Here is a 72089-nt window from a genome sequence, read left to right on the forward strand (position 1 = left end):
AGGTTATTTATTTACCATTATTGTGTGACTATTCCCCTAAGTTGATCCCTTGTCTCGGTATTTGTGGGCTCCTTTAAACCCAACTTCCCTTGGTGTCCATGTGACCTGATTCTCACAATCAGCCCTAAGGATGGCTGGCTGTGGCATCCGAGGGCCAGTGTGCTTGTCATAAGAGCACATTCCTGAGGCTGCTGTCTAAAGAAAAGAGAAACTTGGATGGGAAGAGCAACTAAGAAGTTCACTGCCGGTTTCCAAAGGACTGCAGCACTGTGTGAGCTACTACCTCTAGCTACAATAACTTACTTCAGCTACATTGTGTTAATAACACTCACCTACACTGGGCTCTATTACAAAGCATCCCTTTTCCTTCTCATGCTAACCTGGCTGTTTTACTTTTTGCTTTGTGTAGAAATGACACAGACCTTTGTAAATGACAAAAACAAGTGGCAGGTAATATATGTCTCATTTGAGACTGTGGTCATCCCATGGTCCTAACTTTATATTGTCCTTTGCCCAAGGGCCCTTTGATGGCCTTATAATCGCTGGCATTTAAAATGTACAACCCAAACTCACTGACCTAATCTCAAAGTATGTTTTTTTTTTCCTCTTTAAAAGTTTTGTCTTTATTTTTGCTTTGCTTTTTTTTTTTTAAAAAAAAAATCTCTTATTTATCTTTTAATTTTTACAAGCTGACCAGTTTCCCCTCCCTTCTCGACTCCTTCCCCCCACCCACTCCTTCTCCATCTCCATTTACATGGGGTAAGGCCTCCCGTGGCAATCAGCATGGCATAGCAAGTTGAGGCAGGGCCAAGCTCCACCGCCCTGCATCAAGGCTGAACCATAGGGGTTAGGTTAAGGAGCCAGCTCATCCTTCAGGAACTGGTCCTGCTCCCACTGCTAGGGGCCCCACAAAAGACCAAGCTACACAACTGTCACCCAGAGGCGGAGCTCCCTAGCTGTGGTGCAGAGGCCGTGAGCTCCCACGGGCTCAGGTCAGCTGTCTCTGCGGGATTCCCCACCGTCTTGACCTCCCTTGCTCACACAATTCCTCTACTCTCTTCAGCTGGACCCCTGATCTCTGAACCTGCTTCCATCTGGTACTAGATAAGGGCTCTATGATGACAACTAGGGCAATCATCAATCTGATTACAGGGGAAGGCCAGTTCAGGCACCCTCTCCACTATGTTTCCAAGGGAGAGCAATTTAGCCTTTTGAACCAGTGACATAGTTCTCAAGTTGAAGTTGTTAAGATTATTCACAAGTACCTTTTGTTTCAGCTACATTCCAATGTTTTAAGTAAATATTTGTTACTTTAAAGGGTATGGGACCTATTCACAAAGACTTTTCAGACAACCAGGGATAGCAAGTATAAACTTAAAAAAAGGAATCGCAAGCTCATTCCACTCATGTGAGACATAGCTCTTAAATGGAATGTGACTTCTGAGAGCTGCAGAGGACAGAGAGAATAGGGAAAGCAAAGGGGATCCAACATCTGAGGAGAGTTACTCTTGTCACGGAAAGCTCATTATTACTCAGGAGTAAATGTATTATAAAAGTAAAAAATGCAGCCTCTAAACATAAATAATAGTAGTTTACCTAAGAAGCAGACATTATCAGCCATTTAGAGCTTTAACTATAATCTGAAGCGTATGCTGTTTCCTTTAACTATAATCTGAGTTCCCTTTTAAGCAGGCACGCAGTACTTTAACATAGTGCGTTTGCAAAGATTACTGTGGTCAAATGGTACTGAGTAATTTAACAGCTTGTTCCTTTTGGGTTTTCACAAAGCCTACAACAATTTAACACGAATAAGCAGACTAATCTATTATTTTCTTTTCCATCTCCAAGGGTAAGTAAACACATTTTTAGTACTTGGTGGAAAAATGTCCCGAGTCAGATCATATCCATGTATTCTGTCAAAAAAAAAAAAAAAACCTTAATTTTAGTATACTGATAAAAAGCATTTCCTTGTGAGATCAAAGGTTAACAAGAGTCGGTGCATATAATGACTTCTGTTAGCAGGACTTTAAACAACTGCACTATGTATTTTAAGACACTGACACCATTTTAGATTATAAATGAAAACGTCACTCTATTTCTCCAGGAGGGTTCTCACAGATTTTAGAAAGCTTACACAGTCCAATGGCAACTGGGATTACAATGGGCATTAAGAATAATATGCAAACAGTGGAAACAGAAGACACACAAGTTCACACTATCGAGATGAATCAAGGCATTTCCACAACTGTACAGAGCTGAAACAGGCATAAACATTTCACAAGGCTGGCTCACAGACGCCAGAAAACTTCTGCAATAACAGTTAAGGTACTATATCATTTTTTTCTGGCTAATTCCACTTACCAAAGAAAACTCAACTGTTGAACTTGGCACAAAAGAGTTTAATTATCATAAAGTGCATCAGTTGGCTAAATACATTACAAACAAAATCAGCCATAATACAGCATAACAACATCTTCACATACACAGAAATACAAAGGGAACACCAGGAGCCAAGCTACTTGGGAAATTTGCAGTATATACGGTTATTTATTTTGTTTTCTATTCCTGTAACTCACTTGCCTCAAAACTGTAATATATTTTGAAAAGAATATGCCTTGATTAGCGAAGAGAGGTAGTGTTCTGAACGAGGCAATCCCCATTGAATCTATGGGTGGAGAATTGAGTTGAAGGTTATGCAGAAAATATCCAAGTGTAAGATATTAATAAATCAGGACACTTACAGTATCTTGACATTAATTAACCATCACTTAAATCAAGGCTATTTTATCGCTTTGCCTATCTAATTATATAGCTCTCCACAACACATTATCTTTGGCTGTACAAAGTCGTCTTCTTTTACACAGTACTAACCTTTCAAATAAGCAATTTTTACTTAGAGATGATAAGACATAGCAACGTTTCAAACTGGATTCATCTTTATCTTCCTTATGGTGTTCACAGATTTAAACCTATGTCATGTACGAGATACAAATGTTATCCAGATTCTAGCATGCAATTAGTTTCCACCTAATATAACTGGTGATTTAAGACAGGCACGCACACATGCACGCACGCGCGCGCACACACACACACATACACACACACACAGAGTAGTTTGGTGCAATATACAGGCAAGACACTGTAATAATTTATGTAAAGTATTTAAGAATATGGGCCCTGATAACAAGTCTAACTAGTTTTTTTTTTTGTTTTGTTTTGTTTTTTTTGTTTTTCCCAGTATAGTAAATACAATGCTGGATAAAAGACAGTTAAAAGCAGCAGTGAATATAGTTCTTATTCTAATAACTTAAGAAACACTTTATGTAAACTTTATACACGCGCATTTTGCTCTCTTCTGTTTCAGTCTTTTTGAGTGGTGTCTGCCACTCCGCTGCAAATCTGCCGAGATGCCGAAGTGGAAGGGACTGTCCCAGTGTGTTAGTCATCTTCAACATTATACGCCAACTGTGCAACTTCTACATCTGCTACCACACTTCTAGCTTCTCTCGAGTGGAAGTGTGGCTTAGTATTAGCTCTGTAAAGAAAGGGGATCACGTCAGTGAAGGAGACAGACACGTGCTCTCAGTTTCTTGTTATTTTCTCACAGAAAGGTTACTCATACGTTTATTAAGTGATTACATATTCAACCACAAATTATTTGCCTATGCACGCCCATGTATGTATATACATGTTTATGGTGATCACAGGTCAACTTTTGGTGTCATTCCTTAGATGCTATCCACTTAAAAGCTACATTAATTTATTTAGATCGTGTGTGTGTGTGTGTGTGTGTGCGCGTGCGTGCGTGTGAAGGCAGAGGAAAACTTAAGGGAGTAGGTTCTCCTTCTGTTGAGGTGGGACTCAGGATCTGGATGCCAGTTGTCCGGCTTGACAGCAAACACCTTTACTCAATGAGCCACCACACTGGCCTGGAGTGTGAGTCACGATATAGTAATTAATACAAAGTTCATAAAGAATACTGTTCGGACTTAAATGAGTAGGCTGTAGTAAGGTAAACATTATTGGGCTGCATAGTTCTATGTCGACTCGACACAGACTGAAGTCATCAGGGAGGAGGCGGCGCCTCAATGAAGAAGAGGCCTCCATAAGATCAGGCTTAGGCAAACCCATAGGACACTTTCTTAATTAGTGATCGAAGGGAAGTGCCCAGCCCAGTGTGGGTGGTGTCTCCTCTGGGCTGGTGGTCCTGGGTTCTGTAAGGAAGCAGGCTGAGCAAGCCCGAGGAAGTACGCCTTTAGTAAGCAGCACCCTCCGTGGCCTCTGGGTCAGCTCCTGCGCCGACCTCCTTCAGGGATGAACAGCAAAGTGGAAGTGTGAGCCAAACAAACCCTTTCCTCCCCAACTTGTATTTTGGTCATGGTGTTTCACCACAGTCACGGCAACCGTACGGCAAAATTATACCTAGAGTCTTCATCCAAGATGTCCCGGGTGACCTGAAGTGCAGAGGATTCCACCCTTAGGATCTGTCCACCTTCTGCTCCTGGCATGTAGAGTGACACTTCGGGGTCTAAGGACAATGCTCTGAAAGTAAGGTACAACACACACAGAGTTACTTCTTCTGAGTAAGAGGGTGCCCCCACTGCCACGGAAACTGGCAGCACTCTTAGTCAACGGCTGCTAAGTCTACGCAGACAAGTGGCTGTTAAACCGCTGAGGACTCGACAGTGACATCGCCAGCTGTAATAATTTCCAATCTTCCCCGCACGTGCTCAGTAAATACCAATGCGGAGATGGGGAGGCAAACTCTGGCTTTCATAGTCAGAAGTTACCGCATCCTGCTATGTGGGCGGTGACGTGAAGACACTTAACTTTTTCAGCAGCTAGAGCTCTATTTGCCTTCCTGAGGTTTCTCACCCTTAAACATTCAGCCACCCATACCCAATCTGTTTAAGGAAGTAGACCAGGAGCCCAGTTCCCTAAGCCACATTCAGACAGGCGGAAAGGACAGAGCCTGGAGGTGGGGAGTCAGGCAGAGGGGTCGGGACCCACCGCATCCTGTTCTCTAGCGCCTCTATGTGGAGCTGCTTCTCCCCGAGTAATTTCTTCAGCGACTCCACCTCTTTCTGCTTCTCCAGAAGTTCCCTCTGCAGATGGTAGTTAGTCTCTTCCAGAGTCTCACAGAACGCCTTCACAGAGAACAGGCAGGCAAACACAAAATTAAGCACCGAAGCGGTCCTTTCTCAAAGACACCCTCAAGAGTCAGGAACACAGACCAAACAGTTTGTTCTTCAGGCTCATCGTCTTACATTACTGCGATCTTGGCACGCAGTCCCCGCGCATGGGGCACCTGTAAATTCTCTTCCTTGAGAAGAGCTACAGTAGCAAACCCTGAATGTGATGGATAACTACAGATAAAGTGATGGAAGTAAAGAATAGTACTACATGGCTTTATTTTTAAAGTTATAAAAGCTGTCAGTTTCTATTAAAAATGCATAACTGCCTTTCCCCAGAACAGGTGATCTGAATAAACTATGGTCATTTATTTAAAAAAAAATAGACAGTTATTATACTCTGATGAAATAAAGGAATTATCAGTCAAATTAAGTCTTACAGGCAAGTTCTAAGAAGACAGAAGTAACAAAGCCATTAACAGTATTTAAGTAGCTCTAGAGAACAGAAAAAAAGGAACAAATGCTGAGCTTAGAAAGTCAGCTGGTAACCAAGAAACTCAGCCTAAAATCAAAAAGCAAGTAATACTATAGATGAACGATGACAGGAAGTCACAGAAAACACGGCCAATGTGTCAACTGACCGAACAAATGCTGGGAAGCTAAGAGTAAAAGACACAGTACCAGGTCATGCCATGTCTACAAATAAGCTTCCTATAAACCCTTGAGTATCTTCCAGGATGAGAAACTATCTCCACGAGGGACCATTATCTCAGGAAAGATGTCCCTGGAGACTACGCTTTCAGAGTAACCATTAGAAAAACACGATGATGGAGCTATTTACCTATTAATGAGACCTCAAAATGGTTTGTGTTCTTAGAAGACAACCAAACCAAAACTGCTCCGAGTGACTTGTAACATCAAATGATGATGGATGTGATGTCTGCAATCTTCGGTGACCAGCAGCAGCTTCTAGAAAACGTCCTATAGCTCAAGGGCCTTTTTCACTTGACTTTCTGGTCTTCTCAAATTTGGAAACAAGAAAAATCTAAGTTCCTAAGCTGCAGAATACCCAAGCGGGGGGCAGAGAGTCTAAGGATTTAGGCTTTAATTATCTCGGTTGCTGAGAGTGGGCGGCACCCAGCCCTGGTGCATTCGCGTGTGTAGGGTTACTGGTACACGCCACCGTGCCCTACCTTCATCGCTCATTTCCAATCATAATCTGTTATGCCAGTACACCTCAACCTCATTCTAGTCCACCCATGTCATTTCCACGGAGGTATAGCTCTGCCAGTCTTAGCTTCTGCTTTACTACAGGCACTTGGAGGCATAGAAAAGTCCCCTTTCGATAGGGTGCAAGTAAGCTGGGTATGGTAGCTCATGCCTTGGGACAGAGGCAGGCGGATCTCTGTGAGTTCAAAGACAGCCTGGTCTACAAAGCGAGTTTTAGGACTTCTAGGGCTACACAGAGAAGCATTGCCTCAAAAAACAAAAACCAACCAAACAAATAAATGATAGGGTACAGGTTGAAAAAGCAGAAACAAGACTCACTGAATGAACTGAGTCTCATCTTTTGAATAATTTCAACTTAAATTGGTTTATTACTGTCGTTTTACACATTTTCTTAACTAAGACACTGCTGAAGGAGTCTACTAGCCAATGTTGTAAGCCACTGTCATTGTCTTTTGTTTTGAAATAGATGAGCCAGTGGGAACTTCTTCAAGTTTTGTATCTAAACAAATACTCATTTTCAAATATAGTTTTATGAAACTAACTTCATTTTGCAGAAAAATTTTACGGTTCACATTGCCTTGTTGAATGTATACGCTTAATATAGCTTTGGTGACTTTTCCAACTAGTTTTCCCAACAAATTTGGCAATGAACTGGTGAGCTCCTAGTCCCCAGTGCAATAGTGTGGGGCTTCAGAAATCTCAACTTAAACCAACCCCACTCTTTCCCAACTCAGCTAGTGCATGCTTTGAATTAAAAGTATTTAAAAGATTTTGTTTTTATAAAAAGGAAAAATGTAAAAAAAATTTAAGAACAGCCTTGCAGGAAGGCAGAACACTCTCTCTGAAAGGAATAGAAATCATAAGCTCTATGAAATGAAAAAGTACCAATGCCAACTGTTTTGTAACACAATATATCCACCAAAAATGGAACTTTAACTTTCCAAACACATTTTGGTCAAAATAACCAAAGGAGCCCAAATCCAGTGACTACATATGCTGCAGAGAGAAAATATCATAGTTATTAATTGAGGACACCAATACCAACCATCTATAGAGCAGAAACCAGATCAAGGTTGCTAAATTAATCTCCTGAAGTGTCTAGTACTCAACAAAACAATAGAAAACAAACAGACAAAACAAAACAAGAAAACTACCCAAGCACAATCAGGAAAAACAACAGCTAATAGAAGCTATCTCTAAGACCTCAAATAATGATATACACAACAGATGATTTTTTGAAGCATCTTGTATATTAAATGTACTAAAACCAAAAAAACCTGATCTACAAGGATGAACCCAACTAATAATCTAAGCAATAGTGGAGAAGCTACCTTAAATGCCTTTTCCATATAATGAGATTGATGACTACCTTAAATGCCATCCTAGAACCTTCATCCAGCAGCTGATGGAAGCAGAAGCAGACACTCACAGCTGAACACTGAGCCAAACTCCTGGAATCCAGTTGCAGAGAGGGAGGAGTGATGAGCAAAGGGGTCAAGACCAGGCTACAGAAACCCACAGAGACAGCTGACCTGAGCAAGGGGGAGCTCATGGACCATAGACTGATAGCTGGGAAACCAGCATGGGACCTACTCAAACCCCCTGAATGTGGGTCTCAGTTAGGAGGACTAGGCAGACTATGGGACCTCTGGTAGTGGATCAGTATTTATTCCTAGTATATGAATGGATTTTGGGAGCTCATTCCACATAGAGGGATACTCTCTCAGCCTAGTAAAGTTGGGGATGGTGGGGGGGGGGGAGACCTAGGCCCTGTCCCAAATGATATTACAGACTTTGAAGAACCCCATGGAAGGCCTCACCCTCCCTGAGGAGCAGAAAGGGGATGTACAAAGTTTAGAAGTGAACATTTACAAGACTGATGTATTGTGTTTTTAAAGTAGATATTAAAAACAAAACCTAAAAAGAAAAAGTATATTTATTTTTCTGTGAATAGTGAATCTGAATATAAGAATGAAAAATATAAATAGAAGAAATGAAAATTCAGGAATGGAAAAATACAAGGCCTAATTAAAAAAAAAAAAAATCAGTAAGAGATACTCAATGGCAGATGTAACAAGACAGAATTGTGAACCCGAGTTCAAAGACAAACCAATAGAAATAATCCAATCTCGCAAACAAAGACAGAAATGAGGTAACTGGAAACTACTTGAGGAGATAACGGTCCCCTGAAGAAGCCTCATGTGAGGTAAAGCAGCAGCCTCCAGGCCCAGCAAGCTCCGTGAAGAGTGTGACAGACAGAGGCCGTGTGCGGGTTACTAGAAGTCAAAGGCAGAGACGCTCCAAAGGGAGCAGAAGAACCCATCGTAGAAAGGGAATGGCAATAACACCAAAGGCTTTTCACTGAGACAGAGAAGGCAGGAATGAGCCATCCAGGGGCTGGAAGAAAGACAATCTGGGGGATAAAGGAAGTATATTATGTTAAATGCTGGTGAGGGAATGAGGAACAGACTACTCAGGTAAAACCGTCCATTAGTTTAGAAAAGTGTCTTTTAAGTTAGGCATTAGGGTGCTTTACAAGGAAACAACTGCTTTCTCAATGAACGACTCAGGAAAAAAGGATAGCATACATGCAGTAGGGTTTAGAAAAAGCTGCCCACGTGTGACTTAGGACGACACAAGCCTGCAAACACTGTTAAGTATCAATCAGCTGGGGATGGAGGAAACGCAGGCTGGTGCACGACGGACTAAAAAAAAAAAAAAAAACGACAGAGGCATAAAAACTGATGAGAGAAGGCATAAAATGGAATGTCCTGTACACGCGCTAACTGAAGGAAGGCAGAAAAGATTGAAACATGTGAACTCTACCATCACATCATATACAGGGAAGATTATGCACACCATGTGGACTATAGGTATAAACACACCTACGTTATTGCATGAACATATATAAATATATATATGAAACAACAGAAAAGGCAAAGTCATAGGGAACAGCAGGAGATTATGGGGCTGGAGTGAAGACTAAAATGTTTTGAGGTAGGGTGAACACTCTAAAATTGGTTTATGGTGGTGATACCACAGTGGTATAAATACTAAAAACTACTAAGCTATATATTTAACGATGAAATGACAAAATAATGAACGAATAAAGCTTTTGAGAGTTTTACTTCAATAAAGCTGTTTTTAAAAAGCTATATCATTTATTCCAGCACAAAGAAGGGCTACAGGTTAGCTGCCCCAAACTACAAACCCACCAATTAAAACTATTTCATTTAAATGGCAGTAAACATTTAGAAATTTAAATTCCAGCTAATCTCTTATTACTAAATCTGTTTTGTGAATCTAACCTTTTGCTTCAAGAAACGGGCCACTTTAAACTGTCAATTATTGCAATTTGAGTACCATGAAGCAAGAGCTGAATTGCTAGCAAGACCTTCCTGTCTACCTCTGAAGATCAATTTGAACCCAACAGTAGGTTCCTTACTTGGGTTCCTCAGAAAAGGAATGATCGTAATAAAATCATACTACAAAATGAAGTAAATTCCTGTAGCATTTTATTAATTTCTTTGAAGTAGGGAAAATAAAATGGAAAGAATTTAATTTTAGATTTTTATTCATTACATGCCATATATGAATTCTTATCTTTTCAGACCATGTATTTCAATGAAAGAAACCTTTGATTCAAACACTGAAAGCTGTCTCTATGAAAACCACTGTGGTTTGAACTGGTAATATTTTGCTGTTTGCTAATCCGTCCTAGAAACAACGTAGTGATTGCACTGTATTATTTATTTCTCTTTCACGTGACAGATAATACAGCACTTACCCTGCTTTCTTCTAGGCTATCAAATGGACCTGGTGGATCGTCCAGACAAAGAAATTCTCTCACTGCAAGGCTTTTCAAAGGTAAAAAAATTAGCCGGTATACAAACAAGTTTACGAAAGACAAGCAGAAAGCAAAAGGCACATTGAAGCTATACAGTGTGTAAGGCAAGCCATTTGTAGACAATTATTAAAAAAAAAACAATTTATGTACGTGTCTTCATGCAAGTAGCCACATGCAAGTATCAAACTACAAGAGCTACAAAGGTATTATGCTATTCATAGGATCTTACAAATGTAAATAAAAATCACAAGTTTACAGATATACACAAACCGTAAGACACAGTGAACACAATTCAGAATAATGACAGAGGGCAGCAACCTGTGTAGTGACCTCAGTCTGACTTGGAGAGAAGCATCACTACCAACAGCTATCACCTTGCTATGAAGGAAAACAATTCTTACACATACTCTCCTCCATGGAGTGCTTCCAAAGTCTGAAAAGCCTTTACTTGGAAAAATTTTAAGGACCAACCTTGCTGTGTTCATTGATTCATTGATTTATATACACATTTCCCCCAGATGTTCAGAGAAAAAAAAAAAAAATTCTGAACATGTCTTAATTACTAAAAGTTTTCTATAATGAAGTATATTATTCCCAGGGGTATAATTTCTATCAGCAGTGGGTTAAGGAGGTGGATCAGCAACTTCCTCACAACAAAATCCTCTCCCCAATCCAACAGCAATTCTGGGCCCCGAGAGATAACTTGACATGCATGTGCAACTTGCATTTTTGTATTTGTGAAATACAGGAACATGACTCGTTGACATACTACATAAAGGAGATGCCACCCTGCATTGAAGAGACTGAGGTTTGGGGTCACATTGGTCCCAGGAGGTTTATGATGACAAGACTGGGTAATTATGAAGAGATAAACTGTTTATTAAATGAGAACTTTTCAAAAAGAAAAATAGGAGTACTAAAAGGTATTAGTAAGAAAAGAACACAAAGTCCAAAGACAGAGCAGAGAAGCCGATGGGAAGCAAACAAGCAAATTCTACACTGTTCAAGCTTTACAATACAGGTGGGGTGGAGAAGAGACGCAAGTCCATGATCATGGAAGGTCTTCGGTGTGACACAGATCCACCCGCTACGCTTTTGTCCTCTGGAAGCTTCCAGCAACAACAGTGGTGTCCACTACTTCTTTTTCCCTGGAACTACCCTGTGGGTCAATCAGTTACTTCCTTTGCTAGGTGCTAGCTTGTCTCCCCATGGCTTATGAGTCTTCATTCAGCTCTTGACCATTGGGGTGATCCCATGTCTTTTACTTGACAATACCAAGCGTTAAGGACGTTACCCTACTTCCTCCAATGCGTCAGCCCCCAGAGCAACACCAATACACTGAGGCCGCATCACGCACTGCTTTCACACTCACGGCAGATCTGAAAGGCAAGGCACTTACTTCTCCATCGCAGAAAGGGTATCAAAGTCTACACAGAGAAATGACTTTTACTGTGTCACACAGTGCAAGTGGCAGAGATGTCTTCTGTCTCCAGAGTGCACATCTGTGTTCCTGTCTATGTGGGAATCATTTTGTCTTATGTCAGCTCCTTCTTTGTAGGACCCTACTCTCTGAACACACTCGACATGTCTGAGTGACTATCAAGTTCCGGCTGTTACAACAGCGTAAAGTAGAACAGGGTGATCGGTCTTCTGGTGTGGGAATTCTAACTCCACCCACTCACTCTTTATGAAGCACCTACATTAGATAGAAGTGAGCACAGGAAAGAAACTTCTATTGCGCACAAAAATCTAAAAGTCAGGAATTGAGAAGCAAGGGAAGATTTCGCTCCCGTCCCACGGCAGACGATCTGGTAGTGCGTGTGGCGGAGATGTGCTGTCCATTCCCTCTCAAGGGAAAGAAGTTTGCTGTCAGTACCTGTCAGCACTGCCTTTACCTCCAGGGACACCTGTACTGCAACTTGAATCTCTCTTTGATTCTCTTAAAAAAAAAAAAAAAAAAAAAAAAGTGTTCTCTAAGAGTCACAATGTACTTTAAAACCCTGTTCCTAGTAAACTACCCCATTATTAAACTGTCACCTTGTTATTTCTTCTTTTCATAGTAATATATTTCTTTAGACTTCACCAGTTTTTGAAAAACCAGCAGTTTAGTAGCTAAATGGACTTCATATTTCACTTTGCATTTTAAAAGAAAAAACAACCATGAAAACAAACTGAGGCCTAAACTCATTGAAAAGGCCAAATAAATGCGAGTGAAGAGCCCAGTGCAGTAGCACACGCCTGCACTTGGGAGCTGTGGCAGGAGGATTTAAGTTCCAGGGTAGTCTGGCCTGTATAGCAGGGCCTTGCCTCCTAAAAGATCAAATAAAAGTATACTAAAAATAGTAATACCAAATTTGATACAGAAGCCATTACATAAAAATACTAAGAGGAACTTCAGATAAGACGACAGACACAAGATATGGGGGGTGGGGGGGAACCACATTGCCCGAGAACAGTGGGTGTGGTTGTGAGGCTTGTCAAGGACGGATCTCCTTCCCCTGAGCACTTTTAGCCCAGTAGAGGCTCTACCAACCCTTCTGGTCCTTTCTGACCCTGCGTATTTCCCACCCACAGCTCCTCTCAGAGCTGGCATGAACACTATCTACACTAGCGCCCATCTTCCTGCACGACACTCCAGCAGCCTTGTGTCTACAGCTGTGTCTCATGCCTCTGCTCGTGCTGGCTGCTGCCCTGGACCAGTCTTCCTACCTCTGGTGCTTCCCGGTTCAGCTTGTCTGTTATGACCCACGAGAGCTCCTCACTACCTACCTCCCCTCTCCTCTGCTAAGTCCAGGGTTAGTGCTTGAAAGCTCCTGTTGACAGGACGTCTTACGATGTAAATAGCAGATTAAAGAATTTAGGAGGAGAAAATACTGGAAACCGCCCGTGAAAATACTTGTAAAATCCTGTTATGGTGGAGGACACCGCATAAAGCAGCCGTGTTTTAACTATAGAGAGTGTGCAAGTAACTAGAGGCCACTTTTGACCAACCAAATACCATGCTGTCTCCAGCATGTGACCCGTAGGCTTTACTTCTCCAGTTTGATTAGAAAATCCTCTTCCTTCTGGTAAAGCCTCCTTCTCCACCCTCTCAAATATCACCGACTCTTTAGAGACCACCTCAAATGCCATCCAGTCATAAGTTCTGACATTTCCTTGGCTAAAAGAAGCATTTCTTTCCATTTTCGCTTCTGAGGGCACATTTTCTCACTCATACCAGCACCCACCTCATCTGTGCTTTCACATAATAAGCTCTAAATAAAAATGTAAAATTTCTAATAAATAGTGTTCTCACGGAAAAAGTGCTTATTTTCAATCTGTTTTCCCTTTGTGCTTTATAAATAGACCTGAAAACAATACTGTCAGTACTCTAAGCTAAGATTTCTTAATTTCCTTCCATCTTTCCTCCACTTTTGCCTTGTCACGGTTGGAACAATTCTAACGGGTGCCGGCTGTTCGATGACAACAGCTGTGTGGTATGGGCACTGGCTATCACTAAGTGCACATAGTCTATCAGAAGGGACAGTGAAGACCAACGCAACACACGGACCATTATTTGTACGTGAAGATACACTCATTTTTATCGTTCTGATGTTTTGCTGTGTGTGCGAGTTTGTCCGCGTGTCTGTCTGTCTGCACTACATGATCACAGTGCTCTCGGCAAAGAGAAAAGGGCGTCAGACCCTCCTGGAGCTGGAGTTACAAATGTTTGTTAGCTGCCCGCTGGGTGCTGGAATCTGGAAGAGCAGTCAGTGCTGTTAACCCGTGAGCCAACACTCCGGCACCCCAGACAGACACATAGGGTCTCGTGTGAAGGCCAGGCTGGCCTGGAAGCTGAGGTCCTCCTGCCTCACTTCCTGTGTCTCACCACATGATGGACCACCACACATTTCTCTGTAGTGACCTGGAAGTGCAGTTCCATAAAGAAGTGTACAAATGTTGTCCGTTCTTTTCTACCCTGGCGGGCACTGGCTCTGCTCTCTTTCCCGCATTAAAAAAGTGAAAGACTCTTCTACCGAGTTCTTCTTCCCTATACTATGTGACGTGAGGTAGGAGAGACCATGGAGATCCAGTACACAGAATACAACAAGAACATGGCCACCGACAGCAGAATGCTGCAAATATTCAGCCTCAGACCGACTGAGAAGCAGATCACAGAAGAAACGGTCCTGAAGGTAGAGAGACAACGCAATCATAAAGCAGGGAGCTAGCTAGCTACTCCGCCCGTTTTAAGCAGACACGTTTCAAACCAGCGAAGGGCTCCTACATACACTATGAGGAAGGAGAGAACTTGTTTTTCGTGGTGGAAAGGCAAGGAAGGGTCTAGTCAAGAAGGCCAGTTACCTAAGAAGTGGAGTCTGTGTTGAGATTTTGAGGATGTACAGGAGTTATAGTGGAGTAGTAGTTTGAAATACTGGCCTTCCAGGAAGCAATATACTTGAAGACCAAGGTGCATGATAATGTAAGACAAAAGATGGATATGGTAGATGCACAGAGAACGGAGGAATGGAGAAATAGCAAACCCACGGCTGGAAAGACAGTCTTGAGTCGGCTGGGACCAGAATGATCTCATCAAATTGCATCACAAAAACATCAGAGGCTTCAGTGAGTTAGAGAAGGCAGAGTGAGGAGAGGAAGACACGCAGGATAGACCACAGTAACCAGAGACCTGTCGCACTGCGATGTAGACAGCAGCAGCACAGAACAAGTAGACAAGATTCAGGGAAGAGATTACGGTAGTGAAGGACGTGTGAAAAATGATTTGCGGGTCTGGGTAGACAACGGTTCTGGAAAGTGGGGGAAAACTGTGTGAAGACTATTCTTCAAGCTGAGGCAGCACACAGCAGAGGCTCGTGTAGAGTACGCAGGTCTCATGCAGAGTTGAAGGAGATAGGCAAAGACGGAATGGACAAAGGCAAAGGGAGATGGGTGGATTCTTGGTTACTTTCCATCATTATCTTAAAAACTGCAAACAGTTCAGGTGTGTACCATATGCTACTGTTCACCGTGAATGCTCTCTCTAGTTTTTCAAAACAGTTCTAACTTTTCTGATAATGTAAATCCTTAAATTAATTCATTAAGGGATTTCCTTACATTCAGAAGCAAAAATAATAATTCTTGATCCTTTTTATACAATGTTCAATGTTTCTAGAAATTTTACTTTGCTACATGAATTAAGCTAACTTCCTAATTTTTATATGACTTTGAAGAGATATAAAGATATTAGCCTTAAAATTATTGTTACACTAACCAAAAGTTGAACAGTATGTTAGCTATTTTTCATAAATGATTGCTAAAATGCTGGATACTAAAATCAATTTTATAGCTGGGTAGGGTGAGGACACTGTACACTGAATTTCCGCTTCATGTTTAAAGCTTTAACACAAATGAAATGCTAAATAAAATCCTCAACTGAAAGAAAGTAAGGAAACTCCATGCAGAGATTTATTTGAGAGAAGTAATTAAATTCCCACCCTCCATTATGTCCTGATATGAAGTTGGTCCTAAATTTATTCTTCAGTTTAAACTGGTTTGTGAAATGATTTCATAATCTCTTATTTCAATTTGTTACATACCAGTTAGCAATGTCCTTGTGAGCTACTAAGTTTTGAAGAAAGGCTTGTAATCCTAATTGTCTATCTTCTAGAAAGTCCGCGTTGTAATTATCTTTAAACCAGCGTTTTGGAGGGAGTGCTAATCGAAAGCCTGGAAACATCTCTTTTAACTGAAGAAAAAAAAAAAAAAAAAGAAAAGAAAAAAAGAGAGGAATCGTTGGACTCAATTACATGAACTGAGTGCTGTTCTATACCATTGACTATGTGAAATTTTCACCAAATAAGCTTAAGCTAATTAACCCAGCTGAACCCTTCTCTGCAATTGCTCCTTGATGCCCCCCAGAGCTGTGTTAGTCATCCTGCTATAAGGAATGAGGACCAATGCAGCTGCAATTTGCATTTCTGATTTCACACATACGACACAACTGGCTGTTTGTGTGTCTTCTCTGGGGCATTATCTATTCAACCATGGACCGGCCACTGATCCACCCGTAAGGACTTGGCTGTAGCTTTGAAGACGGAGGGATCACACACAAGGAAGGGCCCATGCCCTAGGCATGATTGATCTCCAGCTGACAGGCAGCAACCAAACAAACGCCTTGTTCCTACAACGTCAAAAAACTAAACTCTGACCAAAACCTGAATGGGCTTGGAAGCCGATTCTTCCCCAGGGACACCAGATAAGAGTCCAGTCGGGCCAACAGACTGACTATGAGCTCGTCTGGCCCTAGAAAGCATGTAAAACCTTATCCCAAGCCACTATTAAGAACAGTTTTAATAGTGTGGGCAGCAATAAAGCTAATACTAATAATATTACATATTTTTGTTCACCTCCCTTTAATTACAGGTGATGTTAAGTAGATTTTCCTCAAACTTTTTAAGTTATATCATCATATATGAAATACTAAGCATTTCATATTTATATCAGAACAATTTTCTTCACAAACACGCAGCTAACTGTGCAGATGGCACTCAAGATTTATCCTAGTGAAATGAAGTCTATGATTTTCTTACAAACCCACAAAGACACAGAAAAACAGATTCATAACTCACAGATGGGGATTGATTGACTACTTACTTACTTTGTCATTAAGCCGAGAGAAGTCAGTGTATCTTCTGAAAACCACCCAGCTTTCTTCTGGGCTTTTCTTTACTAGTATTTTATATACCTAGAAAGGGAGAGGTTGATAGGGTAAGAAGAGAAAAAAAAAGAGGGTACACAAAGAAAGAGGTCAGTCATTTCTAGAAAACCTCATTTGATGCATCAAGCAATTTTTATGCAAGAAATATGAAGTCATTCAGGTAACCAAATATATGGAGATGGGGACAATTCTTAAAAGCATGACCAAGACAAAACGCCATGGCACGCGTGTAGACACCAGACAGCAACACCCAGGGCTTTATTTCTCCTTTTCTACCTTGTAGGTCCCGGGGATGAACTAAGGCCATCAGATCTGGTGGCAAGCACTTTTACTCAGAGCCATCTCACCAGCGTGGTTCTACCTCTAAGTAGCGTCATCGTGGAGGCGAGGCTTCATAGGTGGACAAAAACACTCACACCCTAGCAGAATCTTGGTGAGTACACATTCTTTCACAAGATGGGCAGGTCAACATAGCTAACAGTCATTAGGCTGTAACTGGTGAGACGTTCTGAATGGTGGTTTTCATGCAGATTCACACCTTATCCCAGTGGTGTGATAACCACATCTTATGCTAGCAGATTGTTTCTTCGGAAATAATGTCGACTGTTTTTCTCGGAGGTTCTCTCCTCCAGGCATAAGTTAAAAGCATGAACCAACAGAGTAAACATAAAAACTTGACTGCGAGAAAACCCCAAAACAAACTGTTTGATCTAATGTAACTTTAGCAGAGTTAATGATAAACACGTACAGGCCAACATGCATAAATACGCAATATTAAAGTATATGAACTTGGCTGGGTGTCGTGGCCCACGCCTACAATCCCAACACTCGGGAGGCGGAGGCAGGCAGGTTTATACGGTTGCAAGGCCAGCCTGGCCTACGCAGTGAGTTCCAGGGACACCAGGACTACACAGAGAAACCCCATCTCAAAATACCAAAAAGGAAACAAACAACATCAACAACAGAAAATCCAGAAAAATTAAAGCTGGACAGATTTTTTTTAAAGGTAGTTAAAAAAACTATAAAACAAATGAATATAGATCTCATCTGAGAGTATTAAACAGCTACACCAGACAAATCTGTCTACAAGACCTGTACCGGCAACTACGAATGTTATTAGGAAGCATTAAAGACTGAAGTCAATGGGTTCATCAGACATGTGAAGATGAAGGTTTCTACCAGCTGATCTGTGCACGGGGCAGAGAACAGCAAAGGCCATCCTCAGAAACCACAGCTATTGGGTATCAAGACCTATTGAACACAGTACTTATCTATTAAACACTGTAGAAAAGACAGAAAAATGGAGCATAGAAGGAGATTCACCTTTGTGAAGTATGTCATAGGCAACACTGGAAATGAAGATAGCTTTTACAAAAACAGCCTGATTAAGAGATTCCACAGAAAAAAATAAATGGCAGGAATCACTCCTGGATGGTCTGCTGTTAAACAAACGTGAAAGGCCTAACTCAAAAGTGTTGGACAAAAACATGGACACAACACGTTTTCAACATTAGAGGAGGCAAAGATAATAAAAAAAAAAATGCCAGGCAGAGCCAGGTGTAGTAGAAATGCCCTGACCCTAGCATTTGAGGAGCAGCCTCCATTACACAGTGAGACACCATCTCAAAAAAAGAAACGAGAGGGAAAAGAGAAAGGGGTATGTAGTAGTAAGGAGAGAGAACACCACACTGGGCATGTTATGGCTATGTCTAGTGCATGCACCAAGGGCAGACAAGGACAATCACAACACACACGCTTGAAAAAGGACTTGTGTGTGTAGAATGTAGAAAACCGCAAAACAGGTATGAACAAGGGCATGTGTAAGAGACTATCCAAACGGTAAAAAGGTTTTGATTTCTTTGTTTTTGCAACAGGGTTTCTCAGTGTAGCCCTGGCAGTCCTGGAACTCGCTCTATAGGCCAGACTGGCCTCTAACTTAAAGAGACCCACCCGCCTCTTTCTCCCAAGTGCTGGGATTAAAGGTGTGTACCACCATTTTCCAGGAGGTCAATCTTGGTGTGCAGCAGAAGCCGATACTTACAGTAAATTTGGCTCGCTCTTCCATGACTTCGTAGCCTAGAATTGTAGGCGTAGAAGGCCTCTCTTCCCAATTCACTGTGTCAGGGTGCTGATCTTCAGTGTCTCTTGGTCTAGTAGAATATTCAATGGCTGAATCTGCACCTGTAAATTTAGTCCTAATGAGGGGACTGCCACAGGCCGATGATGTACTACTGTCCATCCGATCCTGAATACTCGTCTGCTTAAAATTACCCATATTCGAGTCTTCTAGCTGGCCTTTGGAAGAGTTTGAGCTGGAGACACTACCAAAGGAAGAACTCCTTTGGTTTCTGTTGGATGTAAAACTGGAAGCAGAGTTTCCTATTGGCATAGGAACTGGGACGTAAGGGGTTGCCATCTTCTTTGGCCTTGGCAACAAACCTTTGACTCCAAACACTTAAAGAACAACCAATCTGCAGTTCATTATTTTCTTCTTAGGAATTCACTATCTAAAAATGAGAAGGAAATATTGAATGGTTAGTCTTCTACCCAGAACATAATAAAAAAAACCACAATGTTCTTTTTAACTCGTGACACTCAATTATTTTGTGAAGACAGATTTCTAACACCTTCCTTTAATTTGAATTGTCTCTGTGAACTCTTGTTTGCAAGGTAAAGAGAACAAACTTACTCTACCTCTTTTCTTAACACTCATAATACGAGCTTTCTTTTTTTGCCTACTTTAATTCCTTTATTTTTGCAACATTCATTTCAGATGGACTTAATCCTAACATAAGCACAAACATATTCCCCTCAAAAGAGGAAAAATAAAAAAAGTTTTGTCATCCTGATCGTACTATAGGAACAGTAGTACAGCAAGCCATTCATATTCATATTGTCATTTTATATACCAAGTACTTAAATATGCTGATCATAGTCAATCAGAAACATAGGTCATATGTATTAAGTGTTCTTTTATTTTGGAAGAGATCTGCAAATAATAGGTACTCTACCTCTCTCTCTTTTTTCTTTTTTTTTTAAAAAAAATGCTTTTAATTTTTAGACGAAGTCTCGGTAACTTACCAAGGTGGTGCCTGTGACCTTGCTAAGTAGCACAGATAGGCTCGAACTTCTTCTGATCTGGCTGCAGCCTCCAAAGTCGCTGGGAAGCACACCTGTACCACCAAGGCAGCAACAACCGCTCTGAAAATAACATTTATAAAACTTAGCATCAGATATATTCCAAAACTAAATTTGATCAAGTTAATGAATTTTGATCAAGATTTACAGTCAACAAAATCAAGTGGTTAAAATTTCGTTTTCGTTTCTGGATGATTAATTCCCAATAACCCAGGGTCCGGAAAGGTTATTTCTGTGTTAGGATAAATTCTGTACTGGCCATCGTTAGTTTATTAAGCAATAAACTCTAGAACTTCAAGTACCAACCACTAGAAATGGCACTACAACAGGGGATCTAGCACCAGCACCAACTTCATTTTCTCAACTCTCCTGCCCTCGGCAAGACGCTGAAACAAGTGGTTTTTTTCCCCCCAAACCTCACGTGGTGGGCAGCGAACCTTCCTTTACAACCGAATATTCAAGAAACTTGAGCTGATGATTCACCTCGGGCGTTCTCTGGATGCAACCCCCACCCCCTCATGCCCCAGGGGAGGGGAGAAGAGAGTGTGTGTGCACCACTGACTTCTCAGCGTCCCGGGCTGCCCCGGGCGGCCTCAGCGTGCACCGGGGAGCTGCACCCGCGAGCTCGAGCTGCGGGCTGCAAGGGGCGCGCGTGCGGAGGGCGTGTCGCGTCGCTCCGCCGGGGACGCCCGCCCGCCCGCCCGCCGCGTGTCCTGCTCCGTGGAGGAGGCTGCTCCGACGCTAGCTGGCCGGCACCGGCACGGGTGACAGCAGGCTGGCGGGGCGCTGTGGTCGGCGGACCCGCGCGCGACCCTCAGGCCCGGCCCGCTGGGCTCGGCTCGGTTCGGCTGGAATCGGCCCGGCTCGGCTGAGCTCGGCTCGGTTCGGCTGGGCTCGGCCCGGCTCGGCGCCTCCAGCCCTCGGGGCGACCGAAGGTCAGGGGCCGGCGGGGCCCTGCAGCGTCCCCGCTCCTACCTCTGCGCGCAGCGCCGCGCCCGCTCTCCGGTGCACGCGGGCGGCTCCTCTCCGACCGCGCCGGGACGCCGCGCGGCAGCTTCCGCCCCGCAAGCAGCCGCTCTGCCTCGGCTCGGCCGCCCAGCCCGGTTCCCGCGAACCCGAAGGGGGAGGAGCCGCTCCAGGAAGTGACGTCACGCAGCGCCTCCCGCCTCCTCTTCTCCCCCCCCCCCCAGCCCCGGAAACTCGCACAAGAGTCGTTGGTTCCCGTCTCTGCAGCAGCCAGAGCAAATCTGATTTCCTCGCAGGGGGATCGATAGTTATTCCACGCCCCCTCCACACGGACTTTAATGATTAAAAGTGGCTTTCTAAGAAATGGGGCCACTATATGTGGTTTGCCAAGTGGGGGGGGGCGCGACACAAAGACTTCAATTCCCAGGAGGCACTGGGCGTATCCTAGGTTCAGGCGCGAGCTTTGCATCATGGGATTTGTAGTTATCACCGTCTTTGGGGTAGTGGGGGGGGGGCTCTAAAAGGTTATTAGTCATTTTGCACAATTGGCAGCTTTTTGATGGATGAAAATTGATTTGAAAAATAGGCAGGTAAAACAAGATTTCGTTGTGTATTCGTCCCATGTAATTCAGGACTTTTCTCTGGCAAAGATTTCTGCATTCCTTTAGTAATTTATCCCAACAATATTGGGCTGCCTGCTTAAGTCTGCTTATTTGAAAGCTATAACGATAATGTTTCGCTAACACTATTATTTGGTGTTACACATCAAACTCTACAGAACTACTTATCAGTAGAATTGTGATTTAAAGATCATTTCACAGTTTCTAGGGCTTTGGAGCAATATCAAGTGAATTGGAGGAAAAAAATAAATAAAAGGGAAAAAGAAACATGTATGCTCCTAGGCGTGGTGGAGGGGAAGGCTTATTGTAGATTTGTGGGAGAGCAGAGGTAGAGGCAGACACACGGTCATTCGGGAGAGGCTACTCTGGTCATGACTGGACTGGGCTGTGCTCTGTGGGGGAGAGAGGAAGGGGAAGGGAGAGCAGAGAAGGGACCCAGGTGTAGATCCAGGAAGCCAAACGTACAAGAAGGAGCAGGGTAATCAAATGTCTGGATTATGTAGGGAATAGCAGCTCAACCTGCTTGGCTGGTGAGTTCAGGACAGGGGGCCAGGTATGACAGCCAGGGGGTCCCTGGAACAGGGCTGAGGGATGCTGGGAGAACCTGTCAGCCAGGCCAGCTTTGATGAGTTAAACAGGTGTATCAGTCAGGGGTCCCAGAACTTACTGAATGAATCTCTCTCTCCCTCTCTCTCTGGGAATTTATTGGAATGACTTACATTCTAACAATGGCTAGTTATTAATGGAAAGTTCAAGAATCTAGTAGCTGCTCAGTCCCATGAGGCTGGGTGTCTCAGCTGTCCTGCTGGAATCTTGAAGAAGGAATGGGTGTGTTGATGGGGGTGAGGTCAAGCAGGCAAAGCACAAAACCTTCCTTCTTCCGTTGTCCTTACCTAGGCTTCCAACACAAGGTGTGGCCCAGATTAAAGGTGTGCCTTCCAGCCTGCAGGTCTGTATTAAAGGCCCACGCCATCCAGCTTCAAGGACTGGAGCAAAGGCATGTTGTCTTTCTGGATAAAGGATGATAATATGCCTGATCTGCATACACGTGTACAAGCATCTTCATGTGCCCACACATGCGTGAACACATATGCAAACATGACACAAAACAAACACAGATAATGATTTAAATGTGTGATTTCAAATTAAAGTGAGGTACATCATAATGGGACATTATTAGTCCATCCCATTGAAGCCTCTGTACAGCAAGCTGATGTTTATAATGCAGGAAAACAATTCCTCAGTAATTTATTAGTTTAAAAAAAAACCACGAAATAAACCCCATTAAGTTTTAAAAACTCAATCGCCCGATTTGTGCGTGTTCTCCGTAGGTGGCATTGGAGTAATCTTGCTGTTTGGGATCTGTACTGTGCTTGTCGTCCTTTGTAACTGTCTGACATCGGGAGTCTAGGGAAAGAACCACGGATGATCTCTTCCTGGAGCTCTGGGAGGTCAGCCATGCAGCAGCAGAGCACAGATCTGAGACATCTGTGACCTCTGCAGCCTTTTACACCCAGAGCGACAGTCGTTTGAGACTAGTGATGGCCCAGAGATGACAGCTGCCATTGGTTATTTCTCATGCAGTGTGGACATCCTGCTGGGAGCGCGCACATCAAAGGGACACAGATTTCCCCCCAAAGTCAGAGTCATAGCCTTGGACCCCGAGAACACGAATGCTATCGGCGAGGAAGAGCCTCTGTTTCACGGAGAAGGACCCTGGCTGTTTTCTTCAGCTCAGACAGCCAACTCACGCTTCCTCCTTCTCCCCAAGCGGCTACCCTCTACCCTTGTTAGGTGCCTTTGACTGTCCAGCGGTTAGCTTCTGCTACCTTTTCCCAATAGTACCTGACACCTGGGAGATTTCCACGCACTTTATGTGTAAGGACGGTCTCCGCACTGCGCCTTCAGGGGTGAGCAGGAATTGTTAAAGGAGGTCTCTTTACAGGTAGTAAAGAGCTTCAGAGAGGACACAGTGCCCAGTGTAAGGTATGGAGGGAGGGTTAGGGGCTAGGGACAGCCCTGTGGGACTGAAAGGTGTTTGTAGGGTGTCACTCGACACGGAGATGAGCTTCTGACCGTCCTTCAGACGACCTCAAATGTGACCTTATGGAATTCAGGAAGCCACCCTCTATTATCCTAACGTTCTTGCTTCATGAATGGGGGCCAACATCATATTATATCATAGGTGCTTACTGGCTCAGCATGGGGGACTGGACTAAGTATTAGGTATCTATCTGCCCACAGAGCTTTAATATCAAATAAGAATACACACATACACATATGTATAAACACACACACATATATATATCTGGTTCTTTATCCACATTTTCACGAGATCATTTTAGATATTTGTGCTCCTAGTTCTACTTTGCAAAACAAATTCTAAATACTTTTCAGAGACCTATGAGCTCCAACCTGTTTATATTATCCCCAGAGCAATCAGTCACCTAATCATTAGTCAATTACTTACTGGAAACCCGCCACAGGGAATGCACCTCAAAGGCCAGCTGCACCCACTATTTGACACTCTGAGTGCTCAAGTCTTTCTCTTTGTATGATTTTTTTCTGATGCTTTTGCCTCGGACTTTCCTGTGTCCTGCACCCCAGTTAAGGGGCCTAGCCTTAGGCCAGTCACTTACACCCATGCCCACATTCCTTTTGACAAACCCCCATGTGGCTTTGCCCTCATCCTCACCAAATGGGATCATCTCTGTGTCAGCCTCTGGGCAAGAAAGATGCATTTTCTTCTCCATTGGTTGACAGAACATCCTACTAAGTGCTGTAGGGCTAAGTTGAACTAATAAATGGACATAAACAAGTGAAATATATATATATATATATATATATATATATATATATATATATGTTTTTGTCTTTTGTTCTGGTTAGGGAATTCTAACACTCACTCCTTTTTAGTGGAATTTTGAAGAAAGATATTAAGCTATATTAAAAAATCAGAGCAGCTGTGATGAAAGAGAATGAATACTATTAATTACTGGGGGCAATTAATTGTAAGCCACTAGATTTATTAGATTGGCCAGGGTACTTGTAAGGCCGACTTCAGATCTGACACTGGGGGGGGGGTTATATTACTTGGAGCCAGAAGTGTGTCTCAAAGCAAGCATTGTAGTGTAGTTATCAGCACCAAGAATCCGAGCGAAACCTAGGAAAGTAAAAGTAAATTAAAAACTGGGAAGCGAAACTTCTGAAGTCAAGCAGGCCAATGAACCAGACTGCACTCTACGTTTACAGCTCTGTCTTAGGTTGGTTTGAGAAATGCTCCTGGCACATGACTACACAGAAATCTCTAAGTCCCTCACAGTGTCAGCATTTCAGCATTCCGGTTTGTAAAACAATTTTCCAAAAAGAGGGTGATGGAAACATCCTGGCCTGGAAGGGCAGCCTGACTCCCGTGTCTGTCAGAACTGTCTGTCGTTGCTACAACACTAGTCCTCTACAGGGGGACCCTGAGAATTGGAATGGTCAAGCTTCCCAAGGGCTTGGTACTTAGGAAAGGAAAGAAAGCAGCTCCTACTGCTATTTCCCGAGTTTCAAAAATATGTGAACAGTGGCAATAATAACGTACTTGGACGAATGTTGAATGGGTGGATATTGGGCAACTCTACAAAGAACTGCTGTATGGGCCTCTTGTATATTCGTTGTTTTTGTGTTTTCTCTGTTTTTCCTCTGTTGGCTTCAAGTTACCTGTCTCTCAGTCTGTCATTTTGCTTTACTGAGATAAGGCTGACAAACTGTACGGGTTTAAAGTATGCAATGTGATGATTTGTATGTATTAGGAAGTGATTGCCTCAGTAAAGGTAGTGAACACATTGGGTTAATTTCCCTAATTTTCATAATAATTTCTTAGACACCATTGTTGCTGTAGATGGTACTTTACAGACCCCCCTCCCTCTCTCCCTCCCCCCCCTCTCTGTTGATGGGAACTTTCTATGAAAGGTGAGCCCGTTGGTATGTTTGTATTCAAACCTAGTTTTATCTCCACCCAATTCTCAGATTCCCATTTCACTATGCTTTTCGTATCACTGCAGGAGTTGGGATAGAGCCTGACTTTCATACTCTACACTGGCCAGACATCGGTTGAAAATGAACTCAACTTGGTTACAGAAATTGCGCAATCACATACTTTACATAATTATGGAGGGAAATCTGGTTTGGCCTCTCTTTTCTGTCTCATGAACCATTTGCTAGTTCTAACCTAGTTTACTATCTTAGCTATGGTCCCTGAAATATCAGCCCCTGCAGTCCACTACAGTTGACATAATACGGCTACAATTCCAATAAAGGTTTGAAGATCTGAAGACACAGTATTTGGTGTGTGTGTGTGTGTGTTGAGGTCTTTCTATGTAGCCCAGGCTGGCCTCATATTCCATATCCTCCAGCCTTAATCTCCCATGTGTTGGGATTGTAGGCATTTGATACCATGCCTGACCTTTCATCCGAGCATATTAAATGGTTCAATCTCTGTGACGAGCCACATCTTAATATTCATCTAGCTATATTGGTTGAGTATCCACTGCGTGTGGCAGTTATTGCTCTGAGCTTTGAGGAATCCACTAAGGAGATACGTGATGATGCCCTTTTACTTGTGGAAATCACATTCTTGTGAATATGTGTTCAGGGGTAGTTTTCCTGGGGGGGGGCAGAATTGCCGAGATTTTAAGTCTGTAAGAAAAGAATCTTGCAAAAATTTGGAGGTCACATCTTCAAGAGAGCAGTCTGGAATGTTCACTAATTAGCAAAGCCTCTATTTTCCTTCAAAGTGTTATTTCCATTCCAGGGAAGGGGACAGGTGATTCTCTAATCACAAATGTGGTCTGCATGCCCCCTGAGACTTTTTTTTTTAAACATTAATACCTGCTGCCTCTAAATCTGCACTTGCTTGTTAAGGAATCCTCACTGCTTACAAATTTCCCCTTTCTAGAGAATTTTCGGCATCCTTGGGGGTGCAATTCAATGCTCCCGGGAACCTGCTCTGATTATTACTCCCTGCCACCCTTGTTAGATGAGCTGCTGCTGTCACTCACTGTGTTTGCTGCTGGCTGAGTCACGCTTGCCTTGACAGCTCTACAGTGGCCTTTGCCCTGACAGAAATGAGATGTGCAGTGTCTCTTGACTTCAACCCCATGCGGCTGCGAGCTGGGGTTCTGCCAGCAGGACTACCCGACCCCGCCGATGAGGGAGAGCCTTGGAGGGGCGGGCAGCTCATAATTACACCGAAGCCGCTTCTTTCTCTTTCGCTGGAGTCCTGAAGCATTGCAGAGCGGTGAGTCAACACTACTTTTATTTAGTTTTGTTTCCCAGGCAGCTGCCCGCCACGTGGGTGGCGGCTCATGTGGAAAAGGGACTTCCAACAGCCTTGTAGTGGGCAGAACTGGATGCCCACTCTCTGCGTCTCTTTATGTCCGAGGCACTGCTGCTCTCAGACTCACAAGAGGTCTGAGCCCATGGCTGAACATCCCAAAGGCCCTAACCTCAGGCCGGATGAGCATTTTGGATTAGGTGCGCCATTGGGGATGCCGGTTGGTTTCGCAGGTATCTGGGATACAGGCACTAATGTTAAGGAGTTTTGAGGTTTGCCTTAAGTTTGTCCCAAGCTTTCTAGAATCTATATGAGCTAGTTAATATCACAGCGATGTGAAGGAACTGGCACAGAGAAGAGACTCGTGTCCGTTCCTCCCGGAGCACATAAATAAGGAAACACAGATTCCAATCGCCTTTGAGAGTCGCTTTGAAGTAAAGTCGGGGCCAGGGTGACAAAGGGAAGCAGGACAAGCCTTGGGGTGACACCACCGAGCCTCACGTCCACTGTAAACTTGAAATCGCCTGAGATAATGCATTTCCTAGTAGAGACAAATTTAGTGCTGGATTTTCTGTTGACAGTAAGTACAAAATAGAACACCAAGCCTTTCCCAGAACTTGGAATGCTACAGCGATTTCTTTACAGATATTCAACAAATATTTATTAAACAACATATTAGAGACTCTATCATTGCAATAAACCTAATTAAAATATTATCTATGCATCTGCATGTGCTTACTTCATATGCAGACAGAGGTAACTAGATTGATACATACATACACATGCATACATACATACATACATACATATGTATTGGTATAACTCTGGGTATAGGAATAGTCATAGGCATAGGTCCAGACACAAAGATACTCAACTAGGGCCAGGAAGCTGTCTCAGTGGCTTAAAGAAAGCACTTGCTGACAATCCTGCCAACCTGGATTCCATCCCTTAGGACAGACATGGTAGAAGGAAAGATCTTCTAAACACATGCTGTGATACTCACATAACACATGCACACACGCACACACACACACAAATGCACACGCACACAACACACTGTAAGTACAAATAAAAAGCAACTTAAGGAAGGATATGTTTATTCTAGCTCACAGTCCCAGAGAACAGCCCCTCATGGTAGGATTGCCAAAGCAGCAGGAGCCTAATGCAACTGGTCACATTTGTAGACAGAGGTTCTGTCCCACCCGGCCCCATAGCCTTTTAGCCCCAAAATGAACACACAGAGGCTTGTGTTCATTATAAACTGTTTGGCCGATGGCTTAGGCTACAATCTATGTATTTCTACGCAGTCTTACCTTACCTGAGAATGCCTGTCCCGTCTTCCTGGTAGCTGCATGGCGTCTCTCCGTCCGGCAACCTCTCTGCCTCCTCTCCCCGGAATTCTCCTCGTCTCTGTGTTTCCCACCTATATTGCCTGGCTGGCTACTGACCAATCAATGCTTATTCATCAACCAATTAGAGAAACATATTCACAGCATACAGGACATCCCCCTCACACACTCATCAAGCCTCTTCTCAGTCCAGGATCCCAGCCAGAGACACGGAGGCACACACACGCTGGGCAAGTCTTCCTCAGTCAATCGGTCAATGTGACCCCCACAGGCGTTCCCAAAGGCAATCCTACATTCTAGATTCTGTCACGTTGACAGTGTCACGTTGACAGTTAACACTGACCATCACGTGTATTGTGTCTTTTGGGTATAGTGTGTAAACAGTTCCAGCCGGTATTTTTAAAAATATTTATTTAAGTCATTCATACTTTTTTTTTTTTTTTTTTTTTTGAGACAGGGTTTCTCTTTGTAACAGTTCTGGCTGTCCTGGCACTCAGTTTTTAGACTAGGCCTCAAACTCACAGAGATCTACCTGCCTCTGCCTCCCAAGTGCTGGGATTAAAGGCGTGCGTCACCAATGCCTGGCAAGATATATTTATTTATCATATGTATGTGTGTGAATGTGTGTGCATGCGTGAGTATGTATGTGAGTGTGGGGTGTATGTGTGTGTGTGAGAGAGTGTGTGTGAATGTGTGTGTATGTGTGTGAGTGTATGTATTTGTGAGTGTGTGCGTGTGTGAGAGTGTGTGTATGTGCGTGTGCGTGTGCGTGTGTGTGTGAGTGTGCGTGTGTGTGTGTGTGTGCTGGTGTTCCCTGAGGAGCATGTGGAGATAAAATAAAATTTGTGGGGGCTGAATTTTTTCTTTCCACCATGTGGATCTGGGAAACGAAACGCAGACTGCAAAGCTTGGCAGCGAGATCTTTACCTGCTGAGCCGTCTCCCTGGCCCCCAGTGTCTCCTGAAATCCTTATTCGAGGGGTGCTAATTCAGAGGACTGTCCTAATCACCAAGCCCATTCGGGTCCTGTTGGAAAAGGCCTGGAGAGAGAGGAGGGAGTCTCTCAGGCTACTTCTTTCCCACCGCAGCCCACAGTTTACAAATATTTCACCTTTATGCAGAGGATGGTCAACTTCTCAGCCTGAGATATTGACTTGCCATTTCATGTGCGAATAGCACACAGATACAGAAAGAGAAAGTGCTGGGCAAATATCACATCATTGCTGAAACATAAATATGAAAATCTATGGGTTCAAGGCAGACATTGAAAGAGGTTTTAGGAGTGCGTGAGTTTATGCCTCAGTGATTGTATTCCACTTGTAACATTGGTTTGATTGGCAGCGTGGAGGATTCCTGTGCTGCATTTCTCTGTATAATCTACTATCAGAATGGAATTCTATCAGACTGTTCCAACTGGGAATCCTCATGTTTACTCTGGTCGAACTGTTTGTCACACACCCAATGACACACTAGTGACTGGGTCGGAACAGGATACATTCGCCTTTTTGTGTCGCTCAGGCTCTGTCCTCACGTTTAGACACTTTGAGTCAATTTTATCCTCTGTCTCATGGCATCTTAGTTAAGGGTTCTATTGCTGTGAAGAAACACCATGGCCACGGCAACTCTCATAGGGGGAACGTTTAATTGTGGCTCGCTAACAGTCCAGAGGTTCAGGCCATTATCATCATGGTGAGAAACAAGGCAGCCACAGGCAGAGCTGAAAGTTCTTACATCCCGGTTCAAGGCAACAGGAAGTGAACTGAAACACTGGGCATGACTTGAGCACATATGATAGACCCCAAAGCCCACATCCACAGTGACACCCTTCCTCTAACAAGATCATACCAACTCCAACAAGGCCACACCTCCCAATAGTTTACTCCCTTAGGAGGCCATATGCTCTCAAACCACACCATTCATGGGTATGTAGATGGAGGTCCCAACTAAAATACGGAAGGGGGGGGGGAAAGTGATTCATCAGGGTGATCAGTCACGAGGCAACCATTTGGATCCTAGATCAGGGGTAGATTGGGCAGCGCTCCAAGCAATAGGTAATGATGTGCAGTCTAGAGCTTGGGCTAACTTTGAAGATTCATCCTCAATAAAAACTCTCTTGCAACTTTATTGAAACTGCACTCACTTGTATGTAGGAAGTCAGGGGAGGTGGTGTCCGGAGCATGCCGAGGACACGTGTGTCCCTCCCTCATCTACCGCATCTACTGGTAGATATGCTGACAGCATCATGCTCTGAGTGATGAATAACTCCTGCCCGCAGACAGCTGCCCAGCTGGAGAAATGGCAAATCTGACCTCACCCATTACCTTCTCTTTCTCAGAGAAAGTTGTGCTCTATGGAGAAGAAGGGAAAGGCGTGTCCACGCTTATGTCCAAAGGCTAGCTGAAGGTTTACCTTGCAGGACCACTCATTTTTTAAAGCCACACATTTTTCACTGTCATTGTCTTGTGGAGACCCACCTGCCTCTACCTACTGAGTGCTGGAATTAAAGGTTTGTGTCACCATGTCCAGCCATACTCAGTTCTGGACGCTGCACATCCCATCTCCCCTTTGATACTAGAGTGAGCATCTACCCATGTTATAATCCACCTTATCAAAATTCACCATTGTTTATGTTACAAGGTGAGATGGAAAGACCTTTACGCCCATTAACTTGACTATGTGGATCTGCTTCCCTTTCCAGCCTCATCATCCTTAATTTCTTTTATTCTCTCCTTACTCCAGGACCTAGATGCATCATGTAATATTACTCTTTACCTGGTCCTTGAAGTTTCCTTTCCTTTGATTTTTCACCATGCATGGTGATCATATTTTGTCTATTTGTATTTTTAGGGTTTGAAAATTTTAATTATTAGTGTGTGTGTGTGTGCACAACTGTGTCATAGTGTTAATGTGGAGGTCACTGAACAATTTTGTGAAATTGGTTATGTACTTCCCACCTTTATGTGAGTTTTGAACAACTCACCTCCTAGGCTTAGATTGCAAGGGCTTTGCCCATTGGGCCATCTTGTCAACCTAATGCTCACATTTTAAATCTCCCTCTCTATCTCTTAAATAATGTTTTGTAGCTTATCTGGCATTTCTTCTTCAATGCTTCTGCCTGTCCTTTGTGTGGTTTTGGACTTTATCACACTGTATTGGAATTGTTTAGATGTTTGTCTACCCATCCATTCCATCAGCCTACACTTCTTGAACACTTTGCATGCGTGCAGAGGCCTCTGGCTGAATAAAAATGAATACTTTGCACTTGTCGGCTTCAGTCAGCAGTTAGGTAGAAATACATATTTAAATTAATAAATATGAAAGCATTCTGGATATTAGGATGGATATTGCCATAAAGCACTTGGTCAGCTGAATGGAGAAACAATTTTGCATAGAATTGGCGGTCATGTCAGGTTCAGTGCATGTCAATTTGTATATGTTATCTCGTTCATTTTTTCACCATCAGTAGTACGTACTGAACACAAATGGCTGTTGTACTGTAACTGAAATAGTGGTGACCTAAATAGAGTTAATTGTTACCTTTATGCTACTCATAGTAAGGTTGGGAGGGAGGAGGCAGACTAAGCAGGCACCATCCATGGCTGGTAAGCTACAGCCAACTCACATGGAGGAGGGATGCCAACCCAGGCTGTGGAGTGCAGAGGCAGCAGAAGATTCCAGAAGGAAATGACATCTAAGGTCAACCTGAAGGATCAGTGAAGGGATCCTGGTGTGTGTGTGTGTGTGTGTGTGTGTGTGTGCGTGTGCGTGTGCGTGTGTTTTATTTTCAAGCCTGGAATATGAAAACTAGCTTGGGAGAGTGACCAGCTTCAGAGGCAGCATGCTACGTATACACACATACATGTAATTTCCTATATACCTTTGACTTTAAAGGTCAAAGGTTCTGTCAGTTGAGTAGGACTTTTGCATAACCTAGATTTCAGTGGGTTTTTCCCCTCTGTCTTTCTCTCCCTCCCCTCCACTACCTCTCTCCCCCACTTTTTTTCCTTCTCAGCACTGGACATGGGGCGGACACCATCTTTCCCAGGAAATTCTCTGCATGTTTCTTTCCTTTTGATAACACGTGCAAGTCTGGGCCTGAACCTGATGCTTGTTTGTCTCTTCTACATCACTCTAGAGTAGATGATCTTGACCTTCAGGCCTGATCAGAAGCCTGGTACCCAAGGACGGGGACTACTTTCATGGGAAAAGAGCAAAACCCCAGCCTTTTTTTTTTTTTTTTTTTTTTTTTTTTTTTTTTGCTTTTTTTTCTCATCTACCCTTGATGGCACTCTGTGCTATTCATCAGGCATGTCTCACTAAGACCAGCACACATCTGAAGAAAAGAGAATTAGACTTTATTTTTTACTTTTACTTATTTACATATTTTCTTTGAGACAGGATCTTACTCTGTAGCCCTGGTGGGCCTAGAACTCACTACAGAGAGCAGGCTGGTCTTGAACTCTGGGATTAAATGCATGCACCACCATTCCCCAGCTTGAGAATTAGTCTCTTGATGGGAGGAATGTTAAAGAATTCATCAGTGAGATTAAATTCTGCACCATGGATTTAATGCTGTTGCTACTACTACTACTACGAACAGTTATAAAGTACTTACACAGCAAGCTTCTCTATGATCTTTACTTAAGTTGACTACTTTTTTTTCTTACTTTATATTATTATATTCACTTCACATTTGAGGAAACTTAGGCAAATAAAGTATTTTTCACAAGTCCGTGCAGATAACAGTGATAATCACTGCTAGCCCTGGGACCTAGCCGCTGTGGGTGCTGGCTTTATTTATTTTATTAATACTTTTGAGACAGGCTTTGTCTACATAGCTCTGGCTGTCCTGGAACTCACCGTGCATACTAGGCTGTCCTTGAACTCACAGATCCGCCTGCCTCTGCCTCTTGAGTGCTGGGATTAAAGGTGTGTGCCACCACACCCAGTGGGTGCTGGGTTTAAATGATTACCGTCCATGAGAGTCTACTCTCATGAAGTATAGCCTGGGAAAGCATACCCTGCTGGAGTGAATGGCTGTTTTTTTCTTCCAGTTTCCCTCAAATGCTAACAAAGCTGTTTCTTTCTTCTTTAAAAAAAAAAAAAAAATTAATTAATTAATTTTACATTCCAGCCACATTTCTCCCTCCCTTCTCTCCCACCATTCCTCCCCCACACTTCTCCACCAGCCTCCATTTCTATTCAGAAAAGGTCAGACCTCCCATGGGTATCAAAAAAACATGGCAAAGCAACTTTCAGTAAGACTAAACAGCTCCCTTTATATTAAGACTGAGCAAGGCGGCCCATTATGAGGAGTAGGATCCCAAAAGCCAGTAAAAGACTCAGAAACGGCTCTAATTTCCATTGTCAGGAGTCCCACAAGATGGCCAGGCTAGGTCAGTCCCATGCAGGCTCCGTAGTTGTCGGTTCAGTCTCTGTGAGGCCCTGTGAGCCCAGGTTAGTGGATTCTGTGAGTTTTCTTGTGGTGTCCTTGGCCCTCTGGCTCCTACGATCCTTTCTTCCCCTCTTCTGCAGGATTCCCCAAATTACACCTAATGTCTGCCCGTGGGTCTGTATGTGTTTCCGTCATCTCTGATGACATTTGGGCTAGGCATCGATCTGGTCCCAGGAGATGGCCAGTGTAGGTAGGCTACCTATTCACTATTGCTAGGAGTCTTAGCTGAGGTCACCCTTGGGAGATTCCCTTGAGCCAGGGTTTTACCTGACCCCGAAATGCTCCCACTTCCAGTAGTTTCCTTCAGTTTTCTTCTCCCTCACCCTCACACCCCCAACCTCATCACACACTTTCCCCCACATCCTTCCTCAGCACACTCATGAAATCTCTTCTATCCCCCCTTTCTGTGGAGATATGGCAATTTCTCCTTGCTACCTAGTCTAGCCTGGGTCTGTGGATTGTAACACATTTATCATTTATTTTACAGCTAATGTCTCCATATGAGTGGATACATATTTGTCCTTCTGTGTCTTAGTTACTTCACTCAGGATATTTTTTTTTTTTTCTGGTTCCATCCATTTGCCTTCAAATTTACTGATGTTCTTCTTTTCAACAGTTGAGTAATACTGCATTTTGCAAATGTGCCACGTTTTCTTTATCCATTCTTCAGTTGAGTATCTAGGTTGTTTACAGGTTCTGCCTATTACAAATAAAGCTGCTGTGAATATAGTTGAGCAATTGTCCTTGTGGTGTGATTGTGCATCCTTTGGGTATATACCCAAGAGTGGCATCACTGGGTCTTAAGGTAGATTAATTTCCAGTTTTCTCAGAAACTGCCACATTGATTTCCAAGGTGGCTGTACGAGTTTGCACTCCCACCAGCAACGGAGGAGTGTTCCCCTTATTCCACATCCTCTGTTGCTTGTGTTTTGTTCTTAGCCATTCTGACAGGTGCAAGATGGAATTTCAGAGTTGTTTTGAATTGAATTTACCTGATGTCTAAGGATGTTGAACTTTTAAAAAAGTGTTTCTCTATTATTTGTAATTCTTCTTTTGAACTCTGTTTAGATCTACACCCCAATTTTTAATTGGATTATTTGGTTTGTTGATATGTAGTTTCTTGGGTTCTTTATATATTTTGGAAATCATCTTCTGTCAGATGCAGGTTTGGTGAATATCTTTTCCTGTTCTGTAGGATGCTGTTTTGTTCTAGAGATGGTGTCCTTTGCCTTAAAGAAACTCATCAATTTCATGAGGTCCCATTTATGAATTCTCGATCTTCATACCTGTGCTACTGGTGTTCTTCTGTTCAGGAAGCTCTCTCCGATGCCAGTGTGTTCAGGATTATTCCCCTTTTTCTTCTATCAGCTTCCGTGTATCTGGGTTTATGTTGAGGCGTTTGGACTTAAGTTTTGTGCAGGATGATAAATATGCATCTATTTGCTTTCTTCTCCACGACTTTCCATTTTGTATCCCCTTGACTTTTTTAGTTCCCTTACCGCTTTAGCTAGAACTTCAAGTACTATATTTATTTGGTATGGGGAGAGTGTCTTGTTCCTAATTTTAGTGGAATCGCCTCTGGTAAAGTAGAAGTCTTCTTCTGAAGTTGAAGACCAGGTTATGGAGGTGGGGTGCTGTCTGAGATTGTTGAGCAGGCTTAATGGGGTTTTGTTGGCAGTGGGTGGTGTCTTCCCTGGGGTTCCTAGGTCCAGTCTTGCCTCTCCTAAGGCTGCCTTGGCTGCTGACTCTAGTCTGGAGCCCAGGAGAAGGGGTGCAGTCTGGAAAAGCTGTTTTTTTTTTTAAATTAATTTATTTATTTTCTTATTTTAGATATTGATCCCCGTTCCCTCTCCCTCCTTCCCTCCCTTTCTCTCCCCCTCCCTCCCATGGCTCCTGACCACACTCCTATCCCCTCCCCCCTCCCCCACTCCACAGGGAGGGTGATGCCTTCCAGGAGGGATCAACAAAATCTGTCAAGTCATTTGGAGCAGGGACTAGGCCCTCCCTCCTCCATGGGGAATGTACTCCCAAAGTCCTTTCGTGCACCAGGGATCCATCCTGGTTCCACTGTCTGAGGTCCCTTAGGCTGCCCAGGCCTTCTAACTGAGACCCATGTTCAGGGGGTCTGAGTCGGTCCGATGCTGGTTTCCCAGCTATCAGTCTGGGGGCCCGTTAGCTCCTCCTTGTTCAGGTCAGGAGAAAGCTGTTTCTTGAATGAATAATTTTGACTGCCATCCTGCTCCAGACATTGAGTGGAGGGTATGTTATTGTGAAACTGGAGATGAAATCCTGGTTTTCTCTCCAGTAAGTGGTGAGAGACCCTGTTCTAGATGGCTTCTGCTGCAGAGTTGCTTTAGTCCTGTGTTCTGGATGAGTTACTCAGAGAGTGTGGAGGTTCCCTTCCTTCTGACTAGTCTTCTTAAGTTATTATATAAAGGAGTCGACTTTATGATGGCATCTCCGTACTTTGTTCTTGTTTATCTTTCCCTCCCAGTCTTCTCCTCGTTTTCCCCTGTCCGGCTTTCACGAGAGCAAGTCCATCTAAGAGGTGAGTATAAGAGCCTCTCTCTCTCTTACACACACACACCTTAGAATCCTCCCCCCACCACCATTTTTCTTAAACGGACTTCATTAGTAGTGGAAGTATCTATTTATTCCCATTCATTTGTTTCAAATAAATAGTGGCATATGTATTTTAAAAGAACTTTAAAGGAGTATTTTGTTGTTGTTGTTGGTTTGGAGATATTTTATAATAGTTTATTGCATATATAATACATTACTTTCTTCTGAGCAGTGTCCATAATTTTTTATTATTTGGTTTATTTATTTTTTTCCCTTGCAACTGTGTGCTTTCCGGTCCTCTAGGCTTATTTATTTATTTATTTAGGAGTCTTACATTCTCTATGGCAAAGATTTGTTTGAGCTATTCACATGATAGACTGTGAGAAGAGCCACCTAGTGGCAAAATTTAGCATGTTTTTTTTTTTTTTAAATAATACATTTAAAAAATTTAAATTTGTAACAAACTTGATTTACATGTGAATCCCAGTTCCCTCACCCTCCCCTCCTCCCCTACCCCTCTCCCAACCCCCATCCCACCCCCTTTCTGCTCCTCAGGGAAAGTGAGGCCTTCCGTGAGGAAATCTTCAAAGTCTGTCATATCACTTGGAGCAGGGTCTAGGTCCTCCCCCATGTGTCTAGGCTGAGAGAGTATCCCAAAGTCCCTAGGGATAAATACTGATCCACTATCAGAGGCCCCATAGACTGCCCAGGCCTCCTAACTGACACCCATGTTCAGGGGGTCTGGGTGGGTCCTATACTGGTTTCCCAGCTATCAGACTGGGTCCATGAGCTCCCCTTGTTCAGGTCAGGTGTTTCTGTGCTTTTCTCCAGCCTGGTCTTGACCTCTTTGCTCATCACTCCTTGCTTTCTGCAACTGGATTCCAAGGGTTCTGCTCAGTGTTTAGCTTCCATTGGCTACTAGATGAAGGCTCTAGGATGGCAAATAAGGTAGTCATCAATCTCTTTATAGGGGAAGGGCATTTAAAGTAGCCTCTCCAGTATTGCGCAGATTGTTAGTTAGGTTCATTCTTGCAGGTCTCTAGACATTTCCCTAGTGCCAGATTTCTCTTTAGACCTACCGTGGATCCTTCTATCATGGCATCTCTTTCCTTGCTCTGTTCTATTCTTTCCCTGACTCAATCTTCCTGCTCCCTCATGTCCTCCTCTCCCCTCCTCTTCTCCCCTTCTCTTTCTCCTAACTCCCTCTCCCCTCCCCCATGCTCCCAATTTGCTCAGGAGATCTTGTCCCTTTCCCCTTCTCTTAGGGTCCTCCTTATTTCCTAGCTTTTCTGGCAGTGTGGATTGTAGGCTGTCGATCCTTTGCTCTATGTCTAAAATCCATATATGAGTGAGTACATACTATGTTTGTCAGGATGGTTTCTTCTAGTTCTATCCATTTGTCTGTCAGGATTCCATTGCGCGCGCCCCCCCCCCCCACTGAGTAGTACTCCATTGTGTAAATCTACCACATCTTCTTTATCCATTCTTCAGTTGAGGGGCATCTAGGTTGCTTCCAGGTTCTGGCTATTACAAATAATTCTGCTGTGAACATAGTGAACAGATGTCCTTTTGTATGAATGTGCATCCTTTGGGTATATGCCTAAGAGTGGAATTGCTGGGTCTTGAGGTAGACTGATTTCCATTTTCCTGAGGAACCACCATACTGAAATCCAAGGTGGCTGTACCAGTTTGCACTCCCACCAGCAGTGGAGGAGTGTTCCGCTTTCAACTGGAGAGATCTTATACTATAGACTTAACTAGAACACCTGAAAGGTCTAGAATAAAAGGAAGCAAGCAGACCTAAGAGGAGTAGGTGGCAAGAAGAAATCAATCTGAAATCAAGAAAATAGAAACAAAGAGAGCAACACAAGTCAGTGAAACAAAGAGTTGGTTCTTCGAGAGGAAAAAAAAAAAAAAAAAAAAAAAATCCCAGCACAGAGTCCCATTCCTAGCTGAGAGCTATTGTCAAATGGTATCAGCTGTGGGAGGGAGAGTTGGTTTTCTTCAGGAACACTGAAAGGCTACCTGTGTGCATACTAAGTGATTAAAAAAAAAAAAAAGAACACATACAAACCGAGAGGGAATAGTGGTTGTGGGGGCAGGAACAGTAGAGAAATTGGGTAGGAGGGAACGGGGGCATTTGAACAACACACGTTATATGCATGTATGGAATTCTCCAGGCAACAGGCGAAGAAAACAAATGAGAATGAGTGCTTAGAAGGAGGCAGAGAAAGAGAAACCATTATTCAGCGCTGGTAGGGATGTAAAATAGTCCAGCGGCAGCAGAAACAAGTGTGGAGGTCCCTCAGAAAACTGAAAACGACTCATTCATACCAATCTTGCCATGTGCAAGGGGCTTGGAGATATTTGTGCGTCTGTGTTTGCTGCTGTGCTAGTCACGACAGCAAGGAACAGGAGAAGATGTCTGTCACAGGTTAGTGGATAGAGAACACGGGGTACGTGTACAATGAGATTTTATGCAGGCACAGAGAAAAATGAAATTATGGCATTTTTCAGGAAAGTGGGTGCAGCTGGAAATTACGTTCAGTAAGCCAGACTCCGAAAGACCATGCGCTTCCTCTCACGCACAGAAACTTGATTTAAAAGTGTGTGAGTCTCTCTCTCTCTCTCTCTCTCTCTCTCTCTCTCTCTCTCTCTCTCTCTGTGTGTGTGTGTGTGTGTGTATAGGCACGCACGTGCATGCGTCTGTGTAGTTTATACAACCAGGAAGAGGATTATTATAGGTTAAGAAGAGATCTTAGGAGAGTAGAAAATAGGGTAATGAAAACTGTGTAATGAGAAAGCAGAAGATAGGGCTGATTGGAGGAGGAAAGAAAAGGAGCTGGAGTTGAGGGGATTGAAGGAAGGGCTGTGGGAGAGGGTAGAAGTAAGAATAAATATAATGACACCTATGGAGATATAATGATGAACCCCATTACCTGTGATGGCATAAAGCTTGCCGAAAGATCAGAGTACAAAGCTGGCCACACTAGCTAGCCACAGATGGCAGGCAGTGGTAGAACTCCCTTTTAATCCCAGCACTAGGGAGGCAGAGGTGGGTGGATTTCTGTGAGTTCCAGGCCATCCTGGGCTACACGAGATTGAGCCAGTCTAAAAGAGAAACAGAGCCAGGTGTGCTGTGGTGGCTCACACCTTTAATCCCAGCACCAGGAAGGTGGAGACAGGAGTGATAAGGCTGGGCAGAATATAATGTAGGAGGAGACAGGAAGGAGCTCATTGCGTTCAGTCTGAGGTTTTGTAGAGACAGGATCGTCCCTTGGTCTGAGGATTCAGTAGAGGTCAGAGGTCTAGCTTGTGGCTGGATCTTTTAGTTCTCTTACCATTCAGCATTTAGCCTGATGTCTAACTCTGGGTTTTTATTAAGGCCTGTTAGAACTCATGCTGCAATTACCTTGTATGGTAACCTTAAAAAAAAATATAAAGCAATCTTTTTATAGCATGGTTTCCTAAAAGTAAATTGCTAGGAAAAAGGAAGTTGATCGTTTTTCGCTATGCTAGATTTTGATAATATGTTCTCTGAGACATTTTAAGGCTATATTCCTTCTAGTTTTTCCTACATCCTTGCCAAAGTTGACATTAATGTGATTGAACACAGGCGACTGTAGCATAGAAGGTAAAGAATTTCCATTTTTAGTGAAAGAAGGCTTGCTGATTGATGTTAGCATTCTTGGGTTTCCTATGACCAGTGGTGTGAACTTGGGTAGATACCTGCCCTTCTCTGCCTCTGAAAACCTTCATCTATAGGACACAGGCAATGACAACTTTTCTGGATTGTTGAAAAGTTGAAGAGTAAAAGAAGATATATATATATACATATATATATATATATATGTATGAGATTCTTAGAATTGAAAATTATTGCTTTTCTTCATTAAATCTTCATTGAAACAAATTACTTTAGAATACTAGTAAATTTCAAAAGAAAAAAATTCAAATTTCTTCTGAAATTATACTTTGAATTAAAAATTATACCTGGAAGAATGTGCTTTGATCTTGCAGCCCTTAAAGGCTACTTATTGGCATGTGGTCATTTTTTGTTTCACTCTGGTTTCTCTATTCAGCTGTGGGTTTGAATAGGAACGGCTCCTATAGACTTATGTGTTTGGAATGCTTGCTCCATAGGGGGTGGCACTGTTTGAAGCCTTGCTGGAGAGGGTGTGTCCTTGGTGGAGGAAGTGTATCACCATGGAAGCAGACTCTGAGGTCTCTTGTGCTTGAGCTACGCCGGGTGTAGACAGTTTCCTTCTGCTGCGTGATGATCAGTTCCTTCTCTAGCACTGTGCCTGTCTGCACACTGCCATGTTTGCTGACATGACAATGATGGACTAAACCTCTGACCCAGTTAAATGTTTTCCTTTGTAGGACCAGCTGTGGTCTTTACGGCAATAGGATACTAAGACATCTGCCATGTAACACCAACCATTGCATTTACTGATGTACTTGAGTCTTGCTGTTTAATGTGAACCATGAAGATGTACTCTAGTTTTTTTCCCTCCCCACAGCTGATGTACTGTATTAGGAAAAGATTTAGAAAAGTTCTCCAGACTTAGAAAACATTGCCACATCACAAGGACAGGGTAACTTTTGATTGCTTTTTTTTTTTTTTTTTTTGGTAGAAGTTGCTTGTGCTGACTGATATGGTTCAGTTTGTAATGAGTTTGAGAAAACATTGAAAAGAACGAAGGTGTTGGAAAATGAAATATGTCTTTTAATTGAAAAGTGACTGTGATTGTTTCTTTTTTTTTCCACCCCCAATCTAAATCAAATTATTATGGTAGCGCTTTCAGGCAATTGGAAGGGGGAATTGCTCTCTGGAAATAATGATCTCATTATACAGTCTAAAAATATCAGTTAAGGACTCTTTAGTTGTCTTTGTGCTGCAACAAATAATTTAAAAGCTGAAATATTTTTAGAGCATGTCTGCGGAATTAACTTTTGTCTTAAAATACTGTATGAGCAGTAGAAAACAAACCATCCATGCTACAACAAAATATAGTTTATCTAGAAAAAGAGATGTGAGGTTCTTTTCACTTTATACAATAAACAAATGCCTGTATTTTCATGGAAATTTTAATAAAACGTTTATAATTTAGTGAAGTTTTATTTTTTAAGAACTATAATGCCAATTTTACAGCGTATTTCTTCGTCAGGGTTACTATATCTGTGATGAAACACCACCACCAAAGCAGTTTTGGGAGGAAAGGGTCTATTTGGCGTACACATCACCAAAGGAAGTCAGGACAGGAACTCAGGGCAGGAACCTGGAGGCGGGAGCTGACACAGAGTCCTTGAGGGGAGCTGCTTCCTGGCTTGCTCCCCATGCCTTCTTTCCTTCTTTTCCCATCCGCTACATATAACATTTTTACTGATTCTCTGGGAGTTTGACATCATGCACCCTGACCACAAATCCCTTCCTGGTCGGTCGGTCCCTTCATGTCCCACCCTCTCTTGTGATCTCCCCACCAAAAGAAGTAAAAGGTTAAAAAAAAAATCAAAAGTCTACTTTGTGTCATGTCTGTACTTGCTGCAGCTTGGTCAGATTCTAAGGTTCTGCCCTTGAGAGAGAACTGAACACTTACTTCCTCTTCCACACCTCCACCAGAAGCCATTAATCGTGGGGAGCTACTACTCTTTGGCATCTCTGTCACACTTTTAAAGGCTCTTCTTCTTTGGTGGCTTCCTTTGTAGGCTGGGGTGTGGGTTGGGGTTGGGGACACTCCAAGTCTCTCCTCAACTGTGTCTGTACTCATCGACATCATGGCAGACGAGTCAGACAAGGCGCTCAGAGGCTGCCTGCACTACTGACATCCTGACCTCCGGTGGCAGCATAGACTGCCCACATCAATATGGCCTCTGGCTCCACACATCGATATGCCCCTCTCCCAGCAGCATCAGCATCAGCATCATCATCATCATCAGCAGCAGCAGAGCCTAAGGATGTCCACACGTCTTCAGGCTGCAGCACAGACCCATGGGCAGCAGAATGGCATTGTGTGGTAACACAGACCATGGACATAAACACAGCTGCTGGCAGCAGGACCATGGACAGTGGCCCCATATCATCGCCATGGCTACTCAGATCAGCAGGATCCCCAGCAGCAAGCAGCATCAACCTGCTTTCCTATAGAACCCAGGATCTCCTGACTGCAGATGGCCACGCCCACAACAGCGGGGGGGGGGGGCTCCTCCAACAATCACTAATTAACAAAATGCCTTGCATGTTTGCTCCCCGCCCCAAATGAGGTCTCTTTCCCCTCCAGCAACTCTAGCTTGTGTCAAGTTAACATAAAACTAGCCGGCACAATCCGACTACATAAAACAAAAAGCAAAAGAAAAATCCAGTACGTGGAATGGAGCCAGCCCGTCATAAACATTGCCGCTGTGAAGGAAGGACGGCGGGACATGTCTGAGTGCTGGCTTTCATCGTGCAGGGAAAATGCTATGTACGTCCCAGACTCCAGTTCTCACTAGACTTCTTAATAATGTGAAATATCACACAGTTTAAAACGCCAAGAACCACTATTAATTGTCCAAACTCATATGTTAGAAACAATTACCAAGGCCTTCAGTCATTTTCCTTTTCCCATTTACTGGTACATGGGCCATGTAAATCACACTGCAAATGTAGCTTTTAACTCTTGGAATCTTATCACACAATGGCGACTTCCACATTTTAGAAAATGGGGAAATTCACTAAGCATGCAATCACACTTACCTTCTGTCTGTGTGTTCATAGATCCAGTTAACAACAACTCGGTCAATCTGTTTTGCCCAACTACTCATCTGCTTCTCACCAATCTACACTCAGTACTTACACTCCTATTTTTTTCCTTTTTTAAAATTTATTTTTCTTATTTCACATATCGATCCCAGTTCCTTCTCCCCTCTTTCTCTCTCTCCCTCCCATCCTCCCCTCTCATTCCCTCCCCCCCCCAACACTCCACATGTAGGGTGATGCCCTCCAGGAGGGGTCATCAAAATCTGTCAAGTCATTTGGAGTAGGGACTAGACCAGGAGTTGCCTTTGGTTATAGTGTTTCATCGCAATAATAGTAAGCCTAACTAGGGCAGAATACTTGGTCAATGAAATAACCATCCCCTTTCAAGTACTGTTTTCTCATTTTAATATAGAAGTTCGTTTTCACAAGTCTGGATTTTCTTGGTTGAGCCATGCTGCTTACTGGTCTACCTAATATCCCTTTCCCCCCATGCTGGTTTTGTATAAAATGCACCTTCTCTTCTGCAGGAACTTGGTCTTCAGGCCTTGGCCTCAAGCTCGTATTTGATGGAATGAAGCGTTTGTTGGATGAATTAAACCACGAGATTTAATCACCACAAGATATCGTGGGTGATGCTGAACTCACCAACATTTTCTTCCTCTGAACATAACCTGCTTGTTTAGCTTCTGTGGAATGCCTGGCGACTCTTCACTTTAATGCACACCTTTCTCTGAACTCCCCTCCTTCAGCTCCGACGGTTTCCACCAAATGGTTCATCTTTACCAATGAACACTCTTGTGGCATGCCCTGTCAGAAATCAAATTCGACACAGACTCAGGAGGGCTTTACTCTATTAGGAGCTCCTTTCTACCGTTCATGATAACATGGTGTCAGCAGTTACTTTACTAGACACCGTCGTCCACACACGGTTACCCTACGGGCGTATGGGGAGGAGGACCACAATGAGAACTTCTGTCACTTATCGTAACTAGTAGTTTTTGCAGATGTCTAAAACCCCTTTGCTAAACATTTTTGAAGTACTTTAAACAGTGTCAGATATTACTTGTCGCTGTATCTGCGTTTTGCTGAGTGTCACAGTTTCTGTTTTTAGAAGGAAACAATGAGCTGATAACTTAATCTTTACTGATAATATTATGTATTAAGAAAATATATTGGAGAAATGGGCATTTTGATTCGAAAGACTCCTATATCAGTATTTGTCAGGGGCCATTAAGGAAAAACAGATACATGTTCCCGTCTTTCCTTAAGGAGCGAGACAGGCAGAAATCTAAACATATAGAGCTACTGCTTTAAAGTGTGGCTTAATTCCGGAGACAAAGGTGCTTCCTTACTGTGGAATTCTAGAATAGGCAGAGTTTTTACCATGTTGTAGCTGCCTAGAATGCATTGGCTCCCTGTCCCATAACACAGCATAGGGCATGAATCTGGCTAGAGAGGAATGCTCACTTATTATATGCAGAATGTTAGGGAATGGATAAAACTGACAACACAGCTTTGCAGTTTTCCCTTCCAGAATCATCTGCGTTAGGAAAGTAAGGAAAGACAAAGTAGAAGGAGAATGGAGTCACACTGTTCAAGTGGGGTTCTCTCTGCACTAATGGAAATAAAATATACTTTTACAAATAACATTTCTCACATTTTTTTTTGTTGTTGTTGCTCTGTTAATCTATTGACCTTAAACTCCCAAATCTTCACTATAGGGGAAAAGCCCACATGATGACCATTCCTCTCCTTCTTTGAGAGTGTTCTGCAAATACTAGTCATTGCTCTTCCATGTACCCTTTGCCCACACTTGTGAGCCACACAGATTTCTACATGCAGAAGATTCTAAACAGGCCAGAGCATTGCAAATCAACTTCTTCTGGCTATTCTCTACCCAAGGCTGAAACTCACTTAAATGCTACTTTACTTCTCCAAGTTTTACTTCTCCAAGCCATATCTTAAAAGTAGCTTCTTCAAGAGACAAATGGCTAGTCACATGGTATAACCTTCCCCTATCATCAAATTCCCCAAGAGAAATGAAACTTCCAATCTTAATCCCCCTTTCATGGCGTCTGCTTAGTCAAGCATATCACAGTGAAAGGGACTGTTTATACTTGTGTGGATAGGGGGCAGGGTAATAAAAAAGGAAACACAATATTCTGGGGGTATAAATAGAGGGGCTGTTATGACATGGGGCCTGAAGAGGCTGGGGATGGAGAGGCCACAAAAGCCTAACTTTTATAGTTGCATGGGCAGTGTGATAGTTTTATATTGCAGAAGCAAGGGAGAAAGGCTCTACCATTTCAAAGGGTTTCAGTTTATCTTAGTGGGGACAGAAGGCAGAGTTTATGGTGGCAGCAAGCTGTGACAGGGGTTCCCTACACGATACTGAACAGAAGACAGAGGTCAGAGGAGGGAACCAGGAAACAGACCCACCCTAATGATCTATTCCTGCTAACTACACCCCACATCCTCAGGATCCTGCAGCCTCCCCAATAACAGCACCAGCTGGAGAGCAAGCATTCAAAACTTCAAAACATGAGCCTGTGGGACACATTTCAGAATCAAATAAGAAACAGAGGGGTGCTATGAAAGATAAGAGGTTTTTTTTTTTCTTTTTTTCCTTTTGGTGGGTTGTAGTGGCTCACACCTTTAATCTCAGCACTCAGGAAAACAAGGCAGGTGGATCTTTGAGTTCGAGGCCAGCCTGGTCTACAGAGTGAGTTCCAAAACAGCCAGGGCTACACAGAAAAATAAAGTCATTCTTTCAAAGTTCCATACATTTATACAATGCACCCCAGCTCCCTCCCTACTTCATGTTCTCTTAAAAAAATGTTTTTGGCCACATGTGGTGGTGTCTCATGCCCTTAATTCCAGCACGGGAGGATCTCTGTGAGTTTAAGGCCAGGTGTGGCTCCACAGTGAGGCCCTGTCTCAATACACATCTTCCTTTCTGAAAGTATGCTTTGTTCTCAGGGTGGAATTGGAAGAAATGCTGCTGGGGTAAATCCACCATTATTACTAACATCTAATACTCCAATGGTAGGTCCAAATGGTGGCTCGCCGTCCATCAGAGCGCGCCAGTAGATTCTCATTGGCGTCCAGGAAACTCTCAGGAACTCTCAACAGCTTTCTCCATGGAAACGGCGCTGCGGATGAGGACTTTTGCAAGCAAGCTTTTGTTCATTAAACAATGCTGCCCCAAGTAGGTACCTGAATAATTACTTATCACATTAAAAGTGAGGACTTCTGGACCCAAGATACTGTGCTAACTCTATGTGTTCCCAAAGTCTAGACATCCAAGAGGACGGTCAGTCAGATCTTCCAAAGTCAGTGAACCCAATTACCTCTTCATTGACACACACTCTACACTGGTGTAATCCAGTCATCTTGTTTTGCAGCAGCTGTGGAAAACTGTAGCCCTGAGCAGCTCCTGACCAGCCCTGGCCAATTAGGATGCACTAATATGATTGTCATTTGCTTGAGCCAATCGTATCTAAAATGACACAAAGGCCCTAGGAACTCCTCTTATGCTGTGCTTAAAAGGGTCTTTACCATCTTGCTAAAGCATAGACATTATCGTGGTATACATGCTGTGAACATGTTTATGCATGGCTTTTTTAGTATCATTGTGCATAGTATTGAATTTTATCACCTCACCACTTTTGTACAGTAACCAAGCAAACACGTAAAGCTCCAGCATATGCATTAAGTAGCCTGTGCTGTAGCATCCACAAACAGTCTAACTTCATCTTTACCTCCTTCTCAGGGAGCTCTAGCAGTTACTCTAGACTTCTCACGTTATTAGATTCCATCCCTCTCTCCTAGGACCAAGTAAGGGGAACATAAGCAAGTGTGTGAAGTAACAAAAGTTCCTCCAAGATAACGTCAAAATTAGGACGGAATTATTGCACTCTTTGATTTCATTAGAAGAAGCTGGGCCATACGTATGAATTAGTTTTTCACCACTGTGACAAAATCCTGGCAAAACAACTTAAAAGGGGGTAAATCTGGGCTCACGGTTTCCAAGGGTTAAGTGTCTTGACGGAGCAGCTCGCTCTGTTCATTCACGGCAGATCCAAAGGTAGAATGAGGGATGGCCTGAGCCTGCTAGGCTCTCTCCTTCTGCTTTTGTTATTTCTGAACCGCAGTCCCATGAGATTATCCTACACACATTCAGGGAGGTTCCCTTCTCAGTTGGTCTGCTCTGCAATACCTTACAGCCATACCTAGAGTTGCACCTTAATTTCTAGATGACTTAAAAATCAGGCAAGTTAATAACAGTAAAATATGACCTTTAGCTTAGTTTAAACACAGCTACATAAAAACATATATTTTCATGAAATTGCCAGTAATTGAATGTTGAGCAGGCCTTGACATGGGCTCTACACTTTTAGTCACCAGAAAACACATCTGAGGGACTTAGCCAGTAGGAAAAAAAATGAAATAAATTATTGAAGTTTTTAAATTTCAAAGATTGCTGTTGCATCTTAGAAATGCTAGGGCCTCTCAGTTGCTTTTAGTGCATTTACTCTATTAAAACCGTCAGAATCCACGCAGTCCCTGAGCTTTACCCCCAAGTCTGGCTTGTCCCTGCCCTTCACGGCCCGTAGTCAGTCATTTGACCTAGAAGAAGGCCCTCCGCAGAGAAGAGGGGATCTCTGCCCTTCACCCCAGCCCTCAAGACGCTGCTCTTGTATTCTCCTTTTTTATGATTTATAAATCAAATTATATTATACCCCGTCTCAGAAACTGCTTCCCATTACCTCTCTGTAAAATGAGTCAAACCTATCATGACACGAAAGGACTTTTACAGTGTGGACCTACCCTCTTTACTCATGTCCGGTGCCGTAGGCACACTGCGTCCCGGGATGAGCAGCTCGCTGGCTGCTTGTTTTATCTCTCATTTAGATTATGGTTATTTCCCATCAGACTTTGAGTGTTATTTCTCCTTTCTAATCTATTTGTTACTTCCCCTATATTCTCTCAAGTCTGGCTCAAAATAATATCCCCTCAAAGAGTTCCCAGAACTTTCCCAGGAAGAACTCATCATTCTAATATTTACTCTTCAAACGCTGCGCATGTGAATCTACTGTGGCACTCTGATTTACGGTTGTGAGCTTAGCCTTTAGCGGCTGAGCGAGCTACCCCTCCAGCCCTACCACTCTGAATATACTTTATGTTTTTCCATGTGTCTCTGTTCCTATTGATTGTGAACATAGGCAATTTATGTTGGCACATGAGAGTCCAGGCAAAAATTCTAAGATTTCATTGTCAAGATTTTGTAAATTGTCAATACCGGATCCCCATTCTTCATCACTGAACTATCTCCCTGGCCCTACAACTTAAAATTTAATATCATAAAAGCCTTGCTTTTTGGCTTTTATCCAAAAACCTGTAATTTGCTAAACTACTTAAGTTGCGTGATCATACACAAGTGTCTCTTGCATTACAACTGTGGTTGGATTGTAAAATGAAATTAAAAAAAAAAAATAAATTGTAAAAGAATCTCACCAGAAGACTCATTTTGTGATTAAAAAAAATATTGCTATTGTTTTTCTAGTAATTGTTTCTTCATGGTTGGGCGGGGAGGGGGGGGATGTGACCTGATGTTTGGGTTGGACTAATCTGGAAGTGTGTGGTTTTGGCTGTTAAGTCCTAAACTAAGCATGATAAGTAGAGCACCACCTACACATGACCTGGTTTTTAGAACTCCCGTATTCTAGAAGAGTGGTCCATTGGCGTAGATGGAGACTACGCTGTTTATTAGGACACTTTCGGAATTTTTCTTTTTTCTGTGCTCTGTATTAGAACAATTATGCGCCTCTAGACTTAGCAAACTTAAATATGTGTACTTCCAAATTTTATGTATCTGCTATTAAAAATTAAAATAATTCTGAGGAGCATCCTGGGTGCTGAATAGTGTTCGACGGTGGTAAGGCCAGCCTGTACAAGAGTGAGTGAAATAATCTTCAGAAAGTACAAAGTCAGATCTTAGAGCCTTCTTAATGCCAACGCAATGACGCAGGAGGGCGATTGCTGATAGTGATGGGAAAGTTTAAATTTCCCTGTTACTCAGCTGAGTGCCACTCACAGAAGCGGTTTTCCTTCTCATGTAGTGCCGGTGGGATGTTTATTTTGCAGCCCTACTGTTAGCTTAATCGACAGTTTAGCTGACACTGTATTTTCTTCCAATAGCTTTTAAGTTGTGCCTAATCTTAGTCACAGTTTCCCACCAGCAGGATTTTCCTCCCCTTGATCTGTAGTTATAGTAGCATCCGGAAATCATTTATTTTTGTGATCTCAAAAACTCCTCCTTCTTGGACGCTTCTCAAATACTTTTTAAGAATGTGTCTCCTCCAGGTGTCGTGTTTCTTTGCGTTTGAAAATGGTGAGTCTCCATGTTGCTCCCCAAGTGATCACCCCTCAGTGTCCTCCAACCTCAGTCCTGTGTTTCCCAACTTGTTTGCTTATTAAATTAGACCATCTCAGTGCTTATTCATCTGTTGAAGATTATAAGCTATGGTAACAGACACACATACTTAAATTTGGACACTTATGACTGTTGTGAAAAATAGCCTAACTAAGCATAATACAAAAAAATAAAATGTCTAATCATAACGTTTTGGAATTGAGTAGGGAAAGGAAGTCAAGTAGGCCCCCTGATGTACTTTCTCAGAAGCATCTTCTATACCCAGCAGCCTGGGGGAGTTGAGAGATGCAAACACAGGCTGGTGAGGAGGGGAGCAGAGGGACCGTCTACCTCCCTCTCTTGAGGATGGACTTTTGGACAGCAGGAGCAACCATAGTTTCCAAGTGCCACTTACTGACAGTATTTGCAACTTTTAATTTTAATGTTAGTAAAATTTATTCCTGTAATCTCATAAACACAATTAAATAGAACATGTCTAATGCGTTTAGTTATTGCCATAATTTCTAGAGAATATAAGAATTCAAGGAAGGCAATCCTGACCTGAAACTATAATCACATCCTAGTTAGAACTATATTTTAAAAAAGGCAGAAATAACAAACGCCAAGGAAGAGGAAATCATACACTGTTGGTGGGAATGTGAGATGGTACAGCTATTTTAAAAACAGTGTGGATGGTCCTCAAAAAAGTAAGCAAAGCAAGACACTAAAAATAAAACTATCATATGATTGAGTCATCTCATTACTGCACATTCATCCAAAATAAATAAATAAATGTTACAGCAAAGAGTTCCATTCACTCCCATATTTATTCACAATAGCAAATCGGGTAGCCAATGGAAGCATCTGTTGATGGATGGACAGATAACGGCTATATATACACAGTGGATGAAAGCCATAAAACAGAATGAATTCCTGTCAGTCATAGGAATGTGGGTGAACGGGATAATATTAAGGGTAATAAATCACTCACAAAAAGACAAATGGTATTTTCTTGCTTATGCACTACAGATAATTAGTTATGGGGAGGCATTTGGATTGCTCCCTAGAAGCCCCTGAGTAGAAGGTTGGCTGCTAGCTGGTGGTGCTGTTGAGAGGATTTGGATTATGATGGTGGTGATGGGCTGATCAACCGAGGAACTTGGTCACCGAGGGTGTGCGTTGGAAGGTGTGTGCTGTTGCAGACCTTTCTTTTTTATATCTGCTACTTGCCCGTCGTGTGAGCGCCCTGCACAGCCACATTCTATCACTGTCATAGAGGTTAGAAGGGCACCTTTAAGGAAGGTCAGATAATTTGCGTCAAAATGCATTTAGAAGGAGAGAAGGTGCTAATGTTCTACAATGGAGTAGGGTGAAGATAGCACACAGCAGTTTGTTACATATTTCATAGAGGGAAAGGAGAGGAACTTACAGATATTTTAGTGTAGCGAAATTATGTCGAAGGAGAGACAAATGAAAAATTCTAATTATGTTTACTTCTCTATTTTCTGGTGTGTGTGTGTGTGTGTGTGTGTGTGTGTGTGTGTGTGTGTATGTGTGTGCATCTCAAAATATCACACGGAACTACATCAATACATACATGCAATTATTATTTGTCAATAAAAAACCCTCCTAGATCCTTATTTTACGTGCAGAGGTATATATACACTTCCTACTGCACATAGACAAACCCATACCCACCTCCCCACATTTATAAATTATGTTCCAATAAGATGTAGTAAAAAGGGCTTTAGCTAGATGAGTCTCTTAGACCTAGCTTCACTATTAGATTGGAAATGTCTTGTTTTTGTTGGTCTTTAGTTTGGGCATGTTAGATAAAATAATTTCAAATTTCTGGCTAATATACAATTATTGGTTTTTCTTAATTTAAGGATGAAATAAAAAATAATTTTGTGTGAATTAATTCTCATGAGTATCTACTTTCTACTTGGACACACACTAACATTTACGAAGAACTTACATTAAAAAGTGTTGACTATTTCTTATCAATAGGACCTTAAAGAAATTTTGGAGACTCTTTATGAGATTACTGAGGCAGCTTTTATTTATTTATTTATTTATTTTTGCAGCTTTTATTTATTAAGAAGGTAGAAAAATTTCCAAACAACAACAGTTCTTGGATTGAATTTAGAAATATCACAAATAACAAATTGAAATTAAATTATCCTTGAACTCCAGAAATAAGACATAATTTAATTTTACTATCTCATTCAAATGCTTCATTTCTATTCATGTTGAAGAACAGAAAAACAAACTCATAAAGATTAATGATTACCTTGAAAAGGAAATAGTCCATTTCGACTCAAATAACTAAGAATGTAGTGGGGTGCATATAATATAATATTGTTTCAGGAAAAGGTAGATAAATCATTTTCCGGACAGGGAGGGTATTATGCTGTTATGGCTTAAATGTTTTGCAATATTTGGTTACATTTGAGATTTCACTTAATGTTTTGTTATATAAACTAGTAACTGAGAATAGGTAAAATACATTATTTTACAAGCAGAATGATTTTTTTTTTTTCCTAAAGGGTGAAGACTAGATGTTGGTTTGAAGTATTTTTCTTTTGAAGAACACAAATGCTTATGATTAGTAACCAAAAAGAATCCCCTGATAGCTGGGACAGACTCAGACCCCCTGAACTTGGTTCTCAATTAGAAGGCCTGGGCAGTCTAAGGGATCTCTGACAGTGGAACCAGAATGTTTCCTTGGTGCACGAAAGGACTTTGGGAGCACATTCCCCATGGAGGGATTCTCCCTTAACCTAGAGGCAGGAGGGAGGGCCTAGTCCCTACTTCAAATGACTTGACAGATATTGATGATCCCTCCTGGAAGGCATCACCCTCCCTGTGGAGTGGGTGGGGAATGGGATGGGAGGAGGGGGGCATGGGAGGATGGGAGGGAGACAGAACTGGGATCAATATGTAAAATAAGAAAAAAAAAAAGAAAAAAGTAAATACAATAAAAAAAAATCCCCCCAAACACCGTAAAAGTGCACTACCATTTGTGCCTAAAGTATCTCTCAAAGGCTCAATTATAAGGGCACGTCTGCAAGTCTGTGGCACTATTGGCTGAAGGGACCTGGCGTAAAGAAATCAGGCTAGTGTAGTTTGCCCTGGAAAGGGGTAACGGGATCTGGCATCCCTCCCTGATACCATCAGGTAAGTGACCTTGCTGGACTGTGTGATCTTCATCACAGCCTGTCTACCCCAACCCCTACATAAAAATGGGCCAAACTGAGTATAGATGGAAATTTCTGAAATTGTGAACCAAAACGAGACCCTTCTTCCCTTTATGTCAATCATCTTAGGTGGTTTTTTTTTTTTTTTTTTTTTTTTTTTTGTTATAGCAATGAGAAACTCAGTTATGAAGGGCCTGGGCACAATTCCCTTGGCCTCTCAATTTTCTTTCCTTCACCGAAACCCCCTTCCACATCCCCAAACCCGGACCATAGGAAAAGCTGTTTCAGAATCAATATCTTAATGAATATTGTAAGTCTGTATTAGTATATAAATGGTAGCATGGATTATAACATGAGTAATGTTTGAGAAAAGCAAATGTTATTCATAAAAATTCCACATATAAACTCTAATGATTGTTCACAGCTAGTTAGTAGTAAATCCTTCAGTCTCATGGAATTGGCTTATGAGAGAACGATAAACTGCTATAGAATGATACTCCTGATTATTTAATAATTAAAAAAACTAGCAAGATTTTTGATAGGAAATCATTATCCTGGAGTGAATGAAACTATTGCACCCATGTTTGTTCAAATAAAAACATTAAGGCCCAGGCTAGAAGCAGATGTCTATGGAAAACACAACACCACTCATTTATTGAGATAACAAGAAACATTCTATTATGGGCTACTTTATGGACTGCCTTCCCATTGGAGGATTTAAGATGACTGGCCTTCCAGACCTGGGTGTTTCTCTGGATGTGAATGAACTGTTCAGATTTATTCAGGCAGTGCTTGTGGGAACTGGACATCTCCCCAACATGTTTGACAGCATGCATATAATGTATTTGTCTTCATGTGATGTTTACCACCAAGCATCTTCCATAGAAAGCAGCAAATAAATACTTGGCTCGGTACACAGAGCATCTAAGGTAACAGCAGTCTCAATATCGCAGAAGCACAATTGCCTGAAGTTTTCTTATCTCCCCTCTTGCTGTCATCCTTAGCCATAAACTCTGTGACATCTCCTGAGTGGGTAATCTCAGAGTCACTTTGTTTCCCCATTTCACATTCTCTTAGTCAGCAAACCAAGAAAAGTTATTGTCTCACCGGCTCCATAATCCTATATTTAAAGTTAAACTTCCTGGTCTTTGAGTCAGAATTAGATTATACCAGCGAGAAGCTGGCCAAAAGGCTGCTGGTTCTCAGGCTAGTTTGTGTTCTTTGAAGAAAGGTAAAGGTAGAGCAGGAAACTGAGTGATCTTGTGCTTTGTGATACCCTCATATTATAACACTGCACTTCACCGATCCTGGGGATGTTAAGGAAGGTTGAGGGTGTAGGCATTACCTGAATCCTGAGGAGTTACCATGGAGACATTTATATCTGTGAACATGTTGTGTGTGTAAGTGTTTTTCCTGCGTGTATGTATGCACACTATGATACCCAAGAGATCAAAAGAGGGGCTCTGATTACTCGTAATTGGACAAGAGATGATTGTGAGCCCCATGTGGGTACTGGGAGTGGAACCTGGATCTTCTGCGAGAGATGCGAGTGCTCTTACTCACTCACTGATTCCAATCTTTAGCCTCAGTTTCCTTGTGTCTTAAATGAAGATAACGGGATTCACCATTTCATGCAGTTTTTTTTTTTTTTTAGAATAAAATGATTCAATACAGATAACGTGCAAGTGTCAATGTAAGTACAGAGTGTCCTGTGCATAGTAAACATTAGACATCTTTGCTGCTATTCTTGACAGAACACTTCTTGTTTTCCTGTGCTACATAGTATGAACTATTAAGCTTAACTTCAATAGCACAGAAATGTCTTCCCTGGTACAAGATTTGTTTCGATTGGAATTCTCTCTTTCTCTCTCTCTTTCTCTCTCTCTCCCCGCTCTGTAGTGTACTAGAGAGAGAACGATTTAAGGAATGAAGCCAATGGTTTGCTATCTTCTTCCAATCAGGCCTATAGAACGTGTTTGAATGGCCATGCTTAGAAGATGGACAATGTTATTGCTCTAAGAGTAGTCTGGATCTTTAAGAAGCTGAGACAAGAAGGGAGTTAGAAGCTGAGACTCTCTAAGTGCGACTTTGTGAACAACAGGCTGAGTTTGGAGTGTTTCGGAATAGCTTCTGAGGGCTGGCTTTATTGATCAGTCATCGCTTATTGTACTTCATTCTAGTCTACTTGCCTGGTTCCGGTAGATCAATACCCCTTGAACACTGTGCACTTAAACAAACTAAAAGAAACCTATTTAGTGGGAACATGCCCAAAATAGCAAAAGCTAAGAGTAGCTTTTCATGCTCCATTCACCCACTGTGTCTTTTGGAGCAGAAAAATCTTCTTCATTTTAATTTTCTTTTCTCATATAATAACACATCCTTGACCGCAGCTTCCCATTCTTCCTCCTCCCAGTTACCTCCTACCTCCCTCTCTCCCAGATCTACTCCCTTTCTGTCTCCCCCAAGAAAGGAGCAGGCCTCCCAGAGACACCAACCAAACCCAGCACAAAAAGATGCAACAAGACAGGCTATAAACCCTCACATCAAGGCAGACCAGGCAACCCCTGGGAGGGGGAAACGAGCCCTAGGAGCGGGAAAAAGAGTCAGGTATGCCCCTACTCCCACTTTCAAGAGACTGCCCCAAAACATCAAGCCAACAACTTAGTGTATAGACTGTGATTTCTGCTTTAGTCTCTGTGAGTGCCTGTGAGTCATGCTTGGTTGATTCCCCGTGTCCTTGATCTGCTGGTGTCACCAACCTCTCTGGCTCCCACAATTCCTCCTTCTCTTCCACAATGTTGCCAGAGCTCTGAGGAGAGGAACCCAATTGAGACCTGTAATCGTCTGGGTTATCCCTCCATCAAATTAATGTTTGGCTGTGTCTCTGCATCCAATCCAACCTGCTGATGGAGGAAGCCTCTCTGATGACAACTGGGCTGGACACCAATCTAAGAGTATAGCAGAATATCATTAGGAATCATTTCATTGATGTTCTTGGGGGAGAGGCCAAGTGTGTTTGGTTCTACCTTAGGTCTTTGGGCCATCCACCTTCTTGTTACTGGCCATCCAGGCAGTGTTATCATGTCAATCATGGGCTCCTTCTTGCAGCATGGGGCTTACATTAGACCAGTCATTGGTTGGCCATTCCCACAAGCTCTGAGCATATCCCGCAGGCAGGGCAGGTTGTGGGTCAAATGTTTTGTGACTGAGTTGGTGTCCCAGTCTTACCACTGGAAGCCTTGCCTGGTTATAGAAGATGGACAGACCAGGTTCTGTATGCTCCGTCACTAGGAGTCCCCTCTAGAGTCACCCTCATAGGATTCATGGAGTTTTGACCGCACTAGATTTCCACATCACCCTGCCTCCCTCAAACTCCTGCAAAATGCCCTCCAATTCCAGTCATCTCTCCCCTTACTCTCTCTCTCTATTCCCCCCTCCCGACCTGATCCCTTCTGTTCCTATCTGTGCCTGCCCCCAGTCTACTCTCCAAATCTATTCTATGTAGGTATTTAGTGGTAAGAACTTTCCTCTTAGCATTGCTTTTGTTGTGTCCTATATGTTTGGGTGCATTTCACATTCATTTTCATTGAAATCTGGGAAGTCTTTCTTGATGCAGTAGTCATTCACTAGGGGCATTTTCCGTTTCCATGAGTTTATAGACTGCATCTTTATTGGAAAATTGAGTTCACTGATATTGAGAGGTGTCCATGACCAATGATTGTTAATTCTTTTCATTTTGTTGTTGTTGTTGGTGCTGTGTGTGTGTGTGTGTGTGTGTGTGTGTGTATGCTTCTCTTTCTATTATGTTCTATAGGGCAGGATTTATAGGTAGATGTTGTTTAAATGTCACCTTCTCATGAGATATCATGTTTTTTTGTTTTTCTGTCTATGCCTGCTCTAGTAGTATATAGCTGGGATCTAGTAGCGACGAACTGTCCTGGCTGTTGTTGATTGTGTTCTTAAGCTAGCATCTGTGGTTGAACAGGGAGGCTCAGCCTGAGTTGCAGGATGGTCTTCTGGAAGGCGTGACACGGCGTTTGTTTGTGTATGGGTGTCTGCTGGAGTTGGCCTCTGGTGTTGTGGCAGGCATGGCCCTTGGTTGGGTGGGGGTGGGGTGGGGGCGTCTGCCTCAGGGAACCAGGAAAGTCAGAAACTTAACTCTTAAGGCATGGTCTTTCAGAAAGCCAAGTAGCTCCTTTTGAGATCAACAAAGTTTCCTCCTTCGCACCTGGTCACTATCCATTTCTTCCAAAAGCTTAAAACTGTAAGAATTTCATTTTGTAAGATGGCCACGGTTGCACAAGCCTTTAATCCCAGTCCTCTGGAGGCAGAGTCAGGCGGATCTTTGTGATTTTAGTGTTCAACTTGGTCTACAGAGCAAGTTCTAGAACAGCCAGGGAGGCTACAATTTCCAACCCCCCCCCCCAATCTCATTCTGTTTCACAAAGATGCCCCAGCTTTAAAAGGCCTTTGTTGGTCTCACCACGGGCGAGCATGTAGGCTCAGACTCTGTAGTCACGGTCTTGAGAGCAGCTTCCCCATCTCCAACGTTAAGTTGCAAAAACTTTAGCTTCGCCATCAGTTCCGCTCGGCTTCTGTCTCACAAAGTCTGCAATACAGCTGTGGTCTTTTAAATCCGACTTGCCTCACTTTTTTAGTTTGGAAATGTTTCCAGAAGTTCAGGGAAATTGTGGACTTCACTTTCCACATCTTTTTTGTTTGTTTGTTTGTTTCTTAGAGTTCAGAGTGCTTTCCTTTGAACACACATTTGAAAAATGTTGCCCTGTATGTTTTTGCCCAGTTTTATAATCACCTATGACAGGAGACGTAGTCTGCTACCAGTTATATTTTGTATTTGAAGTCAGTTTCCTCGATGCCAACTTGATGATGTCTTTACTTGAATGCTTCAAAGGCGCCCCAAGTACAACGCGTCTGAGGAAAACCTGGCCTCTCATTTCTGAATCTGCTGCATTTACAAACGTCAGTATGTATGTGAAAGCCACAATAAAACAGCACTAAAACTTTCGTAATTTGAGATAATAGTGTTTTATTATTAGGCTTTATCTACTCTAGATTTAAAAAAAAAATCTGCATGAGTATTTATGTGACAATGGGGATAAATCCAGTGTTAACATCGTTTGAAATATTTCTTTTTCCTCAAACCTTTTCTGAAAAAGATGCTAATTTTGAAATATTAGTAGGGATTGGGAAATGTCCAAAATATAAGGGCCTCAATGTGACTCATTAGATTAAATGAGAACAGCCAGAAAATTAGTTAAATACACTCAATTTCGCAAATGGTCTGTTCTTAGGACTGAAATAAAAAAAAAATCCTTTTAAGCAGAATTTGGGTTTTTTTTTGTAGATTTGGCACGGTGTCAAACCGCATGAAATATTTGGAGGTCTCCTTTCTGCAGTGGCCTCAGGATGGATTCCTTTTAATGAAAGTTAAAAGATAAAAGACAGAAATTGAGCTAGTGTCTGCGTGTTTCACAAAGTTACCAGGTTGCCAGATGATGCCTAATTGGAAGCACAGAACATGATGATGAGAAGCCCTAATCAGGAAATGCTTATTTGGCCCGAATCCCTGGAGATGGAGGGCGGGACAACAATAAAGGATGGCCAGGGGACAATGAAGAATGACTCTTACAGCAGAAAAAAAAAAAAAAAAAAAAAAAAAGATGTGAACCCCAAACCTACAGACCGGATGTTTAACTGAACACATCACTGCAATATCCTTGAGAAATTTAGAAATCATTCAGACAAGAAGTTATGAAGAAAGTGAAAAGTAGCTCTGAGTGCTCCTAAGAAAGGGATATCTTTGTGCCATGTCTTTAATCAATAAAGTATAATATCTTTGCTCTGCAATGAATCCAGAGAGAGAGAGAGACAGAGAGAGAGAGAGAGAGAGAGAGAGAGACTCCACTCCAGAGGGCGTTACTTCACAACACGCTTGGTTAGGACTTTTTGTGGGATTAGAGGAGTCGGGAGTTTAATATGTCTGAGGCCTTAAATAAAGTCGATATTGTCCAACGCAGGGCGTGGCTATTGCGCAGTGTGGGGTCAATCATCACCCGTCGTCTTTGAGAACGCTTCCATTGAAATAGCTCCTGCTGTGCAGATGCAACTGGGCCGAGGAGATTTCTTAGTAACCCAGCTGTCAGCCAGCATCCGCCAGAGCTGCTGAGGGCATGAATGTTCCTGGTGAACGTGGGCCCCACCTAAAACCCATAGACGACCCAGGCACAACGTGATTGGCAAATCTGCTACTTTCACCGAGCTGGTAATAGCTGGTAATAAATTGGTAATATTTTTTGTGTTTTTTTTTTCTCTTCACGTTTCCATTTTTTTCTGTTTACCTTGCAGAGAGAGAGAGAGCAAGACAGACAGAGAAGGAGGGAGAGAGAGAGAGAGGGAGAGAGAGAGGAGAGAGAGAGAGAGAGGGAGGGAGAGATTGTGATTAGGGACTTGAAGTTCTGTTATGGAAATCTGAGCTGCAGTGCCTTTGCTGTGATTTCTTTGAACCTCTGGGTATACTTCGTTAGAACCAGAGAAGACATTCCAGGTGCCCTACAGCACTGTACTGTCTAGTGCACCCCGATGTCAGTAACTGTGATGGTGTAGATTCCATGGTAGCTGAACTTGGCATAAGACCACTGTGGATACATTTACTGGAGGAATACATTTACTGAATTTATACCTGTGGGTAGGATAGCCATGCTGGTCAAACGTAGAATGGCTTGTGGACACTGGGTAGCTTTAGTATGAAGTATAGCATATAGCACATAATTTTCTAGACTTTAAATTTGAGTGACTACCCTGAGTTTCACATTAAGACCATCTGGCAGGCGGTGAGGCAGAGAGAGCGGGCAGAGGAAGGGGTCAAGGGGCAGAGACAAGGAAGCAGGAATCGATCTCAGCTTCATCTCAAGATGGCTCAGGAGACAGAATTCCGTATCCTTCCACTGACAGAATTCCGTAGCTGGGAGAGAATCGAGGCCCTGAAGAAGGTGGCTAAGATTAATCTGCTGAGAAGCTGGCATCTGGATACCATCAGGAAGACAGAGGATGGTTTTGAAGGGACTATGTGGGTGGCGCATCGGGGTATTTGTTTTAGTCACCATCATTATACATACTATCCTCATGCTAGCTCTTATATGGATGTTGTCAGTTGTATGTGATGGCTTGTGTTGACCACGAGGCCCTTAGTGACGGTACCTTGGATGGCATCTTTGTCATTGTAGATAGAGAGCATCTACTCCTATGAGGCCCCTGCTCTCTGTTTCTAATGCCTTTTACCTTTATCTGTCCTTCTCAAACTCCTGCCACTGCACCGAAAAGTCATGGAACAGTGCGCAGAGCCTTGCTTCCCAGTGGACATGGACGCTTATTCCTGTTTCCCTTCTGATAGGAGTGAGAGTCATGACTCTCGGCAGAAAAATCCTCCTGTGTTTTTAATTACGTCCTGGCCTCCGCCCTCTAAGAACTTAATTCACTTGTTTTTTCTTTGTCTCCTGGATTTTTATTTTATTTTATTTTATTTTATTATTTTTGTGCATTTTACATACCAGCCACAGTTCCTCATCACTCCCCTCCTCCATCTCCTTCACACCTCTTTTTTATCCCCCCATCCATTCCTCAGAGAGCGGTATGGGAAGTCAACAAAGCCTGACACATCAAGCTGAGGCTGGGCCAAACCACTCGTCCTTGCATCGAGGCTGAGCAAGGCATCCCGCCATAGGGAATGGGCTCCAAAAAGTCAGTTCAAGCACTAGGGATAAATCCTGGTCCCATTACCAGGGGCTCCACAGATAGATCAAGGTACATAGCTGTCACCCACAAGCAGAAGGCCTAATTTGGTCTCATGCAGGCTCCTCAGCTGTCAGTCCAGAGTCCATGAGCTCTCACTAGCTCAGGTCAGCTGTTTCTGTGGGTTTCCCAGTCATGATTTTGATTCCCCTTGCTCATAAAATCCTGTCTCCCTCTCATTGACTGGACTTCAGGAGCTTGGCCCCAGTACTTGGCCATGGATCTCTGTATCTGCTTCCATCAGTAACTAGATGAAGGTTCTATGATGACTATTAAGGTAGTCACTAATCTGATTACAGGAGAAATTCAGTTCAAGCACCCTGTCCTCCACTGCTAGGAGTCTTAGCTGGGGTCATCCTTGTGGATTCCTGTGGATTTCTCTAGCACCAGGTTTCTCCCTGACCCAAAATGGCTCCCTCTATCAAGATGTCTCTCTCATTGCTCTCCCTCTCTGTACAGAGTTTGTTATCTTCTGCCTTCCTTCATTCACTAAGTAACTCAAAAAAATTACTGCTTAGTCTCCTTCACTCTCTTTATGGGCTTAATGCCAGCCCAGCTAAGTGGCTTCAACCACACTTAACCTACAATGAGAGAGAAAGACTTTTGGTTTCTTTTAGCTCAATATATGTCTACTAGGAATACTTTGTTTACCAGAGACATAGTCTACCAGAAAAACTACATCTACAAGAGAGACATAGTATGTCAGCAAGTATGTCTAAGCCATGTTTGTGAGAAGAAGTATTGACACAGATCTGCTGCAGAATAAGAAGTAATGTTCTTATTGACCTAATTATGGATTTATGCTAGATATTTTATGCAAATTCCATTAACATTAATAATCATAATTGTATAGTTATTGAATCTAAGCCTAAAGGCTAAATGCATTTTGACAACAATGTTATTCTTATGTACATTTCTATGTAAGAAAAATAAGTTTAATTTTTTTCCTCATAAGCTTCAAGAACTATACCTAGGATTCCAGGAATTTTTTAATCTATTAGGAGCATATTTCAAAATATATTTCCAAAGAGCTTTGGGGAAAGTTTTCAACAGTACAGTTTACCTTTCTTTACTTTTAGAGATTCTGATTCTGTAAATCAAGATAATAACTATAAAATTTACATTTTAAACACCATTTCCCAGGAGCCTTTGTTGTAAGAGAGAGGTAATATCGAAGAGGCAAACATCTATGTTTTATATTGGAGATTTAAGCTGTAGATGGAGAAATGTAGTTTAATGGTGGATTCTGTAACCATACTCTGAATGTAGACAAAAGCTGAAGGCTGAAAAAGTAACAGGTACAAAATTCTCCCAAAATGGAGCTATCAACCCTGTTACTTCTGATGTTCTGAGTAAGTTTTTAGAGTTCAGTAAATGGTGGGGATGGAGTGTAATGAACATTATCACAGACGCATAGAAATGTAAGCAGAAGAAACTCTTCATTATATTTTAAAATCTATTTTCCAAAATTAGAAATCATTGTTTTAAATTTTTTATTTGGTCTGGTACAATTGACGACTCCAGGAGAAAAAATGGCCTCTGAAAGCTCACAGATAGATACTGGTGGGAAACTGCTCCAATCTCTGTGCCCAGCAGACACTATGGCTAAGAACAGGCCTTCCCAGCTGACTACACCATCCTAAATATTGTATTAAGTCAGTTACTTAAGGGTATTTTAGAGAACAAGATAATGGGCAGTCTTGTCGTATTATATTACATGTAGCAGTGACACTCAGTTGGATGGCTATATCGGAGAGAAACTTCTAAAAATCTGATCTGACTTGGAGGATAGGAAGGTCAATTAATTTATGACTTTTACATGTGTAGGTTACCAGCATAAAATGTTCTACAGATGTGGAGTATTACATTTGACCTATATGTCAGCCAAAGACTTTATTGATGAAATCTCTAAAGTATATGTATTTTGGGATTTAGTTTTGGATTTAATTCATGCATTTTATTACATTAAGCTTTTTATAGCATAGCTTATGTAGCATATTCTTAAGTTATCAGAAATGTATTTTATCTATCTAGCTGCTATCATCTCTTTTTCTATCAATAAAGTAACAATATCCACCTATGTATAATCTACTGCCTGTCATTTATATGCCATCTATCAACTGTAACTATTTATTATCTGTTATCCAGCCATTTGTCTATTTTATCTGCCTAAATACATTTGAGTCTATGGTGGCATCTGTAAATCTTAATTTAAGTGTATTCACAAACCTTTTATAAACTTCACTATATGTGTATTGGTGTCCGGCTTGCATGTATGTCTGTACACCACTTGCATGCCTTAGTGCCCACAGATGACAGAAAATGGCATCAGATTCCCTGGAACTGGAGTCACAAATGGTTATAAAGTTGCCATGTGGGTGTTGGGAATCAAATCCAGGACCTTTGGAAGAGCAGCCAGTGCTCTTAAAGCTGAGCCATCTCTCCAGCTCCAATATTCATGTATCTTAAAACGAAAAATGTTAAAGAATATGTTCTTTAAATTAAAAACACATTAAACATGGTCCTAAAGTTCTTTCTTCTAAATGAGACCAGGGTTGGAAGAATCTGAAATCATGTTTAATCTCGCCAGTTCTATTTCTCTTCTCCAGAAAATTCTTTTATTGGATTAGACTGCCAAGCAGGTTTGACTGGCATCTGATTCAAAGCTCAAACAAACATGAAATTTTCAATTGCAATTGTAACACTTATAGATAACAGTGTATAGAAGCAAGGAAAGTAGGTGTAAGGTTGAATGTATTGTAGACGCTAATGATGAGGCGATGATTTCTAGACATGACAGAGTGGTTGCACAAATGAACTCATAGAGGTTGTTGTGGTGATATTTTGTTTCTGATCTAACAAATAAATTGCTTTGCTTTCTAGGAATCTTCAGGCCAGCTTTATTTGTTAGATCAGAAACAAAATATCTCCACAGGTTGTGACTGCATATGCAGGTTTCATGCTTGGCTTTTTTTTATTTTTCCTTGAGCTGTGCAACCAGTTGCTGGAGTGAGTAAGCTCTGGAATCAGATGGTCTAGTTTTCACCTTGTTTTCAATGAATTAGAAAAACTGACACAAGTTCATTCATGACTTACCATGAGCTATTGCTTTTCCTCCTAACCTAGCATGCCGGCTTACTGTATTAGGCTTCCCATTATATTTTAGTAATTTTGGAAGTACCTGGCTTCCCAAGACTCTAGAAACATGTCTATACATGCTACTGCTCCACTTTTCTCATACACAGCACACTCAGTACACACAATTTAATCCTATTATCCTGCAATCATGAATATAGCCGGAGCTACCTTGATCTATAGTGGCTGCCAATTGATGCGTTTTAGAGCAAAAAAGATTCTTTGACTACTCTGTTATATTATACCAAGTAATTACCATGTATTCATGAGAAAAGTAGTCTCCTCTTCCAGGTTACATTGTAGATGTGGAGAATGGACAGAAGACATGTTTTTCTCCCTAATGTTGTGTTCAGACATGGGGACCCCAGGATACAGAGGAGAGTAGGTGTGTTCTGACAAGACCCTGGAGACTCACAAATCTATCAAGGTGAATCCAGTCCAGAAGCAGGAGGGATGAAGCCGAGACACAACAAGACAGTTGTGTTTTCAGGACTTAATCTCACTGAGCATTGTAAGATTGCAATCTTTTGAATTACATGCTCCTTACATGATTGAAGTATGGGATTCCTAAAACGATGTTGAAGGAGTTTGTAGTTTTATAGGGCATAGAGGAAGACAGACAATAGAGAGAGAGCCTTATTGATTTTAACATCTATCTTGGAGGACATATTCCCTGTCATCTTAATTGGTGTCTGATAAATTTTTACGGAAGCGCTGTGAATGGTTCAGTAATTATGTTGAACAATATGACAGTACTTTTCATTATTCACTTTTATTTAACAGTACTGAAACACAGCTAAATATTGTTATATGCTACAGTTTAAATAAGAAATGTTCTCTGAAGGTTCACACGTTGAAAACTTGGACACCACAGCGAAGCTTTTAGGAGATTATGTATTCTTTGGGGAGTGGATGGAAAGTAGGTCACTGGGGGTGTAAGCACTTTTAGAACCTGGCCTTTTGTTTATTTCTCTTTGCTTATTCATTGCTGAGAGGCGAGCAGTCTGTCTCTGCCATGTGCTCCCATCATGTGACAAGAGAGTCTGGACTGAAGCCATAAGGCCAAGTAAAACTCTCCTCCATATAGTTTTATTATCAAAGATGTTTTGTGTTCCTTTATTAGAAAGTGAACATGAAAGCCAGTGAGATGGCTCACCAGGTTAATGTGATTCTTCTACTAGCCTGACAACTTGAGTTTCGTGACCAGAACCTATATAAAAACTCACTCCCTGGTGTGTCCCTGCAGTTCCAGCTTTCCTACAGTGATCTGGAAAAGTGGCCAGAAAAATTGCAGAGTACACAGCACACTGACTGACGGAACTGCATTGTGTCAACAGAATCAACAAGAGAGACCTTGCCTCTGAACGAGTTGCAAAGAGAGAACTGACCTACACACACACACACACACACACACACACACACACACACACACACACATGCACACACACACATATATACACACACATATAAACACACTCACACTCACACACACATACACACACACATATATTATAAATTATATTGGACATATTTGTCCTTATTTTATTTAAAATCATTCAATTTATATCAATACAGAAGGATCATGCTACAAATTCAAGTAGTATAGAAAAGCTTATGATAAAAACGTTCACCTTGCCTGTTCAGTAGTCAGGAACAATCATTATTACATGTTATGAGATCTTTGGTTGACTAATTCCAAAACCTATAAAATAGTCTATTTCTTAAAATACCACTTTAGAAGTACCAAAATTGCCTCTATTATGAAGCTGTACATATAACTCATACTATTCAATCTCCTTTTCTCCATTCAGGCATTGAAATTAGCATTATTAGCTGTTTAGTTGTTGTGGCTCCTTTAAACCTTGTACAGTATATCAAGTCTCATATATCATCCTTATTATATATAATACATACATATAGTAGACACATCTAGTAATTCAGAGATTAACTCTTGACCTTACACCAACCTTGGTATAGTTACCATTCCTTTTTTAAGTTATGTAAGCTATAATTTTATTTTCACATTATTGGTATCAATCATATTATTTGCTATTAAGCAACAGACTGACTTGATAGCAGTACCCCCAGAACTATTTATGTTCTTCTGTATGCAGCTATCTCATGCTTTATCTGCATTTGAATAAATATCTCAAAATCTAGGCAACCCTAAGTAAATTGTGTTATTATTTTGACGATGTTCATTTCAGAGTGGCTGGGTCTTTTCATTCAGTTTTGACCTCAAGATTGCTCAAGAGTATGATGGGAGATGTCATCCTGTAAATATGTTTCTCTTATTGGTTAATGAATAAAGCATTGTTGGCCAATAGGGAAGCAAGATAGGTGGGACTAGGAGAGGTGGAGAATTCTGGGAAACGTAGGACAGAGCCGCGATGTGATCTCAGGAGGGGAGGATGCGTGAGGCTGGCGTTCTCGGTAAAATAAGAATATGTAGAAATACACATATTAGTAATTACGGGTTAACAATTAAGACAGAGCTAGCCAATAAAAAACACTAGTCTCTGGCCATCAGCTTCATAATTGATAGGGTATCTGTGTGTTCATTTGGGGCTGACATGGCTGTGGGACTAGGCTGGCGGAAAAGTGCTCCTAACAAGAGTATTCGATTATTTTATTTCTCTAGCTTACCCAAAGGCTTTGCCTGAAGAATTCCTTTCCTAAAATTCTTCTGTCAAGACTTCACTGTGGAAAAATCTCACCAAGATTAAGGGCAAAAAGTTACCTTGATACTAATTCATTAATTGTCCTAAATCATGCCACCCTGTGATAGAATATAAGTGTTTCATAACGTGCTTTTGTGTCCAACTCCTTATGCAGAATTTCTTCTTGGATTCTGCTGCCTTTCTTTCTTAATTTGGATCAGGTTCTTTGTCAAACTGCCAAATAACTGTCACCCTGGGGCTTGTCTTGAAATCATGAGAGAGCTTACTGATTTTCATGTTCCAAAGCCTTTTGTTGTTTACCTTTTCTTCCCTGTGAACCCTGAAATGAATTTCTAAAGCATATAGAAATCCATAAAACTCTGGCTATAGCTTAGTAGTGGACTGCTTGCTTCTTGTGTTTGAAGACATAAGTTGAGCCCCTAATACTGCCCCCAACCTCTCAAAAAATAAAAAAGGAAAAGAAATTCATGTTTTGAGTGTTGGAATATCTACAAGTATTTTTAATTTGGACTAATGATCGATTCATAACCCATCTTGGTTTCAGGTGGAGATATAATATGATCTGCATACACCACCAGATAAACTGGCATCAAATGGTATTTTCCCATTTGTTTGCTTCCAACACTATCTGTCCTTTGTCTTTTAAACACTTTTATGAAAATCAACATACTTTTTTTTTTAAGTTAAATTTGATCACTGCAGCCTCTTAATTGATGTCTGTGGCCCACTTCTATTTAATGTCAGTTTGGATTTTTCTGTATCAATTTATTTTCTTATCTTCTTCACCCATTTTCAATCGCTCTAGTCTCCTTTGCAGATGTCTTCTGTCTGAGTGCTTGTTAAAACCCATTTAAAGAAAACATGCGTCCTAAAATTGTAGGTACATATTTCTGTTTTACTTGCAGGTGCCTGCTGTTGGAATTACAACACACACTTACCTTTGCACGCTGTAGTTAAAATTGGTATTTTGCTACCTCACATACAGTGTGAGATTTAAATTTTGCCTTCAGCAGGAAACATGCTTCAATAGGAATCTCACAAATCTTAATAAAAGCTTTGCCTAGAAACACCTGGATGTTTTAAGAGCCCAGGCCCATAGCAGCTTTACAGACCACTCAACAGGAGATGGGATTAACCTGACTAGAGTTTTAGATTTTTTTTTGTACAATAGAGAGAAGCACCTAGAATATTTGAGAGAACTGCACTAATTGAAGAATAAGAAGATTGTGTGGGAAGGATCAGAGAGTTGAAACAAGAAAATGCAATTGAAAGCCCTTGGGAGTCTAAATGTATTGAGTAGAGAATAGTCTAAGGTGTATATGCTCCCTGTGCCATGTTTCCTTCTGGCAGAGGCAATGGAATTACCCTTAAAATCGATTCTAGACATGTCTCATATTTACTCGATGAACCATTTAAGGTACATCTTTAAACCCTAATATTTTGGAAATTTATAGCAGAACACACAGTATAACATACTGATGAATTTATTTCTAACAAACAGGAATTAAATTTTCTTAATAGGCGTTCTACGGGGTCTTTACTAATGATACCTATTAATAAGTAATGACAAACATGTTAGGCCTGACTATCAGTAGCACAGCATGCATTTAAAAGTTTCAGAAATGTCCATTAAGATTTACTAATTTTAGTTGTTTAGCAGCCTATTTTTATAGATCCTGTTAATGAGACACCCAGTGAACAACAACAAGGTTGTCCTATGGCTTCTTGTGAAGATTAGAAATATCCATCCATTCATTAACGTTCGGGAGGCAATAGTTTCACATGGAATACTAATCATAAAGTGAATTCTTGATTTCCGTGGAAAATGTTCACAGCCTTCTTGAGATACATCTGAAACATTTGCTAAAATCCATCCCCTGACCTCACTTGCAGCAGCACGCTGTCTTAGTTTTGCCATTTGATTTTGTAGACACTCTTGTTAGTTTGATGTATAATGTCATTTGAATGTGATCCAAGGTGTGTGCAGATGCTGAAGTCCTATTAAGGCCCCCATGAAAAATAAGAAACCCCATGAAAATGTCCTTTTCCAATTCACATTTCTGAAAGGCTGTCAGATATCTAGATGGAATGATAATTCCCTAGCACTAGTATGGTTTTAAAATTGCATCTGGGTGCACTTTCCTTGTTTGCAGACTTAATAACTGAGGTCATTTGTATGAGTAATTCAGACTATATGTAAGGATTCGGGCATTACGCTGGCCTGCCTCTGTCACCTGGCAGAGTGCACTCAGGCAGTTCTCTGGGCAGCCCAGGGTTCCATGAGTGCTAATCTGCAGGCAGGTGTAAAGGACCCCTTTAAAAGTCAGACCCCTGCCTACTTACGTTCTCTTTTTCTTTCTCTCTTCTCTCTCTCTCTCTTCTGCTTTCGGTTGGCCACCGAATGTACACATATTATTCCTTATATTTTTTCACTTTTTTTTCTATAGAAATTTGTTCAATTATCTCATTATCCAAAGTAATCTTAAGGCACATAGAAACATATTCTTTTCTTTAATATTTAGTGTGTTAACATAGGTTTTTAATTTTTTGTTTGTGTATCTCTCTCTCTGTATTCACATACCATGGGGTGCACATAAGGAGATCAGAGAAAAACTTCAGCACACAATTGTTTTCTTCTACTGAGACATCTAAGGATGGAACTCAGGTTGTCAGGCTTGTGTGGCATTTTGCTTTCTCTTGAACATATTTGAATATATTTTAATGAATATGTTGACACGAACAAATGTCACAGAATAGAGATGGTCCACCCTCTCCCTCTCTACTTCTCTTCCACACACATACATACAGAGGGTACATCTTGCTGATTTGTTTTTTTAAAGTTAAGCAGCTGAGGGTGTTGAAGGTAAATATAAATTTTGAAGAACAATGTAAAATTCAGTACGAGAGCATAAAACTACTCCATGCTCCAAAGCCTAAAGTACAATTTCTATTTAAATGTAACTAAGTACAAAATGTTCAACTATCAATAGCCAAATGTTGGGCAATACAGAAGTTAGAACGTATAAATCAAGTGTAATTGATGTGGAAAACACTCCCTGACTGACAACTTTAAATAACTTCTCTAAATTGGCCCTGTTGCCACAGGGTTAATAACAGCCCCATAACTATGGATGGGTAATTTTACAGCCTTGACACGTTCTGTCTGCAGCATTTAATGTGATTTCTGTTTTAGGGCTCTGATCTCCTGGCTGTGAATAAGTAATGTGGATGCATAAAGAGATTTTAACAAAAGTATAAAATAGCATGTGGCAAATTGCAAGATTCATTGGGGAGAGGTTGGGGGGGTCATGAACATTGTTAAGGGTTCTAAAAATAGTTTCCATTCAGCTAATTTATTCACTGACTTGTTTTCCAAGACGGCTTAACGTGTAATCATTTCTCAAGGTCTGTTTTTCTAAAATATTAGTGTTAAAAATAGGATAGATAATTTCCTCCTTTTTTGGTTCCAACTTGGAACATTTTCAGGCTAACCAGAAGATAAACACATATTATGCTAGCAAAGGGCATTAGGAGGCATCTTCTTTCTTTATTTTCTTGGTGTGAATAGCCAGATATGTCTGTAGTGTCCACTCAGGACAGGTGGAAAGCACTCTGCAGTAAGAAATGCTTTCTTCTTTGTCCACTGACTGACCTTCATATCCTGTAGCTAGATTCCTTGTTTCAGTTTTAGAGTTCCTGACAGCACCATGCACTTTTCAGTAAATATGTTGGGCTCTGTTGTTGCTCCTGCTGGAGTTCATCCTCGCCTCGGCTAATGTCCTTTTGGGCAAAGAACTGCCCCCACCTTGACCACTGATTTGGACATGCAGTCCTATGTGCTTGCAGGAGAAAAACATAGAAGAATGCTAAACCTTGCCAAGTCAGGGTTAGACAGCCTTTCTACCTCCCTGCTTCTATAGTGGTTTGTCAGGTACTCTAGGCCTTGGCCAAAATTGATTCCATCAACATTGCTGTAGACTTTGGGTGACTGTCCAGGTAGCCTGCTGTTTCTGTCCTTGCTGCACCATTCCATTTGGAAGTTGCCCATCTGCACTTCCTGTCTACCCTAGTATCATTATTTTCCTTCTCAGGTCTTTGATGAGGTTGAAGATTAGACTGTCACAATTATTATTCTCTCTTCCTAGTTGGACATATTAGTTACTAGACTTAAGCTTTCCAACTTAGGACAACTTTATTGTAAACTCCGTTATGCCTTCACCCTAGGACTAGATATGTAGGTCTTAAGTTTGTATGTTCTCGATTTTCCTTTTCTTAGAACATAGTTGTTATTTACTGTTTTGTGTATAGCTTTGTATCAAGCCTAAATCTTTTCTTTGGACTAAAAGGGGAATTGTAGTGAGATATTCACTTTGTTTGCACCTGTGACATTGACCACACATTAGTGAGGAATCTTAGTTAAAAGGAAGAGTTGATCAGATGAACAGAATGGATAAGGGCCTGGTGTGTGTGTCTATGGGGGGGGGGCAGGTCTAGAGGAAAGAAGGAGATGGGAAAGGAAAGTTGATTTTTATGAAGAGGATTTTAGCGAGGTTAGATTACAGTCTTGGAGGTTAGGAAAGTGTGGAGGCTCAAGCAGGTCTTGATTGCTATGCTGGATATGCATGACATTACAGGGCCAATACATCAGAAAGCAACAGCAGCAAACAGTGGTTTATTAAAATCACTTTATGGTGAAAGAATTTATGAGGATTGAGATGAAAGATTCAGTTATTCGACTAGAATGATGTTATAGGCACCAGGAATTAAATGAGGGGAAGTGGGACAACTTCATAATAAATGTGACAGGCTAATCATCTCTGTGCTGAGAGAGTTCATTCAGCCTGAGGGCAATAGCACAAGAAGAACCTCCTTGAAAACAGAATGAGATGCTAAGAGACAACTAGGAAACAAAACCGGCAAACAAACTTGTCAGGGTGCAAATTAGACAATGGGAGGTTCCAGCACTTTCTTGTCAAATTAGGAGATTTTCTGCCAGAGAGTTACAGACTATGCAACACCAGTGAATATAAAATATAAAGGAACTTTTTATGCATTGAAGACGAGACCAAAACTCAGCATAATACTTGTGGATACAGCTGCATACCAAAATTGCAGGGTGTTTGTAATTATTAACCGATCTCAAACATTGGAATTTGAGTAGAGGAAATAATTTTATTTTTTAAATTTTATTTATCTATTTTTTTAAAGATATGAGTACCCTGTCTTAGTGTGTATGTTTGCATGCCTGAAAATGGCATCAGATCCCATTATAGACGATTTTGAGCTATGATGTAGTTGATGGGAATTGAACTCAGTATCTCTGGAAGAGGAGACAGTGCTGTTAAACTGCTGAGTCATCTTTCCAGCCAGAGTAAGTAATCCTTCCTTGGAACATTTTGATAATTAAATAAGACAAATAAGACATTTTGTCTAAACTACTATATTCTCTCATATATGTGTACACACACACACACACACACACACATATGTAGAAAGCAAAGACAGTTATTGTAACACAATTATGAGCTACGAAACATCTTCAAAGTCACTTCCCGTGGCTACCATTTAGAATATTGCTCTCTAGAAACTATCAAACTTAATTCATTCAATTACTTAATCATAAAATAATCATTCAGGCAGTAATTTGACAGTCATGTCCAAAAGATACACAATTTGAGATGTTTTTGCATGTAGAAACATCCTTTTATTACAGGAACAACACTGCAGTAGGCCATTAGAGAATGATGAAATTCTGAAGAAAAACTTGAAATAAAAAGAGCTCTGTCTAGAATTTA

At 41.8% G+C, this 72089-nt stretch overlaps 1 protein-coding gene across 2 annotated transcripts; it reads right to left on the reverse strand.

The window, feature by feature from the left end:
• Nucleotides 1-2378: 2378 nt before the first annotated feature.
• Snx16 (sorting nexin 16) lies at nt 2379-19408 on the reverse strand. 2 transcript variants are annotated; one of them, XM_051196808.1, is made up of 8 exons: nt 19178-19408; nt 18948-19087; nt 16847-16933; nt 15786-15934; nt 10150-10219; nt 5011-5147; nt 4423-4542; nt 2379-3535 (listed from the first exon to the last, which is right to left on the reverse strand). In XM_051196808.1, the coding sequence occupies exons 1-8, from the start codon at nt 19320-19322 to the stop codon at nt 3439-3441; spliced, it is 945 nt and encodes a 314-aa protein (XP_051052765.1). In that variant the 5' UTR covers nt 19323-19408; the 3' UTR covers nt 2379-3438. The 2 variants fall into 2 exon arrangements, with proteins under 2 accessions (XP_051052765.1, XP_051052757.1); XM_051196800.1 differs by having other exon boundaries at nt 18948-19408.
• Nucleotides 19409-72089: the final 52681 nt, after the last annotated feature.

Source organism: Phodopus roborovskii, unplaced genomic scaffold (assembly GCF_943737965.1).
Source record: "Phodopus roborovskii unplaced genomic scaffold, PHOROB, whole genome shotgun sequence".
NCBI lineage: Eukaryota > Metazoa > Chordata > Mammalia > Rodentia > Cricetidae > Phodopus > Phodopus roborovskii.

Bases quoted from the DNA above. Each gene is read 5' to 3' on its own strand.
- Snx16 (XM_051196800.1), bottom strand. From the start codon at position 19,322: ATGGCAACCCCTTACGTCCCAGTTCCTATGCCAATAGGAAACTCTGCT. The intron at 16,934-18,947 runs GTAAGTATCGGC...CTCCCTTTCTAG, and splicing joins AAGAGCGAGCCAAATTTACT to GTATATAAAATACTAGTAAA. The intron at 15,935-16,846 runs GTAAGTAAGTAG...TTTTTTCTTCAG, and splicing joins TCTCTCGGCTTAATGACAAA to TTAAAAGAGATGTTTCCAGG.